Source organism: Aquarana catesbeiana, linkage group LG13 (genome assembly GCF_042186555.1).
Source record: "Aquarana catesbeiana isolate 2022-GZ linkage group LG13, ASM4218655v1, whole genome shotgun sequence".
In the NCBI taxonomy this organism is placed as follows: domain Eukaryota; kingdom Metazoa; phylum Chordata; class Amphibia; order Anura; family Ranidae; genus Aquarana; species Aquarana catesbeiana.
In genome coordinates this window covers 192,326,598-192,398,686 of record NC_133336.1, presented here as the reverse complement: position 1 = coordinate 192,398,686, position 72,089 = coordinate 192,326,598, and the positions used below count along the sequence as shown (strand labels likewise).

The window sequence follows — 72,089 nt, the reverse complement described above, 5'->3', positions numbered from 1 at the left end:
GGCTGTAGGAAATCATCAACACTGAGATGCAAGAAAAGGATTATGCAGTTAGAATTTACATCTATTTTAAGGTAAATTGAATGAAGTTTCCAATTTTAACACAGCTGCATAGTTTGCTGGATATCTTTAGTAGCTCACTGATCTCTTTGACTTGTCATATTGAATTGTGTTAATGCAAAATACCAAGTCAGAGTCACTCCTCCAGTTTTCATTGACACTGTCCTCTGAATCATTCTCAGATTTTCTCTGAAATACACACTAAAAAGATGAATAAAGTATCGGCCATTTTTTTTTTTTTATTATTATTATTATTGTAGGTATCACTTTTAAACTTATTTGGAAATGTTGTATTATTTGGAAGTCTACTCTCTGCAACCCACTATTATTCCTGGCTGATTGCTAACGGTTAGGCTGGCTGTACACTCTCAGATCTATCTGTTCCCCCTCATCCATTTAAAAAAAAACATTAATGGCCTACCGGCTATTTGTATATTGACAGCCATCAGCTGCATCTGGTTGGTTGTAGTCAATGTTCTGCTGACAATTTTCCACCCGGCTCCTTCGATTTTTCAGATCCAAGGATGTCGGGTGGAGTGGTGTTGACAGGGCAACAAATGGCTTCAATTTTGGGCGCTTCATCAGGAACCTGATGACATTTGCTTCATGTATGACCAGCTTGACTCAGATCTCAGTGCATGACGGTTTGACCACAACAAAGTCTAGTCGTAATATTCTTTAAAAAACGAGTGTAAAAATAGTTCCTGAGGAAGTATTATGCAGAAATGTACAGTATGTGTGCATCATAAGCATGCCCTGAATCACTTGCAGTGCAATTTTCAGGCTCTAGTTTATTTTTCCTTGGCAATTCGGTATCAATGTGTTGATCTTGTAGAGTATGTTGGATGCATAGCATACTGATAGTAACGCAGCACATGACTATGGTATAACAGATGATACCTACCCATTGCTTACCCGGCCAACCCAACTCCATAACCTCTTCCCCTTTTTCCCATTAAAGGAGGGCACACCATTTTGGAGTAAATTATTGGCTGTAGAAGCCTCTTTATTAACAACTCAATTAAGATTAACATATTCTAAAGCAACATCTGTTGAACCTCCAATGGTCACGTTGGTCTTTGCAGGACCTCCCCCCAGAATTACCATAATGATCATCACCATGCACTGCGGTACCTTTAACTGAAAATAGGCCTCCAGCTGACATGCTAGCTCGGAGACAACCAAACCACTGACTGCAGTGCATCCTTTTACCAAATTCCAGCTAAACCAATGTTAGCTAGAATACCACCAACTGGCCCATACCACCGATGGGTCCTGCATTCACCTTATCTGGGGGGGTTTCTTCCTTCACCCGCAAAGACCAACACAGCAGACAAGGGGAAAAACCTTGACCTTGAGCACACCTCCACACCCTCAATGCTCTCTGTATGCCATCCTGTAATCCTATGGCCCACATGTCTATCCCCACAGCATTAAGGTGTACCCCATCTTCTCGAAGGTAACTCCAAGTATCTTCCTCCAACTACAGATGTCGAATAGCTAGTCCCCCATTCTTCACCACCAACCTGTTGACATCCCTGTTAACCTTCTTCCTGGCCTCGTTAACCCGCTCCACTGATCTCAACAACCTCCATGTGGTCCGGGCAATCATGACTGATCACACTATTAGCATCCTAGGAAAGGCCGTGCGGAGATGCAGAAAATCAAACTTGATATCCCGTGTAATAACCACCTTGGACCTAAGGCCTAAACCATTGCCTCCCACATAGTTATACTAGAATGTCCGGAGGCCTGTCCAACCATGCAAAACGGCGCACCTCCGGCACAATCCTGCACCAAAGCATCCCTGGCACCCCCAACCACCGAATGCACGCCTCCTGTCTGGAAATGCTCAACTGTCTGCCCTTTGGCCTGACATCAGCCCTTCTTGCACCCCAACAGACATATGAATGTCCCATTATCCATCCCAACCACCTGCAAGAGAAGAAAACAAACACCCACATAACAATAAATCAGTATCCCAAACACACAGTACCATGCCGACATCCACCCAAATGATTACTACCCTCTATACTGCCAACAGATCTGGCCGGAAATAGGACCTAAACCCCTTTGACTCCCACCGACCAAAGCGTTTAACCGCCTTCTTATCTCACCCCCATCTTACCGCCTCTGTAGCCGCCCCTATATGAAACGAATGCAAAGAAAAGTTTTGCTCACCCAAACCCAACGCCGTCAAACATTTATGGAAACAAAATAAATTGAAATCTCGACAGTGATTCCCCATTCTTATGCACTAGAAAAGATCCCGCCCCTTTTGGACGGATCGCGGGAAAACTCTGCACTGTCGATACTGGGCATAAGAGCGAACCTGGTAGCGCAAAAACCAGTATCCGTTGTCCCCTGCCCTCCTAACATCCTGATCTCCATTCAATTTAACCAAAAGGCGAGCCCCGCCAGCTTTTTTTTTTTTCATTTTTTTAGTTTTTATTTTTACCCAATCCTGACACCGACACCCCTTCCTCCAAATTACAGGATACAAAATATATCACCAGTAACCTGAAAGCCTTCTGCCCAACCTGTTTGAACAGTGAATCCCATTTGGTCCATACTCTGCCGTAGGCAACCCACGTTGCCTCACTCACTGACCGACTGATCCAGACGTTTCCCATGACGTTCTCCACTCCCGGTATGTGCAAAGCACAGACAAAACATCCAACTGAATACACCTTAGCACCAAATGTCTCAACAACCGCACCACCGGCGGGGATGCCGCTGACACCTTGTTGATGACCTGCACCACCCCCAGATTGTCCCCATGGAAGCGCACCTTCAGATTTCTGAAGGATTCTCCCCCTAGATCCACCACCAGCACCACTGGAAATAACTCCAGCAGAACCATGTTCCTCAATAACCCCGCCATCTTCCCTGAATCCGGCCAAGGACCCGCACTCCACTTTCCCTGGAAAAAAGGCCCCCAAAACCCGTGGGTCCAGCCACATCCGTGTATAACTCTAAATCGAAGTTATTTACGGACCCTGACATCCACAGAGCCCTCCCGTTAAAATTTTCCAAGAACGAGTGCCATATCTGCAAATCCTCCCTGTGTTCCCTTATCAATCGCATTAAATGCCTGGGGGACTCCACCCCGGCCGTACTTGCCGCCAGCTGCCTGCAGAAGACCAGTCCCCTGGGGATTATATGACACGCAAATTCCACACCCCAACAATAACTGTAGGGTCCTAAGTTGGACCTTGCACAATCAAACGACCCCCCAAATCTCCGTTTGAAGCGCTCCCAGCTTGTCGACACTCCCTGGCCTCCGAGTCCACTATGATACCCAGAAAACTAATCACTGTAGTCGGCCCTTCCGTTTTGTCCGGCACCAGGGGAATTCCAAATCGCTCTGCAATGTGTTCCCGCGTTGTCAAGAGCTGGGCCTACCCATGGAAAATCATCCAAGTAGTGGATGATGGAATTCACTCCCACGACTTCACGGACCACCCATTCACGAATGAACTGAATCGCTCAAATAAAGCACATGAAACAGAGCAGCCCAGCGGCAGGCATCGATCCACATAGAATTCCTCTTGCCAATGACAACCCAGCAGATGAAAACTGTTCGTATGGACGGGAAGTAATCGGAATGCTGACTCAATATCTGTTTTGGTCCTCCTAGCCCCTCGCCCATAACGCCGCACCCAAAAATTTGCTGCATCAAAGGATGTGTACGAAAGCGCACACATCTGTGGCTCAATGGCATCGTTCCCTGACCCCCTTTTGGGAAGGAAAGGTGGTGAGTCAGCCTATATTTCTTCAGCTCTCTTTTGGGCACAACCCCCAATAGTGGGACCACTAAACTGACATTGGCAAAGCAGGGAATGGGCCAACCATGCATCCCAGCACAACTTCCTTCCACAGTTTCCCCGACACCACGTCTGGATGTTGCATAGCTCAACGCAAGTTCCGAGACATCGGGGGAGAAGTGCCCAAGGTTGGCCGGGATCCGAAAACCCCTCCGAAAACCCAAAGCCTAACCCCTGCCCTGCCTCCCTATCGGGGTACCTATCTAGGAAATTACGCATCTTTTCCACCTTCCCTGGCGTCGTCCCTCTTGTTAGTAGACTCGCCAGCATGGCCTATTCCTTGTTTGAAACACCGGGACACCGGATGGGCTCCCCCACAGCCGGAGCATTCGTGTTTGTATTCGCAGCCCCCCCAAACTTCCAGGTGCCCTCATTGTACTGTCAGCAAACTCCCTTTTTCCTTGCGGCCGATTGTCCAGAAGTTGATGAGCCACCGCCCCCCCCCCCACCCACCCCCTGGAAAAAACGGACTCGTGCCCTCGCCGATGTCATCAGGCGCATCCCCAGGCTGATGTCCTTATGATCCCACCTCAAAGCCGGGCGTATCTCCCTGCGTTGACGAAACTACTCATCCTACCTCCACCGCTCGGTTCCCCCGTAGACTCTATGCGCCTCTCCCACTGCATCCAGATAGCAGAATAGCGCTGAGCAGTGTTCGTTGTTCTATTCCCCGATCATGCTAGCCAGAATCGCAAACGCCTGAAGCCAGTTCAGGAACGTCTGCTGTTTGAATCTGTATCTCCTCTTCTCCTCATCCTCCTTGTTGTCCTCAGGTTTACCCTATGCAAATTGCACTTCTCCAGTGGCAGTAGTGCAAATCTCCACATACTCACCTTTTCAGATCTTCTCCCTAACCTCCAGCTTCAGGTGAGCTCCCAATGGTCCCTCAAAACAGACATATACCTCACACCTGGCTGCGTCTGCCAACCTAATCAAGTCTTGTTTTGTTTTTTTTTTTATTATTATTATTACCCGTGTCCCCCGCCACCCCCACGTTCTCCCCTGGTGAATCCTTGATTGTAGGGTCCGGCTCAGCCACCACAGTGTCTCCCACTGCGGGTGCAGGATTAGCCGTTGAGGGCCCTGGAATCTCTCCAACCCCCAAATCCCCTGACCCCGAAGCCCGATCCCCAGGTGCCACCCATGCCGCTGCTGGCGTAGCAGCCCTGCCCACCCCAGGCTAAAACCTACTCACCAACTCTTTCAATCCCGCATGGGACCCCTGCAATCTCCCATCCACCGGGGCGTGGTCGTGGACCAGCGTAGCCAGAGGGAGAACCCGCCCGTTGACAGGTGCCGGTGCCCTGGGACCCTGACCTGGACCCTGTGTCAACCCCCCCCCCACCCGCACCCCCTAAATACCCCAAATTAAGAGTGGACTTACCGGGTTGCCTAGGAACAGTCCCACCAGCTGAAGTTCCCGCCTCCAGCGCTGCCGGGGTTCCGCGCTGCTCCTCTTCCTCTGGCATGGAGAGCTCCCCCTCCGATCGATCAACCGCCATTTCTTCCTCTCTCACCAATAGCCATCCAAAGGATCCTTCCCTGGATGCCGAAGATCAGCGTCTTGGCCGTCCCCTCCTCCGCGCGCCAGATCCACCCACCAACTTTCTGGATGCCTTCTCTGGGCCTCTGCTACCTCTGGGTTCTTACTGCACCTGTGCACCTCTGCCACTGCCCATTCTGCTCACTCCGCTATGGCACTGGGGGCCGCTGGCTGTGGTAATGGAAGGCCCGGCGGCCGTTGCTGCTCTCATCCCCGCTGAAGCCCTGCCCCCCCGTGAATGACCTGGGGGCGGAGCCCAAAAAATCCGTGTCTTGCCGCATGGCGGGCCTGTTGTGGGCGCCCAGGCCTTCCAGAGGGCCCACCCGCCAAGCCCCATCTCCGCTGTGTATACTTCCCAGAGCCCCTCTTCCCTGGCACTGCTGGGTGTTTAGCAGGGGGCTCTGAAGGGACCTGTGAAGGACTCACTGTGTGACGCTGTGCCCTGGGTGGGGAGTCTGTAGAAAACGCTCCGGCGGCCATGCTCGTGCAGCCAAGCTCGTGCAGACTCCCTCCCTGCAGTGCTGGCATGCTCTGCTCTCTCCCTTAGGACCAGCAACCCCTGATCCCGCAGCCACCGCTCACCTTTTGACGCCGCTGCGGCCGCAGCAGCGCCATTAGCTCCTCCACCGATGTCATGCTCCCTGCAAGCTGTCTCCTCTGTCTCACACTGACCCTGGGGAGAGATCTCCTTTCCTTTACTTCCTGCAGACTCCTCCATTTCCTCCCATTCCTCCACTCAGATATCCTTTTACAACTTTGTCCCTGTACACTGTTCACCCAGTCATGTAAGCCCTATGTTTATTACTTTTGGGCATTACTCCGGGCTTCTCTTTCTGAACATGTTTTCATGTCTGCCCTGTAGAGACACAGCATGTTTATTCTGGTGCCGCAATCCACATCAAGTGAAAGCAACTGCAACTTGAGCTGGGTTGTTGTAGCTGACCCGTCTCTGTTTAAAGTTTAGGTAATGCATTGGTTCTAAAAGAATATTTGCATATATAGGATTGTTTTAGGTCTATCTACAACTATTTTTTTTTTAAACTGTATGAACCCCAGTATACCAATAAGTTCTACATCAGGTGCCAACCACTGGTTGAGTTTGAAAGTGGTTGGTCACCATGTGCTGTGCCCCTAAAATGTCCTATTCTCATCCCCTTTTTTTTTCCAAGAGGAAACCTTGAAATAAATTTTGTTATTGCGGAACTCCTGCTCTAAGCACTCCATCAGGTGTTATTAAGAAATTCCCGTTTGGTGGTCAGAATATCACCCTTAGTCAGATAAAAGGATCATTGGTGTCATGGCATTGGCTTTTTCAAGAGGCATTCGCTCCGGAACTATGGAGGCACCATCAAAAGGGGGGTCATTAAGCCACAGCTCAAGAAAATCTGGTCACACTGAAGGCAGACATAAACCTGCCAACACGATAGTTGACTTTCTTAAATATCATAAATACAGGTAGCATGTACATAGCACATAGCATAACCAAGTAGCATACATAAACAATGTTGATATAAAGACACATAGCAATACATGATTAAAATCAAAGCAAAATAGTGTATATGAACACAAGGGACTGAGCAGCACATAACAAGTAGTATCATGAGTAAAACATTGAAGTGTCATATAAAAGGTATGTCAGATAGGGATCCTATTAGCGCATATAGCTACATCTTTGATGTCCGATGCGTTTCGTGTGAAAACACTCCCTCAGGGGCGGATGCTAAAAGGTATGAATTCTACCGAGCTGTGATGTGCGCAAGAGCTGAGCCAATAGAAACTGTCCGTCCCGGGACTGAGGTGGCAGGAAATCCAGCAAATGACGGAGCACAAAGTCATCATCCCCAGACAGCAAGTAACCAATACCAATGTGGGACCAAGTGTAGGTGCGTGGGTGTATAAGGGCATCTATAATGGATAGGTAAATCCATCAGGAGTAACCCAGGGTAATGGAAATACATATAATGGAACGGAATACACATTGGTATAGAGATCACAGAATGTTACCTAGTTAGTGTGCTTGAAAACACAAGCCTGTCAAAGCTATGGCGTCTGCACGTGTGTGGTAAGAAGTTGTGAGTCTGGGGAGATGTCTCTTATGCGTCCTACACTTGCGTGAGACCGCCACCAGGGTTATGCCGGCCAGACAGTAGGGGGGCGCGGTCACAGTCAGGACGGTATGGAGACCCGCCCAGCACTGACGCTGCACCATCAGCTGTGTCGGCTCAGGAGGAAAGTATACGCCCACAATGTGAGGCCCGGGGGGACATCACACAGAGGAGCAATGCATGGCACCGATGCGCTGTGAGCATCCGCCTGGCACCTCACAACCACCTCCGCCCCAAGTCAGGTAGAAGCGAAGGGGGAGGGCACTCAGAGTGCATCGCAGTCCCGGCGTACAAACAGAGAATGGCCCAGGAAAGGTCACACAAGTGATCAAAGCTCAGTGGTGTATAGTGCCGCCCGATTGGAGTAATAGAGTATGAAATGGACCTTTGTGTGTGTGAACCAAATGGTGCACACACTAACAGGGCAAACCCCCAACAAAGCTGGCAGGGGAAAACTGCCAGCTAACAATCCACCGCTTCCATCCCTAGTAAACATAACAAAAAGGAGGGGCGCCCACAGAGGGCGCGTGGGACTTTAAATGAGGTTACATCTGAGATGTACCTCCATCCCGTATTAGAGTAAAGATAAAGGGTCCCAGATATATTGCAGCTAATAGCAGTACAGTGACAGGCTTCTTCTAACTCATCTTACGCATGGACAAAAGTCGCCTCTACAATAAATGGAGGATGCTATCTGAGCACTGTGGCACACATTGGGCAAAAAAACAACAACAATGCTCCAGCGCTAGTATATGGAAACCTGAGGAGCTAAACTGAGAGATGTAATAGCCAGGAGGGGGAATGTGAAACCAGTGCAGCTGGAACAAACCGTAACTGGTAGAAACAGAATGAAAACAAAAACAACAAAAAGATCCAGCGCTCTGGATGTCAGAGAAACAAACTACAACAGTCAGAAGTATATAACTGAATAATTTAATAAAAATGGTAGGCAGTCCATATAAACAGTCCTACAGTATGGATTAACAATGCTTGAAAAAGATAATTGAAAAACATATAGTGTGATGACTAGCTGTCCATCGAGCAACAAGAGCCAAAAAGGGAGTCTCACCCAACTGCATGTTCCCAAGCTGTAAACAGGAAAGGGGGGGGGGACCCGGGTGTGAGGAACACTGTTGACCTGCTGGATCCTCGTTGGACGAGGGATGCAAGCCCAGAAGAGGTGACTCACCGGTTCCGGAATGTTGCTCCACGTAGCCAGCATCTCGTCATCCTGTTTTCCGAGATCTTGTTTTTAATATAACAGCTATGGGAACTGTTCCCATCCAATAGTAGGCAGCAACAGCCCTGAAGAAGGAAGAGTTCTTTCCCTGAAACACATTGGCTTGATGTACATGTTGCTACTTAAACACATAAACACCTATGAACCATACTTTAGAAGTTGTATTTCTCTGGACACCGGGCGCTCCTTGCTTCTCATCTGTCTACATGCTGAAATGACCACAAGGTCACGCAGAAAAGGTAGCAGCCCAAACCCTAGCAGGGCTACTCGCCGCTATCCATCACTGAGCACAATCCATCACTGGGCACAATCCACTGGAAGGGATTTCTTCCTTATTACACAAATACATACCCCACCCATGACGAGTGATCACTCCAGTCAGTCTAGCTTGGTCTCCAACACAAGCTTGAGGAGATTCCAGGCATGTTGGGACACTAGCAGATCTTGCTTGTCTAGTGTGCTTTTTTTCGGATCTAGTTGAGAGCCCCAGGCAAGGACTGCTGGGCTGTGTGCACAGGGGAAGCTGGTGGAGTTCCCAGCTTATTTGAGGAGACACCAGGCATGTTGTGAGGGTACTTAAATCTGGGAAACGCGATGAGAAGCGGTCTAATCCTTCCGCAAGTATCTGTTGGAAAATTGAACAATAACATCCTATGCAAGACCAATAATGAGAGATAATTGATTCAGCCGAGTAGGTGGTTATGGGATAATTGGAGGTTATGATATTTAATGATACAACTGTAAACTCAAACATGTAACGGCGTGCATTTTTGTTATGAAGATTTATGTAAACAGAAATAGTCCGTACTTATTAAACAATATGAAGTTATTTTTGATAATTGGGAACCTTGCACACCCAATGACACATTCCTAAACGCTAAAATAATCCATTATAGCAAGCAGGTTGGTGTCTGTTGTGTGCCGGCTGTGGGGAGTGGTGGCCTTGGGTTGTAACATGACACCACTTGCAATGGAATGGACGCCACTCTCCCAGCCAGCCCGTGTGAGGCAGAAGTAGGGCCGAAACAACTAATCGATTAGGAAAATAGTTGGCAGCTATTTTCATAATCGATTAATCAGCCAGCTGATTAGTTGTACAATCCAAAAAGAAACATAAAAGGGCCCAAAATTTATGTGTGATGACACACAATAATGTCAAACATTGTTTACCAAGTATAGGTAGCGTCACTCTGGTCAAAAAAACTGCATATACATAAAAAAAGAAGGGGTTTTGTCCCTACCAAGACAGTGGGGAACCAGAGGACCAAATGAGTGACACAGCATACAATGTAAGGATAAGTAGAAAAAATATTAAATTTATTGATTAGTTAAAAATTCTATAAACTCCCCAATGGGAGGTAATAGTTAAGACAATTGAACATGACATATATCCGAAGGCCACTGCATCAAATAGACACCAGATATGGCAACACACAGCACAGAACAAAAAACAACAAATAAAACAACAACAAATAATACATAGACAATCGCGGCGATGTCCATGCCACGACTAATATGTAGTTTGCAAAAATATTTTATAAAATGTTTAAATATATGGCATGAACATCTACTCAGAGGTCCCTGGGGAAATTAGAGATTTCCTGACAGACTCCATGGCAGACTACATGTGGGTTAACCCCGCCTCCTCTCCAATTCTATAGGACCCCACTCCCATAAATTTGAGCTCACCACTAGAGACTGCTTTCCTTTTTTGTCCTCCTCATTGGACCTACAAGCAATACACTTACATTTACCGACGTCCAAATCGATCGAGGTTGATGCTGGGCAGTATCAAGATAGCCCAGGGCCCAGCCATGGGCGGGTGTGTGGCTCCAGGCCCCTGTGTCCTGTGGTGGGGATGGCCTTTGTATGCCAGGGTGCGGTGGATCGGCTGGCAGGTCTGAAGATCCTCCATGGCAGCAGTTTTTGTATGTAGATGCCCCTGTCTGTCTCTCCCTCATGTGCCTTTCTATCTTTTTGCCTCTATGGCGCCTGGAACGATGCGTTGTAGGATTTGGCTCTCTCTTCCGGGCCGCAGCTCCAGCTTGCTACTGCGCATGTGCAATCCTTGGGCAAAACCGAGGCTTGGTTTCGCACATGCACAGTGCGGCCGGGGACCAGTTGGCCGCGCAGGTACTCTACGGTGGGTCGTCTCTGCGTAGGTGCAGTCTGGGCACGGCGGTGATGTCATTCAGGCGGGGATATTTGAATCCCTGTGAGCCCTGTCAGGCCGAGGATTACTGTGGGCAGCTTGCATCAGCTCCTCCAAGCGCCAGGCTCCCAGGTCAAGGTAAACTTCGGCCTGGGGCCATGGTACAGGGGGAGGGGGGCTAAGATGCCTCTTAAAGGGGAATCTGCACTGCTATCTGTACTCCTTTGTTCCAGGAAGTGTGAGTGCTCCTACAAAGCTGCAGGATTGTCACCTATTCGTCCAACAGGGTGCCATGGACAGATCACCGCCTCCGTGCGGCCAGCCCTCACGCTTTAGGTATGTGGGGCATGAGAAAGGGGGGCCAGGTCCACGTCGAAATTGGCTGATTCCCTAACATCATGTTTTGTCCTTCTCCCTTTTTTTATCCCTTCCAGGTCAGACCGTCAGCTTACTGTCCAAGACGACAGGGACCTTGCCAGGCCACAACGCCCACCTTCTTCATCCAGGTCCAAACGTGACGCTCCGTCTACGACCCTACAACAGAGGAGATGTTCCCATTCCTCCTCCCAACAGAGGAGTTGTTCCCATTCCTCCTCCAAACACCACACCCACCGCCACATCATTCGTTCTGATCGCAGAACCTGCTGGGTTTGTGGGACCCGAGACCTGGAAGGCAAGTCCTTATGTGATCCTTGTAATGCCAAGCCGGTCAGGGAAAAAGAAGCTGAAAGCCGGCAAATGGAGTTGCTAGTCAAGCGGGTGGTGCAACAATCCCTCAAGGAGTGGGGTACAAATCACACGTGGAGCCAGTCCACCACACTATCTGGCTCCTTGGCTGATGAGGCCCAGGAGGATCTGTATTATGTTGGTGAAGACATGGCGGAGAACCTGGTAATCTGAAGGCAACTAATGAATGTGTCCGTCTGAGGTGATAACGTTAAGTTTACGTATATAGTACTATCATTATGTTTCCCTATGTATGGAATGGATTTATGAAAAGATTGCAAACAGTGTGGACGTGTGGGGCAGCATGGTACACATACTTTTAATGGTTTGAGCACTTGTGGATTTAATATACTGATTGTTGGTAGCAATGGGTGGGTAGCACCTGTGTTGATTTTAACGTAATTAAAGGTGGGGTGAGGCCCTATATTTAAGCAAGTGACAGCTGACTATCCCTAAGTTCTGACAAAGTTCTGGTATCAGAGGAACGAAACATGTAAACTTTACGCTGGGATAGCACCCCCGTCTTATACCGACCCCTGCCTACACCCTGGCTTTAAGAGGAAATTGATTTGAAAGCAAATGATACACTATTTGGAACAACTATTTTGAAATACCCTGATGGAGATCTATCCTATGTGCCAGAATTCTGGACTTTGATGTCATCGTCCGTTGGGCTACTATCAGCTAATGCATGGATAGCATTGAAACATTCCAATAATTTAAAATCCACAGAAAAACCAGAGATGAGGAAGTCCGTGCTGAGGAATTGTATGCCTTGTATATACACCGACAGATCGATCTCCACACAGGATTAGTGGAAATCTCTGCACAATCAGCTGGATCCGTGAGTAACCACTATTGATTTAGAATCACATCATCGTATCAATTGTCTATGGAAACTTACCTGCAAGCTGCGGGAAACCTAGCATGTGGTTACAGTGAATTTACTCTATCTGTGAATATATCTGTGGTTCTTGAAACAAGGAATAATATCATCAATTATTGCATCATTTAAAGGACTCATACTATCTATCTGGCACATGAAAATATATATCTGTCTTCAGTATTACATTTTTTACATCAGGATGAGATCTATGGGGATTTATTGCTTTTCTGGAGAACTAATATACCTGCCCGTGAAGGGAATTTATTACCAATAAGTTTTATTGGACTTATAGTGCTTTTTTCCATTGTGACCAACTATATAGATTTTTTGCCTGGCTTATAATTTTACGTGTATTGGTATATCATAGTATTGTGGATTGTGCATCATTCCATTGTGGAACAGTGTGACTTATACCTATTCAGGAACACACTTCTCCCCTTAGGAAATTTATGCTACTAATTTGTTTGGAGGATCTACAGGTGTTATAGGGAGTGCTCTCATCTGTTGGGGGGCCTGCGGACTGCTGATTTATCCTTTTCCCCCATATTTTCTGGGGGTACGTGTAATATTTATATGAGCTGTCTGCTTCTATTAATATAGGGAAATATAGAACATGGGGAAATTGTTTTAGTTCCTCTCTGCTCTATATACAGGGAATAAGCGGGAATTTTTTGCTTGTTGTGACTTTTTGTATTTTGCTCTTTTTTAGCAATAAACCATTTTGTTGTTAACTCTTTAGGGTGTGTATATATCTCTTTATTTTTTATTTTTTTGTTTACTCCCCTCTGTTCCTGGTGCAGAAGGAAAACGGTTCATGGCGCCCCGTGATAGATCTAACATACTTAAACAAGTTTATAAAGTATGAGAGATTCAAAATGGAAACTCTGTCTACCATCCAACAAGCTTTGCAGCCAGGCAATTGGCTAATCTCAATCAAGTTAAAAGATGCTTACTTCCACATGCCTGTGGCAGAGGAATTCCACAAATACCTCAGTTTTCAAGTCGGACGAAAACATCTACAGTTCACCTGCCTCCCTTTCGGGCTGACAACCTCACCTCGAGTTCGTGAAAGTTCTTCTGGCTGTGGTGGCCCTCATCAGAACAAAAGGGATACGCTTGTACCATTATCTCGACTACCTCCTTTTACTGTCTCAAGACAAGGAGCAGCTGTTAGTCCACAGGGAGCTAATTATCTCCACACTGATCGAATTTGGGTGGCTCCTAAAAAAAAAGCCATCTGGAACCAGTCCAACATTTGATATACTTAGGAGCCCAGTTCGACATGGTAAAAAGTACCATCTTTCTCCCAGTGGAAAAGTTCCCAGTCATTCGAGGAGGAATCTCACGAGCTCTGAGCTCCTCACACCTAAACGCCTCGCAATGCCTAAAGATTATCAGCACAATGGTCTCTACGACCCCCATGGTCAAGTGGTCTCTGTGGAGGTTACACCCTTTTCAGACAGGGTTTCTTCAACAATGGAATTGGGTGGACGACAATCAGTCCATTCACATAACTTCAGTGATGGTGGAACAGCCTCTTCTGGTGGCTCCAGCGCAGAAATTTGCTTACCTGTCACTCTATCGCCCCTGTCTCATGGGTCACGGTCATGACCGATGCCAGCGGTGCTGGTTGGGGAGCCCTTTGCAGGTCAGAACTTGCTCAAGGCAAGTGGGATGTCCGTCTTCACAACCCAGGCTCGAACGTCCTGGAATTATGGGCAGCCCTCCAATCTTTCACTCATCTCCTGAAGGGGGAGTCAGTTTGATGGACAACACCACAGCGGTCTCCTATGTGAACAGGCAAGGGGGCACTCAGAGCTCTACTCTGCTCCAAGAAGTCAAGCCCATCATGTCCTGGGCTCAGAAAACTCTGGCCAATATTTCAGCGGTCTTCGTCCCCGGAGTCCAGAATGTCCAAGCAGACTTCCTTTCTCGCACACAGCTGGACAATGAGTGGTCACTTCATTTGCAGACGTTTGAGTGGATCCCATCCTTGGGAGTCAATCCTGAAGTAGATCTATTTGCATCCCTTTGCAACTTCAAAATCAGGAAGTATTACACTCGGGACCGTTGCAGCCAGGCCTTCGGAATAGATGCCCTGACAGATCAGTGGAGCTTCAACGGGGCTTACGCCTTTCCCGCGATCCCGATTATCCTCAGGTTCTTACGGAGGCTTCAAGCGGAAGCGGTCAAGGTGGTGGTGATAGCGCCTTACTGGCCGAACAGGCCATTGTTTCCTCTCCTGACCCATCTTAGCTTTCAGGACCCAGTGCCTCTTCCTCTCAGACTGGACCTTCTTTCTCAGGGGGCAGTCCTGCATTAATGAGACTGATGGTCTGGTTCTTGAGAGGGAAAGGCTGGAATCTCTCGGGTGCGCTTCAGGAGTAATCTCAATCCTCATGGGCTCGAGAAGGGCCAAGTTTGTCAAATTCTCATCCTCTATGGGCAGATCATTCAGGGATCCAGGAATCCAGGATATCCTCAGCTTTCTTCAATCTGTCTCTGTCCATCAGCTCTCTCAGGGTCCAAGTCTCAGCCTTATTGGCCTTGTTGGCCTTCTCTGGAACATCAAGGGCTGTTCACCCTCTAACTCATCAGTTTTTCTGTGGGGTACCAAGACTCAGGCCCAAAAGGAAAAGACCAAGACCAAGATTCCCCAAGTGGGATCTTCCCCTTGTCCTTGACCCACTGTCTGGACTAAGCACTGCGGGATCTGCCCCACTTTCTATTAAAGACCTTTCTGCAAGAGTCGCTTTTCTATTAGCCATCACTTCGGCTAAAAGGGTTTCTGAGATTGGGTCCTTGGATCATGAAGAAGCATTCCTGACTTTCTTCCCAGACCGGGTGGTCCTCATCTCTATGCTTGGCTCAAACCCGAATGTCTCTTCAGTGTTCAATGAGAACCAAGAAATTGTCCTACCTACATTCAGGACCCTGAGGTCCACCGAAGAACCTCCTCTGGATGTAGGCGAAATGCTGAAGGAATACCTGCGAGTTACTTCCTCCTTTGGACGCTCTGACTACCTCTTTGTTCTGCACTCTGGCAGCAACAAGGGGAAGCGAGCCTTGACCAGAACGATTGCGACCTGGATCGTCCAGTCTATCCAGCAGGCTTATAGGGCTAAGGGCTTGGCTCCTCTAGAGGCAGTGACAGCACACTCTTCCAGGGGTATGGCGGCTTCATGGGCCGCAGCCCGGCATGTGGCTCCTGATGTCATTTGCAAAGCGGCCTCGTGGGCCTCCATTAATATCTTTATGTCACACTTTTGCATAGAACCTGCTTCTCTATCCTCTGTGAACTTTGGTTTAAGAATCCAGTCGGTTGATGGGGAAAATTAAAATTCTTTTGATCAGCATACCCACCCGTGTGGTTTGGCTAGTTATTTCCCACACGTAGTCTGCCATGGAGTCTGTCAGGAAAACGGAAAATTTGTTATCAAATACTTACCGTAATTTTCCTTTCCTGATGGACTCCATGGCGGACGGAGTTCCCACCCATTGGTCAAGAGTTGGCTAATTACGGAACGCAGTCTCTAGTGGTGAGCTCAAATTTATGGGAGTGGGGTCCTATAGCATTGTAGAGGAGGCGGGGTTAACCCACACATAGTCTGCCATGGAGTCCATCGGGAAAGGAAAATTACCATAAGTATTTGATAATAAATTTTCAGTTTTTGCTCCCTAACCATATAGTTGGTTATTTATATTTACCACTGCATTGAGATATTTAAGAATAAATATTGCCCTTTTTTTTTAAACTTTACATATTAACTAAATTATATACCACATTTTGTTGAGGTTATTATCCGATTAATCGAAACAATAATTGGCTAACTTATTGATTATGAAAATAATCGTTAGGTTGCAGCCCTAGGTAGAAGTAAGAAACGGTCTCAGCCTACGCTTCTCCGCAAACCTCTCCCTGCAACGTGTTTTGTCCCTCCCACCTGGGCTTTGTCATAGAGGTCAACATGGCACCACTTGCATTATAAAATGGCACTGTTTACTTTTTTTCTATCTTTATTGAAGTGACATTTCATTCATGTCCATCTACTGCAAAGGCGCAGTGATCAATGTTGACATTCAGTTGCGGAAAACCGTAGCAAGGCTGTATATTTCCACACCAGCATGGTTGTGTGAACAATAGTTTTTCTATGTAACTGGCATCGATCCAGTTCAAGAAATTGCCGTGTTGTGTGGAGGGGTTCTTAAAGCAAAACTTCAGTCCCACGCTGTACAGGCTCTGCCCCCCAGCACCGCCTTTATTGCGCATGCGCAGATGCACTGAGTGCCTCTTCCCAGCCTTTGGGTCTTTGCAGAGATCGTCGATGCATCTACTCATGCACAAGTGATTTTCCATGTATGCGCAAAGATGGGGTCGCTGTCTTCACGCATGCATGGGTAACCCGCACACACAGATGATTGGGGAAACCAGCATGTGCGCAGCTGTCCCACATGGCTGGCTCAGGACCCAAAGACATGTGGCATATTTGTGCATGCACAGAGGGTGGGAAGAAGGAAATGTAATTCCTGCCTAGAGGAGAAACAAGATTGTGATTGGGGGAGGAGGCAGGGCAACATGACATGTCCTTAAGGGTGAAGGTCGGCCTTAGGGTGGCCTCTATTCACACCTGAATGTCTAAGATTAGTGGTAATCAACCTATGAGCGAAAGGGGACCGCAAATGCAGCCCCTGACATCACCAAAGGACTACACATAATGTTCAATATACACTATATTGTCAAAATTATTGAGACGCCTGATCCATGTCTTTATGGACCTTGCTTTGTGCACTGGTGCGCATTCATGTTGAAACAGGAAGGGGCCATCCCCAAACTGTTCCCACAAAGTTGGGAGCATGAAATTGTGCAAAATGTCTTGGTATGCTGACTCCTTAAGTATTCCCTTCACTAGAACTAAGGGGCCAAGCCCAACCCCTGAAAAACAACCCCACACCATAATCCCCCCTCCACCAAATGATTTGGACCAGTGCACAAAGCAAGGTCCATAAAGACATGGATGAGCGAGTTTGGGGTGGAGGAACTTGACTGGCCTGCACAGAGTCCTGACCTCAATCCAATAGAACACCTTTGGGATGAATTATAGCAGAGACTGTGAGTCAGACCTTCTCATCCAACATCAGTGCCTGAACTCACAAATGCATTTCTGGAAGAATGGTCAAACATTCCCATAGACACACTCCTAAACCTTGTGGACAGCCTTCCCAAAGGACTTAAAGCGGTTATAGCTGCAAAGAGTGGGCCAACTCAATATTGAACCCTACGGACTAAGACTGGAATGCCATTAAAGTTCATGTGCGTGTAAAGGCAGGGGTCCCAATACTTTTGGTAATGTATATCAAAGGGCCGCAGGTTGGGCACCAGGGCCCAAGATGAAGAATCCTATTATTCTAAAGGGTCCCGTTCACACTTGAGCTTTGTGTTTGCATATGTTGCATGAAGCTCAAAAAAAAAGCACATGAGCTTCTTTGGAGCCGAATTGCGCATTTTTGGCCACATAAACTTTAATGGGAGCGTAAAAAAAAAGTGCATTTTGCTCTGCAGAGAATAAGTATTGGGCTGGCTTTGCCCTGATAGTAAATAATCGCCGACCTATCTCTGAGCCGATGAAACAATATGTATTAGATCCATCGTGCTCCTCTCCTCCTACGCTCTTTGTCGTGCTCTGGAGATAAAACGCTGGAGACATTAGTATTCCGAGAGCCTCTCAGCACCAGCAGAGACATCGCCGCGTTCCTTACTGAACTTTCCCATAAAAGCAGCCATGTCTGCCCTCCGAGGAGATCGAGCACTTCGACTGCCAATTTATTCTCCCTCCTGCTGTCCCCAGATATGGGGGAACTAAACCTTTATTGCCGGGTCTGTGAAAGGGACTTATTTTGAGATTTAATTCTTAAAAGAGAAGTCCACACAAAAAAAAAAAATAATCTGTTTTCAAAAAGGAGTTACAAATTGAAAGTTATATGTAGGCGTGTAATCACAGTACAATGAACATTTCTCTAAAGATATCACACTGCTATATGTTTATTCTGTCTATAGGTAATCTCCTACACACAGGCCTGTACTGGCCATCGGGACTACAGGGAGTTTCCCGGTGGGCCGATGGCTCAGTGGGCTGGTTTCAGTGACAGCCTGTCAATGTAATGGCTTTCTTGGTTCGCCCTCAAATTCACACAGTGATGTGAGAAAGATGAGAAAAATACAGAGGAGAATAAGTGAAATAGTAAAAGAGGTTAGTGAGGACTCCTTATGTTATGCTACTTATGTTTTTTTGCACAATTGCGTATAGTTTATATACTGTTTTTGTGCTTGTTTGCACAAATAAAGTGGGCCGGTCTGGATGAAGTCCAGGGCCAAATTTTTATCCCAGTCCAGCCCTGCCTACGCAGAGGGGTTGATTTACTAATCAAAAAAAAAAATTGTGCTGTGAAATGTTGTTTTCTTCAGAGCTTAGTGGATTTGGTGATATTTTACTTTGCAACGAATACCCACCCAAGAAAAATGAAAATAACAGCATTTTTTTCTTGCACATAAATAGATAATAGAAGTTTCATCGCATTCTTTAAGCGCTGGGGAAAATTCCCTTTTAATAGTGCAACTTTCCTTGCAAAGGAAAAAGTGTTTAGAAAAACAACCTCAGTGCTTCTAGTAGTAAGTACGTGATGAGATCCCTTCTGTGTTATGTTGTATGCATAAGTGTGGAAACCAGAGGCCACAGGCCCGTGATAAAAAAAAAAAGTGTGTGGAAAATTTGACCTGCAATTGGCTGTTCTTCATTTATGGCCAATGAGCCTGTGGTCACATGAGCTTCCTTCCTGAGAACACGAAATACTCGTCATATCTTGTGTGATTAGATCTAAATAACTGTCCTACAGATAAAGGATTGCAGAAATGGTTGGAGTGATGTATAGGCTGTGAGTACCAAGTCAGATTGCTATCATTATTTGTAAGTATGTTTCCTGAGTTATCTTTGTCTATAGTGTATGTATTATAGTGTAAAATCCAATCCAATTCCCTTTGTATTCAGTATACGTATCATAGTGTTGTAGTCCCTGCCAATGGCTCCTGAGTTCTTTGTGTTTTTAGTATAAGTATTTGTATTATTTGTATTATTATAAGTATTATTTGTAAGTATGGAGTATTTTTCCAATGTTTCCTGAGTTATCTTTGTCTTTAGTGTATGTATTATAGTGTAAAATCCAATCCAATTATCTTTGTATTTAGTATACGTATCATAGTGTACGGTCCCTGCCAATGGCTCCTGAGTTCTTTGTGTTTTTAGTATAAGTATCATAGTGTAGATTTTGTACCAATGTTTCCTGGATTATTTTTGTATTTTGTATATGTATCATAGTGTAGAGTCCCTGCTAATATTTCATAAGTTATTTGTGTCCTTAGTTTTAGTACCATAGCATGGAGTCCGTACCAATGTTCCCTGAGCTATCTTAGTCTTTAGTATATATATCATAGTGCAGAGTCCCTGCCAATGGCTGAGAGGGCCGATCGGGAGCTGGTCGACTGCTGGTTTTCCAGCATGCTGGTCTGACAGAAGATGGCCAAATGGTTCGGCTTCTATCAGACCGGTTGCCATACACACGGGCCAAATGTCGGACGATTTTTATTGAACCAATAAACCGATGTCGCCCAGCATTTGACCCATGTGTTCTAAGCATAAGGTTATCTTTGTCTTTACTATATGTATCATAGTGCAGAGTCCCTGCCAATGGCTTCTGAGTTCTTTGTGTTTTTAGTATAAGTATCATAGTGTAGAGTTTGTACCAATGTATCTGGATTGTATCTCACCACCTCCAGCTACCGTTGCCACCGTCCTAACACAGGTGGTGAGATACAAAGCAGCACCCTAAGCTATGCACCCCCAACACAAATGTACTAAAAGGCTATATGTTTTTAAAATGTGAATGATTTTCCTGCTTTAAATAAAGTCATTGATTATTGGGTTACTGTACCATTGGAGGCATTTTCTTTATTTTCCATATGGGATACTTTGAGATATCCACCCCACGGAGGAACTCCATGAGATTTGAGTCAACTGATTCAATGTTCTATTGAGTTTAATACGCCAACCATAAGAATGGAAGGCATATGTTTCTGGTGAGTTACTGTCTATTTGGAGAGGGATCACGTTGGTGCACAGAAGGTGTTTTCTTTGGAAAAAACGCACAGTGAATATTGACCAATACAGTGGACTTTTTTCAGCACATTGCACTGGGTGGAATCATCTTGACTATTTATTTCAATTTTTTATTTTTTTTCACTTTGGACTATATTATTTACATTTTTTTTCTCATTAACTTTATATACACTTGATGTTGATTACATTTATCACAGCACTACTGACAGAGTGGTCAACTTTGCACTGAGATAAGATTTTACACTTTGTCGTATATTCCATAAGGTTATGTTTGTGTTTAGTATATGTATGATAGTGTAGAGTCCCTGCCAATGTCTCCTGAGTTCTTTGTGTCTTTAGTATAAGTATCATAGTGTAGAGTTTGTACCAATGTTTGCTGGATTCTTTTTGTCTTTTGTGTATGTATCATAGTGTAGAGTCCCTGCTAACATTTTATAAGTTATTTGTGTCTTTAGTTTAAGTACCATAGCATAGAGTCTGTACCAATGTTTGCTTAGTTATCCTTGTCTTTAATATATGTATTAGCATACCTCCCAACAGTCCCGGATTCTGCGGGACAGCCCCGGATTCGGACTTATGTCCCGCAGTCCCGCTCAGCTGAGCTGTTTCCCGCATTGCCTCCACTGCCACTCACTCTTGTAAAGTGCAGGCAGTTTTCAAGGCTTGTGACCAGCTCCTACATTGACCAATCATTAAATAACATTTACGGGGCCCCATCCTTCCATCAGTGGGGCCCCAGGAGGCAGTAGCAGAGCGGGAGCTCTTTTTTTTAATGTAGGGGCGGAGGCAGCTAGAGCCGCATTTGCCGACAGTTAGTTTAAAGTTCCGGCCCCCAGCCTAGCTCTCCCTGGCGGAATGATATGGAGGGGATGCCTGTCTGCCTCACTCTCTCAGGAAGTGTTGAGAGCAGAAGGCAGGACTGCAGCAAGCGGTGACTCTGAAGGAAAGGTACGTGGAGGGTGTGTGGACTGTTCAGGGATCATCATCCAGGGCCACAGAGCAGGGACAAGGAGGAAGCAGAAATATGATGGCAACATGTGAGCTGGGGGTGCCGGGAGGAGCGTTTCTGCCACTACAAGGCTGACAGGAGTAGTGACAGCGGCATCATTACTCCTGTCAGCTTAGCTCTGGATGAGAAAAATCAAATCAGGAGAACAGGAGAGAGCCCGGAGGAGGTGCGGAAAGTGCTCTCATTCCTCTCCAGCTTCATGATGTCACTGTAGCACCCCTGCATTGCCAATGTCACTGTCACATTGGAACTTTACAGTTTGCTTACCCACCCTCATCTCCTCCCAGCAATGGAAAGGTCAGCAAACGGTGCCCCCATTCTCAATCCCTGCAGCCGATCTGGTAGGTGATCTCTCCCCACCCCCCCACCTCCCCCTGCACCTACACACTTTCTTCTCCCTGCAAGCTCTCCTCTCAGTCCGGTGTTCTGACATATAGTGTCCTCCTATCAGATAGTGTCCGCCCCGTACTGCGCAGGCGCAACGCCTGCGCAGTACGGAGCAGCAGGAGATGCCGAAAATGTCCGAAGTTGATCAGCTGACCATCAGCTCTACACGGCGCTCGGGCACCTGTTAGCGATGGCTGTGTAAGAAGGCCCCTCGCGGGCTCGCTTCGCTCGCCACGCTTCGCTCGCCACGCTTCGCTCGCCACGCTTCGGGCACGGCCTTGCTGCGCTCGGCAACTATTTATTCTAACTCTATGTCCACTTGGATAGTAGGGAATGATCCTGGACATAGGGTAAGAATAAATGCGCAGGCGCCGTGTACAGCTGACGATCAGCTGTTGAACTTCGGAGACTTTCGGCGTCTCGTTTGTCCTCCGTACTGCGCCTGCGCAGTACAGGGCGGACACTTCTGGGTAGGGAACTGTATTCGACAAGACACCGGCTCATCTGCTTTTCTCCTCTCATTCCCCACCACTGACAGCTCCAACTCCGCTACTCCTCTCCCTGCAATCAGTGATTCAAGTCCCCCCAGCTCTGATTACTGTTCTCCTCCCTCCACGGCATCTCTGATCCTAATACTCCTCTCCTCTTCCCTGTTATCAGTCACTCCTGTCCCCACACAGCAGACCTCCTTTCCCTCTTCACTAAATGTCTGCACTGCACCCTTTCCCTGCCACAAGTTCCTGATAGACTCCGAGGCTCCTCCATTCCCCGGATACTTCTCCTGTCCACAGCCCAACTCCCTCCACTTCACACTGTAATCCAGCCTGCACTATCTCCCTCATAGCGGTCTTCATTCTAGGCTTAGGATCCCTGTCTATGGATTTCATATCCCCGGATCACCCCTCCTAACACCCCCCAGTGCCTGATGTAAAGGGGGACTCTTGATGTCAAGGGAAGACTGCTGATGTCATTGTAAACTATTGATGTTAAAGGGGGACTACCAATGTTAAAGGGGGACTACCAATGTTAAAGGGGGACACTGATGAGAAAGGGGCCCCAAATTTAAGGGCCATTGCAGATGTAAAGGAGGACTCTTGCTGTAAAAGGGGACTCTGATGTGAAAGGGTGGCTCTTAATGTAGGGGTCTTCTGATGTAAAGGGGAACTACTGGTGTGAAGGAGGGGACTTTAATGTGAAGGGGGCACCTGATGTGAAGGGGAGATTCTGATATAAAGGGTGACTATGTATACCTCAGCCTGTAACTGTATCTGAGTGTATACATGGTGTAGGTTTATGTCAGCGGGCCTCTCACTCATAGCACAGAAATTAAGGAGTATTTTGTGGGTATGAGGACTGCGGACTGTGTACAGTATATACCACTGTAAAGCTGTAATAAACCCAAAATCAAAAATGTAATATATTTCAGCTTAGTAATCATTAGATGTGGTGGCTGCATTTGTTTTTTTTGTTTTTTTTTTTTTTTTTTCATTTTCACCTGGTGATCTGGTCAGTAACACACCTCCTGTATTAGTGAGACACAACTCTGGATGAAAGAGCAATGAGGGCACCTTTGAACAGCAACATTGTCAGTCTGGAAGGAAGGGAGTGTTAGATGGACTAGAAGATTTAAATACACTAACACTTTATAAGCAATTGCAGCAAACATATTTTTTCTTTCAGGATAAAGGTCTTACATAAATAAAAAAAAAGCTGATCATTGTAAGCACCCCTGTCAATGGTAAATGGTTTGTCTCAACTCTCTAATGGCTACATCTGCAGGACAGCTTGTTCTTTTGAAAAACAAAAAAACATACTGGCTGGATCACCAGGTGAAAATAGAAGAAAGCCTAAAAAAGAAAGAAAAAGAAAACTAATGCAGCCATCACATCTAAGAATTTGTAAGCTGAAATATAATAAATGTTTGCTTGTGGGTTTAATACAGCTTTAGATTCTATTTAACCATGTTCTTTTAAGCCACCTCAAAATTCAACGCATTTAAGCCACTCCCATTATTGTCGCGATGCGCTCCGCATGTCTTTTCCATCCCTAGGTGTCCCTCATTCTTAAGTTCTAAAGTTGGGAGGTATGGTATTAGTTTAGAGTCCTTACCAATGTCTCCCGAGTTCTCTGTGTCTTTAGTATATGTATTGTAGTGTAGAGTCTGTACCAATATTTCCTGAGCTTTCTGTGTCTTACTGTACATTTCAATTGTAGTGAGGAGTCTGGTCTTTTTTGGGGACCAGAATGGTTATATTAGATATAAGCCTAATATCCTGTGGAACATTAGCATTTTTTTTTATTGTGGACTAGATTTTTTTAATATGGTTGAGGGATTTACAAAATTGCAGATTTCACCATTTCCAAAAATTTTCTGAAGTGATAACTTTCAGTTTAGCTCTTTGAGCCACGTAACTGAATTTGCTTGAAAAAAAACTCTCTTTTTTTTTGGTAATTATAAGGTGTGAGTAATTTTTATTTATATATATACCGTGGGGCAAAAAAGTATTTAGTCAGCCACCAATTGTGCAAGTTCTCCCCCATTTAAAAAGATGAGAGAGGCCTGTAATTGTCATCATAGGTATACCTCAACTATGAGAGACAAAATGTGGAAACAAATCTAGACAATCACATCGTCTGATTTTTAAAAGGATTTATTTGCAAATTATGGTGGAAAATAAGTATTTGGTCACCTACAAACAAGAAAGATTTCTGGCTCTCACAGACCTGTATCTTCTTCTTTAAGAGGCTCCTCTGTCCTCCACTCATTACCTGTATTAATGGCACCTGTTTGAACTTGTTATCAGTATAAAAGACACCTGTCCACAACCTCAAACAGTCACACTCCAAACTCCACTATGGTGAAGACCAAAGAGCTGTTGAAGGACACCAGAAACAAAATTGTAGACCTGCACCAAGCTGGGAAGACTGAATCTGCAATAGGCAAGCAGCTTGGTGTGAAGAAATCAACTGTGGGAGCAATAATTTGAAAATTGAAGACATACAAGACCACTGATAATCTCCCTCGATCTGGGGCTCCACGCAAGATCTCACCCCGTGGGGTCAAAATGATCACAAGAACGGTGAGCAAAAATCCCAGAATCACACGGGGGGGGGACCTAGTGAATGACCTGCAGAGAGCTGAGCCCAACGTAACAAAGGCTACCATCAGTAACACACTACACCGCCAGGGACTCAGATCCTGCAGTGCCAGACGTGTCCCCTTGCTTAAGCCAGTACATTTCCGGGCCCGTCTGAGGTAGGCTAGAGAGCATTTGGATGATCCAGAAGAGGATTGGGAGAATGTCATATGGTCAGATGAAACCAAAGTAGAACTGTTTGGTAGAAACACAACTCGTCGTGTTTGGAGGAGAGAGAATGCTGAGTTGCAACCAAAGAACACCATACCTACTGTGAAGCATAGGGGTGGCAACATCATGCTTTGGAGCTGTTTCTCTGCAAAGGGAACAGGACGACTGATCCGTGTACATGAAAGAATGAATGGGGCCATGTATCGTGAGATTTTAAGTGCAAACCTCCTCCCATCAGCAAGGGCATTGAAGATGAAACGTGGCTGGGTCTTTCAGCATGACAATGATCCCAAACACACCACCCGGGCAACGAAGGAGTGGCTTCGTAAGAAGCATTTCAAGGTCCTGGAGTGGCCTAGGCCAGTCTCCAGATCTCAACCCCATAGAAAACCTTTGGAGGGAGTTGAAAGTCCGTGTTGCCCAGCGACAGCCCCAAAACATCACTGCTCTAGAGGAGATCTGCATGGAGGAATGGGCCAACATACCAGCAACAGTGTGTGACAACCTTGTAAAGACTTACAGAAAACGTTTGACCTCTGTCATTGCCAACACAGGATATATAACAAAGTATATGCCTATATATTAAGAATAATGTACAAGTGAATGTGAGAGATGACATCACTGAGGGAACTAGGGAGGAGGTGGAATCCTTATGGGTAGAGCTCCAAAGGGATGAAGCTAAGGGGAAAATAATACTGGGAGTATGCTATAGGCCCCCTAACCTGAGGGAGAAAGTGGAGACAGATCTCCTATCACAATTTGGATTAGCAGCAAGGATGGGAAGTGTTATCATAATTGGGGGATTTTAATTATCCAGACACAGACTGGGCGGAGGGAACCATACATTCATTTAAGGCTCGCCGGTTCCTTAATGTCTTGCAGGACAATTTTATGGATCAGATGGTAGACGCACCAACTAGAAATAAAACATTACTGGATCTACTGATTACCAACAATACAGACCTGATCACGGATGTGGAAATACGGGGCAATTTAGGTAACAGCGATCACAGGTCAATTAGTTTCAGTATAAATCACACAAATAGGAAACATGAAGGGAACACAAAGGCACTGAATTTCAAAAGAGCCAACTTCCCTAAACTACAAACCTTGCTAAAAGGCATAAATTGGGATAAAATATTAGGAACAAAGAATACGGAGGAGAGATGGGTTTGCTTTAAGAGTATATTAAATAAAGGCATTAGCCAATGTATCCCATTGGGTAATAAATTTAAAAGAGCAAACAAAAGTCCTGGATGAGTATAGTGAATAATTGGGAAAGAATTGGCGCTGCCCTATTTCACATTCCTTAATTAATTATGGATGTAGAATCCATATAACACGAGCTATACTCAGTGACGTATATAAATAAAAAACTAATTAAACAAATTTCTAAAGCCAGCTGTGCACCTGATTGTGATCTAAAAAAGAAGAAAAATTGCCATATGTGTAAAAATCCCAAAAAATAAATAAATAAAACTCCTTGGGACTAAATAGTCTTTGTGTGTTAAACCAGTGAAAATAAGTGCCGTGTATGTTCACAGTTATGTAACTACATGTGTAAAAGTTGTGAATAGATTTGTAAAATATTTTGTAAAAGAAATTAACCCCAGAGTTCTAAAGTTTTGTGACAGTGTAGCGCCCCCTGAGGGACCAGTGCCACTTTAGTGAAACAAATATATAGATAACAAAACAAATATGTGACTCCCAAACATATTAATTAAAATATTAGTATCTTGACCTCTGTGCTACTATATAGTGAATCACAGTGAAATACAAATACCATAAAATCAAACTTAAATTATCCAGCCGTGTATATGTTTCTGGTGAGTGGGGAAACACGGGGGGCGAGCACTTCAAGTCACCACCTGATATGAGCACAGAAGTCACTGCTTACTGTTCCTGATATTCAAGATCTGCATATTTATTGAACTTTGCTCCTCATTCTGTTTGGCCACAGAGACTCTCTGGTTTTTTAATTAATATGTTTTAGAGTCTTATTTATATCTGCTTATGCATATACACGGCTGGATAATTTAAGTCTGATTTTATGGTATTTGTATTTCACTGTGATTCACTATATAGTAGCACAGAGGTCAAGATACTAATATTTTAATTAATATGTTTGGGAGCCACATATTTGTTTTGTTATCTATATATTTGTTTCACTAAAGTGGCACTGGTCCCTCAGGGGGCGCTACACTGTCACAAAACTTTAGAACTCTGGGGTTAATTTCTTTTATAAAATATTTTACAAATCTATTCACAACTTTTACACATGTAGTTACATAACTGTGAACATACATGGCACTTATTTTCACTGGTTTAACACACAAAGACTATTTAGTCCCAAGGAGTTTTATTTATTTATTTTTTGGGATTTTTACACATATGGCAATTTTTCTTCTTTTTTAGATCACAATCAGGTGCACAGCTGGCTTTAGAAATTTGTTTAATTAGTTTTTTATTTATATACGTCACTGAGTATAGCTCGTGTTATATGGATTCTACATCCATAATTAATTAAGGAATGTGAAATAGGGCAGCGCCAATTCTTTCCCAATTATTCACTATACTTATCAATTAGCCCCTTCGGGGAACTAATTAGGGAAAGGCAGCAGCTCTTTTTACTGTCCTAAGCGCGGATTCTCTAACTTATAAAAAGTCCTGGATGGCTTAACTCCAATGTAAAAATGCATATTAAAGCAAAGGAGAAGGCCTTTAAAAAATACAAGGTTGAGGGATCATCCTCAGCATTCAGACTTTATAAAGAATGCAACAAGAAATGTAAGGGTGCAATTAGGATGGCTAAGATAGAACATGAAAGACACATAGCGGAGGAGAGCAAAAAAAATCCCAAGAAATTCTTTAAGTATGTAAACAGTAAAAAAGGGAAGACAGACCATATTGGCCCCATAAAGAATGCGGAAGGACATCTGGTTACAAAGGATGGGGAGATGGCAAAGGTATTGAATTTATTCTTCTCCTCAGTCTTCATGAGTGAATCAGGGGGGCTTCAGTAACAAAAACTGCAGTGTTTATCCTCATGACACAACACAGGAAGCACCTCCATGGTTAACAAAGGACATAATTAAAATTAGACTTGAGAAACTTAACATTAATAAATCACCAGGACCAGATGGCTTGCATCCGAGGGTACTTAGGGAACTCAGTCAAGTGATTGCCAGATCGTTGTTCCTAATTTTTTTTTTTCAAATTTTTTATTTAAAGAATTGGCAGAGACACACGAAATACATCATTTCGAAAAACATCATTTCAAAATCACACCGGGAGAGTACATCATATCATTACATGACCTTATCAATACCTCATGACAAAAGTAAAAGATATAACTAAAAAGAACATACATTAGTCTTTGGCATTAAGTATATTTTCTCCTATGTCTCTAGTTGATGCGGGGAACGCCTACTCCGAGGCAAAACCTGAATCAACAAAATATTCCACGGGTCCCGCTCCATTTTCTAGTTTAATGTAAAAATAAAGCTCTGAGGTTCCACGGAGCGCCCTACAGCGCCCCATCTACCCCCAGCTGCCCCGCAAGGGGCGAAAACAGAAGAAAGAAAAGGTAGAAGTAGTAAGGAAAGGAAGGACTGGAAAGAAAGAAAGCAAGCGTTGTTCCTAATTTTTACAGACAGTCTACTGACTGGAATGGTACCAGCTGATTGGAAAAAACTAATGTAGCACCAATATTTAAAGGGGTTGTAAAGTTAATTTTTTTTTTTTTAAATAACAAACATGTTATACTTACCTTCACTGTGCAGCTCGTTCTGCACAGAGTGGCCCGGAACCTGGTCTTCTGGGGTCCCTCGGCGGCTGTTTCAGCTCCTCCCCGCAAGCATTTACCACCTTAATGCGAGCTCCCTCGCACGGTGGTGAGTGCTTGCGGGCGTGCTCCCGTGATACAGCCGGCGGCTATAGCCGCTCGCTGTATCACTCGGCCCCGCCCCCCGGCGTGCCGCGTCACCAGATGTGATTGACAGCAGCGCGAGCCAATGGCTGCGCTGCTTTCAATCCATCCACTGCAGCCAATCAGCGACCAGGCTGAGCTGCAATGAAGATGACGAGGACGAGCAGCGAAGATTCGAGGCGTCAGGTAAGTAAAACGGGGGGCCTGGGGGCGGCGGTACTGTCAAAAGTTTTTTCACCTTAATGCATAGAATGCATTAAGGTGAAAAAATTTTTACCTTTACAACCCCTTTAAAAAGGGCCCAAAATACATCCCTGGGAATTACAGACCAGTTAGCCTAACATCAATAGTATGTAAACTCTCGGAGGGGATGATAAGGGACTATATACAAGATTTTAGTAATGAGAACGGTATCATTAGCAGTAATCAGCATGGATTCATGAAGAATCATTCTTGCCAAACCTTCTATGAGGAGGTGAGTTGCCATCTAGATAAAGGAAGGCCCATAGACGTGGTGTATCTGGATTTTGCAAAAGCATTTGACACAGTTCCCCATAAACGTTTACTGTACAAAAAAAGGTCAGTTGGCATGGACCATAGGGTGAGTACATGGATTGAAAACTGGCTACAAGAGCGAGTTCAGAGGGTGGTGATAAATGGGGAGTACTCAGAATGGTCAGGGGTAGGTAGTGGGGTTCCCCAGGGTTCTGTGCTGGGATCAATCCTATTTAATTTGTTCATAAACGACCTGGAGAATGGGATAAACAGTTCAATCTCTGTATTTGCAGACGATACTAAGCTAAGCAGGGCAATAACTTCTCTGCAGGATGTGGAAACCTTGCAAAAAGATCTGAACAAATTAATGGGGTGGGCAACTACATGGCAGATGAGGTTCAATGTAGAAAAATGTAAAATAATGCATTTGGGTGGCAAAAATATGAATGCAATCTATACACTGGGGGGAGAACCTCTGGGGGAATCTAGGATGGAAAAGGACCTGGGGGTCCTAGTAGATGATAGGCTCAGCAATGGCATGCAATGCCAAGCTGCTGCTAACAAAGCAAACAGAATATTGGCATGCATTAAAAGGGGGATCAACTCCAGAGATAAAACGATAATTCTCCCGCTCTACAAGACTCTGGTCCGGCTGTACCTAGAGTATGCTGTCCAGTTCTGGGCACCAGTCCTCAGGAAGGATGTACTGGAAATGGAGCGAGTACAAAGAAGGGCAGCAAAGCTAATAAAGGGTCTGGAGGATCTTAGTTATAAGGAAAGGTTGCGAGCACTGAACTTATTCTCTCTGGAGAAGAGACACTTGAGGGGGATATGATTTCAATATACAAATACCGTACTGGTGACCCTACAATAGAAATAAAACTTTTTCGCAGAAGAGAGTTTAACAAGACTCGTGGCCACTCATTAAAATTAGAAGAAAAGAGGTTTAACCTTAAACTACGTAGAGGGTTCTTTACTGTAATGCCCCGTACACACGGTCGGACATTGATCGGACATTCCGACAACAAAATCCTAGGATTTTTTCCGACGGATGTTGGCTCAAACTTGTCTTGCATACACACGGTCACACAAAGTTGTCGGAAAATCAGATCATTCTGAACGCGGTGACGTAAAACACGTACGTCGGGACTATAAACGGGGCAGTAGCCAATAGCTTTCATCTCTTTATTTATTCTGAGAATGCGTGGCACTTTGTGCGTCGGATTTGTGTACACACGATCAGAAATTCCGACAACAGATTTTGTTGTTGGAAAATTTTATAGCCTGCTCTCAAACTTTGTGTGTCAGAAAATCTGATGGAAAATGTGTGATGGAGCCTACACACGGTCGGAATTTCCGACAACAAGGTCCTATCACACATTTTCCGTCGGAAAATCTGACCGTGTGTACGGGGCATAAGAGCGGCAAGGATGTGGAATTCCCTTCCACAGGCGGTGGTCTCAGCGGGGAGCATCGATAGCTTCAAGAAACTTTAGATAAACTTTAGATAAGCACCTGAATGACCACAACATACAGGGATATACAATGTAATACTGACACATAATCACACATAGGTTGGACTTGATGGACTTGTGTCTTTTTTCAACCTCGCCTACTGTGTAACTATGTAACTATATATTGAGATGAACTTTTGATACTGACAAAATACTTATTTTCCACCATAATTTGCAAATACCGTACATTCTTTCAAAAATCAGCCAATATGATTTTCTGGATTTGTTTCCACATTTTGTCTCTCATAGTTGCGGTATACCTATGATGACAATTACAGGCCTCTCTCATCTTTTTAAGTGGGAGAACTTGCACAATTGGTGGCTCACTAAATACTTTTTTGCCCCACTGTATATATTTTTTACATTCATTTTTAGTAGTAGTAATTTAGTTAGTTTAATTTAGTGTTTGACAAATTTTTGTTTCCTTTTCCTAATAAGTGTGATTGTTAATTGTGCGCTGTCACGTTATTTTATTATTTTAGTTTTTTCTTTATGTTTTCTGTATAAAAAGACTTTAACAAGGCAAATGAAGGGCAATTTTTTGGCACAAAAACTGATCCAGGATAGTTGAAACAAGCTTCTGTACCCCACAGGAGTCATTTAAAAGCTCATTATACTTCTAAAAGCATTAAAAAGCATCTTCATTTTTCTCTCCCCATTAATTCAAAAACATTTATATGAAATCTGCAAATTTTTTCCAAATTTTAAACTGTCATTTTCCCTCATTCCTTCTGCTGAAAGATATTTTAAACATATACCTACAATGGCAAATGTATAGATAACTTCCAAACAGTGATCCTTCTGTCCATTATAAATTCTGAACTTTTTGGGTTTTTAATGCCTTCAGTTAGTTTTCAGAAGCCTTAGATGAGGTAAATAACATAAGCAGTTTTATTCTCCTGTGTGGCCAGAGTATTAATAGAGGCAAGCTTAATATCGTGTGGGAGGTTAGGATTTTTTTTTTTTTTTTTTTACTGTGTTTTATTTTAGATTTTGCACACTAATGTGTCAAGGACTTTGCAAAATTGCAAAACTTACAATTTCGCTCCTTGAGTTGCTTAAGGTAAATCGCTTAAAAAAAAAAAATACTCTTTTTTTCTTTAATTATAAAGTATATGTATTTATGTATTTGTTTATTTTTTTATGTATTTATATTGGATGGTGTATTTTTGGTAGTTTAGTTTGTTTCATTTATTTAATTTAGTGTTTCTAGAATTTGTAACTGTATTTCCTTTTTTATTGTGTGTGATTGTTATTTGTGTGAGGCCACTTTACTTTTTTCATGTACTTTTTTGTTCTCTTTTTCTTTCTATGGAAAAGGTAATATAATGAAGCTAATGAGGGGATATTTTCTCACACAAAAACAGGTCCAGGATAGTTGACAGAAGCTTCCATACAATGCTTCTTCCGCCCATTACAAATTAATGTTTTTGTTGTTTTTTATTCTTTCAATTAATTTCAAAAGGTTGTTATTGGGATAAATAACATATGCAGTTTTAATCCCATGCCATCCTATTCCATAGCTTTTCAAAGATTTGTTATCTATTAATTCCTTTGTAGCACTCTGATTTTAATGCATTACTAAATAGATGATTGCTAAAGGGAAGTAAATTGCTTGGTAGCATAATATTAAAGCCAGCAGAGACATCGCCGCGCTTCTTACGGAACTTTCCCATGAAAGCAGCCATGTCTGCCCTCCGAGGAGATCGAGCACTTCGACTGCCAATTTATTCTCCCTCCTGCCGTCCCCAGACACGGGGGAACTAAACCTTCATTGCCGGGTCTGTGAAAGGGACTCTATAATTAAAGAGGGATTTGTTTTACCATTAGGCACAAAGGGGTTAAGTAATCATTAAGATTCCAATAAATCATTAGGCCCAAAGATGAAATGTAAAAATCAACAAAAAAAATCAAAATCAACACATATTTACAAGTGACCTTTTTTTGAGATTTAATTCCTAAAAGAGAAGTCCACACAAAAAAAGAAGGAGTTACAAATTGAAAGTTATATGTAGGTGTGTAATCACAGTACAATGAACATTGCTGTAAAGATATCACACTGCTATATGTTTATTCTGTCTATATCTGTACACAGAGGGGTTGATTTACTAATCGAAAAAAAAATGTGCTGTGAAATGTTGTTTTCTTCAGAGCTTAGTGGATTTGGTGATATTTTACTTTGCAACAAATACCCACCCAAGAAAAATGAAAATAACAGCATTTTTTCTTGCACATAATTAGATATTAGGGATGGGCGAACGGTTCGGCCCGGGCATACGTTCGGGCAGAACTTTGGTTGTTCGGATTATCTGCGAACACTGAACAATAAGCGGTGTTCGGGGCAAATTCGAAAGCCACCGGAACACCGTTAAAGTCTATGGGACACAAACATGAAAAATCAAAAGTGCTCATTTTAAAGGCTTATATGCAAGTTATTGTCATAAAAAGGGGACCCGGGTCCTGCCCCAGGGGACATGTATCAATGCAAAAAATTTTTTAAAAACTGACGTTTTTTCGGGAGCAGTGATTTTTTGTAATGCTTAAAGTGAAACAATAAAAATGAAATATTCCTTTAAATATCGTGCCTGGGGGGTGTCTATAGTATGCCTGTAAAGTGGCGCATTTTTCCTGTGTTTAGAACAATACCACAGCAAAATGACATTTCTAAAGGAAAAATTGTCATTTAAAACTGATCGCGGCTGTAATGAATTGTCGGGCATTTTTATTCTTTTATTTTTTAATAAAGGACTTGTCCCCAAGCTGTGTCTTGTTGTTTTTAACATTTTGACACTTTTTTTGTGGAATGGTAGGGGTACATTTGTACCCCATTACCATTTCACACAGGGGAGGGCGGGATCTGGGGGTCCACTTGTTAAAAGGGGATTCCAAATTCCGATAAGCCCCCCGCCCACAGACCCCCACAACCACCGGGCAAGGGTTGTGGGGATGAGGCCCTTGTCCCCATCAACATGGGGACAAGGTGCTTTGGGGGGCTACCCCAAAGCACCCTCCCCATGTTGAGCGCATGTGGCCTGGTACGGTTCAGGAGGGGGGGTGCTTTCTCGCCCCCCTCTTTTCCTGCAGCCTGCCAGGTTGCGTGCTCGGATAAGGGTCTGGTATGGATTTTGGGGGGACTCTTACACCATTTTTTTTATTTTGGTGCAGGGTTCCCCTTAAAAACCTGAACGGTCTGGTATGGATTTTGGGGGACCCCTATGCCATTTTTTAAAAAATTTTGGTTCAGGGTTCACCTTAATATTCATACCAGACCCAAAGGGCCTGGTAATGGACTAAGGAGGGATCCCATGCTTTTTTTTTCAATGAGTTTTATCTATATTGCCGAGACCCGACAATTCATTGCAGCCACGATCAGTTTTAAATGACAATTTTTCCTTTAGAAATGTCATTTTGCTGTGGTACTGTTCTAAACACGGGAAAAATGCACCACTTTACAGGCATACTATAGATAGCCCCAATGATATTTAAAGGAATATTTAATTTTTAGTGTTTCACTTTAAGCATTTAAAAAATCACTGCTCCCGAAAAAACATCTGTTTTTAAAAATTTTTTTTGCATTGATGCATGTCCCCTGGGGCAGGACCCAGGTCCTCAAACACTTTTTATGACAATAACTTGCATATAAGCCTTTAAAATGAGCACTTTTGATTATTCCTGTTCGTGTCCCATAGACTTTAACAGTGTTCGTGTGTTCTGCCAAATGTTTTGCCTGTTCGGTATGTTCTGGTGCGAACCGAACCGAGGGGTGTTTGGCTCATCCCTATTAGATAATAGAAGTTTCATCGCATTCATTAAGCGCTGGGGAAAATTACCTTTAAATAGTGCAACTTTCCTTGCAAAGGAAACAGCATTTAGAAAAACAACCTCAGTGCTTCTAGTAGTAAGTACGTGATGTGAATCCCTTCTGTGCTATGTTGTATGCATAAGTGTGAAAACCACAGGCCACAGGCCCTTGATAAAAAAAAGTGTGTGGAAAATTTGGCCTGCACTTGGCTGTGTTTAGGGTGCTATATTTAAGGCCAATGAGCCTGTGGTCACGTGAGCTTCCTTTCTGAGAACACTGAATACTTGTCATATCTTGTGTGATTAGCTCTAAATAACTGTCCTACAGCTAAAGGATTGCATAAATGGTTGGAGTGATGTATAGGGTGTGGGTACCAAGTCAGATTGCTATCATTATTTGTAAGTATGGAGTATTTTTCCAATGTTTCCTGAGTTTGTCTTTAGTGTTTGTATTATAGTGTAAAATCCAATCCAATTATCTTTGTCTTTAGTATATGTATCATAGTGCAGAGTCCCTGCCAATGGCTGAGACGCCGATCGGGAGCTGGTCGGCTGCTGGTTTTCCAGCATGCTGGTCTGACAGAAGCCAGCCAAATGGTTCGGCTTCTATCAGACCGGTTGCCATACACACGGGCCAAATGTCGGACGATTTTTATTGAACTGGCCGATGTCGCTCAGCATTTGACCCATGTGTTCTAAGCATAAGGTTATCTTTGTCTTTAGTGTGTGTATCATAGTGTACAGTCCCAACCAATGTCTCCCGAGTTCCTTGTGTCTTTAGTATATGTAATGAAGTGTAGAGTCCCAACCAATGTCTCCCGAGTTCCTTGTGTCTTTAGTATATGTATCGAAGTGTAGAGTCCCTACCAATGTCCCCTGGGTTATCTTTGTCTTTAGTATAAGTGTCACAGTGCAAAGTCCCTGCCAATGGCTTCTGAGTTCTTTGTGTTTTTAGTATAAGTAACATAGCGTACAGTTTGTACCAATGTATTTGGATTGTATCTCACCATCTCAAGCTACCGTTGCCACTGTCCTGACACAGGTGGTGAGACACAAAACAGCACCCTAAATTATGCACCCCCAACACAAATGTACTAAAAGGCTCAATATATGCTTTTAAAACATGAGTGGTTTTCCTATTTTAAATAAAGTCATTGATTATTGGGTTACTGTACCATTGGAGGCATTTTCTTTATTTTCCATATGGGATACTTTGAGATATCCACCCCACGGAGGAACTCCATGAGATTTGCTTAAGGAGTCAACTGATTCAATGTTCTATTGAGTTTAATACACCAACCATGAGAACGGAAGGCATATGTTTCTGGTGAGTTACTGTCTATTTGGAGAGGGATCACGTTGGTGCACAGAAGGTGTTTTCTTTGGAAAAAACGCACAGTGAATATTGACCAATACGGTGGACCTTTTTTCAGCACATTGCACTGGGTGGAATCATCTTGACTATTTATTTCAATGTTTTATATTTTTCACTTTGGACTATATGGTTTACATTTTTTTTTAATGAACTTTATATACACTTGATGTTGATTACATTTATCACAGCACTACTGACAGAGTGGTGAACTTTGCACTGAGATAAGATTTTACACTTTGTCGTACGTATATTCTATAAGGTTATTTTTGTCTTTAGTATATGTATCATAGTGTAGAGTCCCAGCCAATGTCTCCTGAGTTCATTGTGTCTTTAGTATAAGTAATGTAGTGTAGAGTTTGTACCAATGTTTGCTGGATTCTTTTTGTCTTTTGTGTATGTATCATATTGTAGAGTCCCTGCTAACATTTTATAAGTTCTTTGTGTCTTTAGTTTAAGCACCACAGCATAGAGCTTGTACCAATGTTTGCTTAGTTATCCTTGTCTTTAGTATATGTATGGTAGTGTAGAGTCTGTATCAATATTTCCTGAGCTCTCTGTGTCTTACATTTCAAATGTAGTGAGGAGTCTGGTCTTTTTTGGGGACCAGAATGGTTATATTAGATATAAGCTTAATATCCTGTGGAACATTAGCATTTTTTTTTTATTGTGGACTAGATTTTTTTCATATGGGATTTACAAAATTGCAGGTTTCAACATTTACAAACATTTTCTGAAGTGAAAACTTTCAGTTTAGCTCTTTGAGCCTCTTAACTTAAATTGCTTGAAAAAAAAAACATCTCTTTTTTTTTTTGTTAATTATAAGGTGTGAGTAATTTATATATATATATATTTTTTCATTCATTTTTACTAGTAGTAATTTAGTTAGTTTCATTTAGTGGTCAACAAATTTTTGTTTCCTTTTCTTAATGGGTGTGATTGTTAATTGTGCGCTGTCACGTTATTTTATTATTTTAGTTTTTTCTTTATGTTTTCTGTATAAAAAGAATTTAACAAGGCAAATGAAGAACAATCTTTTGGCACAAAAACAGATCCAGGATAGTTGAAAATAGCTTCTGTACCCCACAGGAGTCATTTAAAGGCTCATTGTGCTTCTAAAGGCGTGAAAAAGCATCTTACTTTTGCTTTCCCCATTAACTCAAAAACATTTATATGAAATCTGCAATTTTTTTCCAAATTTTAAACTGTCATTTTCCCTCATTCCTTCTGCTGAAAGATATTTTAAACATACAATGGCAAATGTATAGATAACTTCCAAACAGTGATCCTTCTGTCCATTATAAATTCTGAACTTTTTGGGTTTTTAATGCCTTCAGTTAGTTTTCAGAAGCCTTAGATGAGGTAAATAACATAAGCAGTTTTATTCTCCTGTGTGGCCAGAGTATTAATAGAGGCAAGCTTAATATTGTGTGGGAGGTTAGGATTTTTTTTTTACTGTGTTTTATTTTAGATTTTGCACACTAATGTGTCAAGGACTTTGCAAAATTGCAAAACTTTCAATTTTGCTCCTTAAGTTGCTTAAGGTAAATTGCTTAAAATAAATCTACTCTACTCTATTTTTTATTTATTTATATTTGGTGGTGTATTTTTGGTAGTTTAGTTTGTTTCATTTATTTAATTTAGTGTTCCTAGAATTTGTAACTGTATTCCTTTTTTTATTGTGTGTGATTGTTATTTATGTGAGGCCACTTTCATTTTTTAATTTACTTTTTTTGCTCTTTTTCTTTCTATGGGAAAAGTAATATAATAAGGCTAATGAGGGGATATTTTCTCGCACAAAAACAGGTCCAGGATAGTTGACAGAAGCTTCCATACAATGCTTCTTATGCCCATTACAAATTAAATTTTTTTGTTGTTTTTCATTCTTTCAATTAATTTCAGAGGTTGTAATTGGGATAAATAACATATGCAGTTTTAATCCTATGCCATCCTATTCCATAGCTTTTTAAAGATTTGTTATCTATTAATTCCTTTGTAGCACTCTGATTTTAATGCATTACTAAATAGATGGTTGCTAAAGGGAAGTAAATTGCTTGGTAGCATAAAATTAAAGCCAGTAGTAGTTGTGTCTATATCTATGCGGTTCTGGTATTTCTGGTAAATTTATTTTGGTGTTCAAACTAAACTAGTGCCAAACTAGTGGATAGGCTATAAAAAATAAATCAACAAAAGCTCCTGTACATACAATGGAAGTGACTCCTTCTAAATGAAGGCTTCGAACAGTTGTAGAATAGTTAATTGTTAAATGCATTGTAAAATATTGTTACAGTGTATTTAATTGTAGTAAATTTGTGCATGTAAAAGTGTTTTCCTATTTAAAGTGCCTCTAAACCAAAAAACAAAAATGTAAACTATGACAACAGTCCTTAGATGTGGTGGCTTTTTCAGCAAGTACAGAAAAAATACATTAAACATGTTAAAAATATAAATATTTTTATTCTATAGTTCATAGTAACTCTTTTATTTTATTTTTTTTTGGTCCTTCATTTTTTTAGTGAAATAAACAACAACATTTTTTTTTAAAGTCTTTTTTTTTTTTTTTAATATTTATTTTCATTTTCAAAATTATAATTACATACTTTTAACATAGAGAATACACAAAAATCAAAGATCCTAATATCCGAAATATCCCTAAGATTTATAAAAAACACCTGTAATCACATATGGTGAAGCAGACACACTCCTCAGTAAGGAACAAGGATAAATCCTTTAACCTTATTTTTATAGACTTTATTTGAACTCAAAAACAAAAAGTCTTCAATTTATTGGTAAATAGCTTTGCTATGCAAACAAAACTTGTGTCACAAACATGTAAAACTATATATACTGTATATATATATAGTACAGGGGTAGGCAACCCTCGGCACTGGTGCCGCAAGCAGCACTCGAAGTCTCCTTTGTCGGCACTCAACTCCCACCCCATCAGCAGAGCAGCGCAGGGAAGTGTCAGTGAGACACTAATACATTCCAAATTCAGAGTTCCCCATGCTGCACCTGTACCGAGGGGGAGGCACTGCACCCCCACACATTGTAAAAGATGGGAAACGTTGTTTGGTTCTCTAACTTTACTGTAGCTGCGATCGTCAGCTCTTGTGATGGGGAAATGATTGGGTGCCGTTCTGCTAGAGGGGGCTATCCCTGTTTCCAGGAGGAGGAGGAGTGTCATTGGCCACTGCTAAAGCCAATCACAGTCCTGCTAGCCCCGCCCACCATCTGGAGCAAGATGACTCGCTTGGTGACACTACCAATCTCAAAACAGATTTCAATGTGATTGAGAAAACCACAATCAGGTGACAGTTTGTGGAAATACTGTTGAGCTTCTGGGAACTTTGTTGAAATTAATCCTGAACCTTTGCGTCACTTACTACTGCACTCTGTGGCCCTTTAAGCCACAGCCAGTATTCAGAGCAATGAAAATCACACCCAACCACTTTTTCTTAGCTGCGGCGGCCCAACTTATGATTCTGCACACAGGCCCACTGCTTTCAGAAAATGTCCCTGACCTGAGCTCATAAATGCGCACGTATTTCAGATGCTTGTATGTGACATCACATACATCCCATACATCCCATACATCACATACATTCTATACACCACATACATTCCATACATCACATACATCCCATACATCATATACATCACATACATCCCATACATCATATACATCACATACATCACATACATCACATACATTATTACTATTATTATTCACGATTTATATAGCGCCAACAGTTTACACAGCGCTTTACAATGTAGAGGGGGGACAACACAATTACAGTACAGTTCAATAGAGAAGGGACAGGCGGGCCCTGCTCACAGAGCCTACATTCTAAAGGGAGGGGGTGGTGGTACAAAAGGTAATAGCTGCGGGGAATGATTTGATTGGTGTGGCTTGGGGACAGTTGTTATGTGGGATAGGCTTCCCTGAATAAATGAGTTTTCAGGGATCTCCTAAAGGTGGACAGGGTAGGGGCTGATTGGACATACTAGGGCAGGGAGTTCCAGAGGATGGGAGAGGTTCTCGAGAAGTCCTGAAGGCGAGCATGGGAGGAGGTAACAAGGAAGCTAGAGAACAGGAGGTCCTGGGAGGAGCGGAGGGGACGATTTGAGCAATATCTGCAGATGAGGTTGGTGATGTAGATGGGGCGATGTTGTGAATGACCTTGTATGTTATGGTTAGCATTTTGAATTTTACACGGTGGGGTAGGGGAAGCCAGTGAAGAGATTGGCAGAGAGGAGCAGCAGTCATGGATCGGTTAGTGAGGTGTATTAGTCTAGCATCAGAATTCATAATAGACTGAAGGAGGGATAGCCTGCTTAAGGGTAGGCCATTAAGGAAAGAGTTGCAGTAGTCAAGGCAGGAAATAATCAAGGAGTGAGTAAGTTGCTTTGTGGTGTCTTTAGTCAGGAAGGGTTGAATTCTGGAGATGTTGCGGAGGTTAAAGTGGCAGGATTTAGCCAGTGATTGGATATGGGGGCTGAAGGAGAGGTCAGAGTCAAGGATTACACCCAGGACCCTGGCATAAGTGGAGGGACCAATGGTTGTGTTGTTGATATTAATGGTGAAGTCATGGGGGGGGGCCCGGGAAGGAGGAAATTTAACAAGTTCAGTTTTAGAAAGATTGAGTTTAAGGAAGTGGTGTGACATCCATATCGATATGTCATTAAGTAAGTTTGAGATCCATGAGATCGAGGGGGTGAGTTGAGGAGTGGAGAGATAGATCTGGGTGTCGTTGGCATAGAGTTGGTATTGGAAGCCATGGGATGTTATCAACTGGCCCAGGGAAGAGGTATAAAGTGAGAATAGGAGAGGCCCAAGAATGGAGCATTGGGGTACCCCAACAGAAAGAGGAAGGGGAGTGGAGGAGATGGAGTTGTAAGTGACACTGAAAGTGCACTGAGATAGGTAGGAGGAGAACCAGCATAAAGCAGAATCACGGAGGCCAAGGGAGTGTATACATACATACATCACATACATAACATACATCACATATATCACATACATGCACATGGATTGGATGCGAGAGGTGGATCAGAAGGACAGGACAGGTAGATGTGTCTCATCTCTGCTTCCTTTCACCACTCTGCATATCACATATATCATAGATGAGAAGAGGGTACAGCAGTGGAGCAGGTGAGCAGGAGGGGTTCAGAGGTGGGGCAGAGGTGCAGGGAGGTACAGTGGTGGAAGAGATGAGAAGGGGGTTCAGTAGTTTGACAAAAGAGCAGGGAGGTTCAGTGTTGGGCCAGATGAGAAGGGGGTCAGTGTTGGGACAGAAAATCAGGGGGGTAGAGTAGTGGGGCAGATGTGAAAGGAGGTGTATTGGTGGGGCAGATGAGCAGGGGGTTACAGTGGTGGGGCAGGAGAGTAGGGGGGTACAGAGGTGAGACAGATGTGCAGGAGGTACTTTGGTGGGGCAGATGAGAAAGCGGGTTACAGTGGTGGGGCAGATGAGAAGGTGATTCAGTAGTGAGACACAAGAGCATGGGGATACAGTGGTGGAGCAGATGTGCAGGGAGGTACAGTGGTGGAGCAGATGAGAAAAGGGGTACATTGATGGGGCAGATGAGCAGGGGGGTTACAGTGGTGCGACAGAAGAGCAAGGGGGTACAGTGGTGGGGCAGATGTGCAAGAGGTACAGTGGTGGGAGGGATGAGAAGAGGGTTCAGCAGTGGGACAGAAAAGCAGGGGGTTACAGTGGTGGGACAGATGAGCAGGGGGTTTCAGTGTTGGGGCAGAGGAGGAGGGAGGTACATTGGTGGGACAGATGAACAGGGGTAACAGCGGTGGGGCAGAGGAGCAGGGGCGTACAGAGATGGGGGAGATGTGCAGAGGGGTGCAGAGGAGAAAGGAGGTACATCGGTGGAACACATGAGCGGGGGGAACACAGGTGGGACAGATGTGCAGGAGGTACAGTCATGGGGCAGATGAGAAAGGGGGTTACAGTGGCGGGGCAGATGAGCAGATAAGTTCAGTGTTAGGACAGATGAGAAAGGGGGAGCATTGGTGGGGCAGATGAGCATGGAGGTACAGTGGTGGGGCAGATGAGAAAGGGGGAACATTGGTGGGGCAGATGAGCAGAGGGTTACAGTGGCAGGGCAGATGTACAGGGGGTTACAGTGGTGGGACAGATGAGCAGGGTTACAGAGGTGGGGCAGATGTGCATGGGGTTACAGTGGTAGGGCAGATGTGCAGGGGGTTACAGTGGTGGGGCAGATGAAAAAGGGGGTACATTGGTGGGGCAGATGAGAAAGGGGGTACATTGGTGTGGCAGATGAGCAGGGTGGTACAGTGGTGGGGGAGATGTGCATGGTAGTACAGTGGTGGGGCAGATGAGAAAGGGGTAACATTGGTGGGGCAGATGAGCAGAGGGTTACAGTGGCGGGGCAGATGTACAGGGGTTACAGAGGTGGGGCAGATGTGCAGGGGGTTACAGTGGAGGGGCAGATGTGCAGGGGGTTACAGTGATGGGGCAGATAAAAAAGGGGGTACAATGGTGGGGCAGATGAGAAAGGGTATACATTGGTGTGGCAGATGAGCAGGGTGGTATAGTGGTGGGGGAGATGTGCATGGTAGTACAGTGGTGGGGCAGATGTACAGTGGTGGGGCAGATGTGCAGGGGGTTGCAGTGGTGGGGCAGATGTGCAGGGGGTTACAGTGGTGGGGCAGATGAGCAGGGTGGTACAGTGGTGGGGCAGATGTGCAGGGTAGTACAGTGGTGGGGCAGATGTACAGTGGTGGGGCAGATGGGCAGGGGGTTTGAGTGGTGGAGCAGATGTGCAGGGGGTTAGAGTGGTGGGGTAGATGAGCAGGGGGTTACAGCGGTGGGGCAGATGAGCAGGGGGGTACAGTGGTGGGGAAGATGTGCAGGGTAGTACAGTGGTGGGGCAGATGTACAGAGGTGAGGCAGATGTGCAGGGGGTTACAGTGGTGGGGCAGATGTGCAGGGGGTTACAGTGATGGGGCAGATAAAAAAGGGGGTACATTGGTGGGGCAGATGAGAAAGAGTATACATTGGTGTGGCAGATGAGCAGGGTGGTATAGTGGTGGGGGAGATGTGCATGGTAGTACAGTGGTGGGGCAGATGTACAGTGGTGGGGCAGATGTGCAGGGGGTTAAAGTGGTGGGGCAGAGGAGCAGGGTTGTACAGTGGTGGGGCGGATGTGCAGGGTAGTACAGTGATGGGGCAGATGTGCAGGGGGTTAAAGTGGTGGGGCAGATGAGCAGGGTTGTACAGTGGTGGGGCGGATGTGCAGGGTAGTACAGTGGTGGGGCAGATGTACTGTGGTGGGGCAGATGGGCAGGGGGTTAGAGTGGTGGGGCAGATGTGCAGGGGGGTTACAGCGGTGAAACAGATTTGTAGGGGGGACAGTGATCTGAGGTGTAAGGGTGCATGAATTGGGGCTCATCTGAGATGTGAAGGTACAGGAATTGAGGCTGATCTGAGGTGTAGAGTTCTCAAATTTTGTGTGACGGAAATTCCGATGGAAAATGTCCGATGGAGCCTACACGCGGTCGGAATTTCTGACAAGCTCCCATCGAACATTTTCCATCGGAAAATCCGACCGTGTGTACCAGGCATTAGGCTGGCCATAGATAGTTCAAATATTGGCCAGTTCAGCAAGAATCAGCCTGGATTCCAATCATGTATGGGCAGGGTGAATGTACCAATAGATATAAAAAGTCTACACACCCCTGTTAAAATATCAGGTTTCTGTGATGTGAAAAAATGGGACAAAGATAAATAATTTCAGAACTTTTTCCACCTTTAATGTGACCTATAAATTGTACAACTCAATTTAAAAACAAACTGAAATCTTTTAGGTGGAGGGAAGTAAAAATAAAAAACTAAAGGGGGGGGGGGTGTAAAAATAAAAATAATGTGGGTGCACACCCTCTTATAATTGGGGATGGAGCTGTGTTCAGAATTAAGCAATCACATTCAAACTCATGTTAAATAGGAGTCAGTACACACCTGCCATCTTTTAAAGTGCCTCTGATTAACCCCAAATAAAGTTCAGTTGTTCTAGTAGGTCTTTACTGACATTTTCTTAGTCGCATCCTACAGCAAAAGCCATGGTCCGCAGAGAGCTTCCAAAGCATCAGAGGGATCTCATTGTTCTGAATTTCCAAGGCATTAGATATACCATGGAACACAGTGAAGACAGTCATCATCAAGTAGAGAAAATATGGTACAACAATGACATTACCAAGAACTGGACGTCCCTCCAAAATTGATGAAAAGAAGAGAAGAAAATTAGTCAGGGAGGCTGCCAAGAGGCCTACAGCAACATTAAGGGAGCTGCAGGAATATTTGGCAAGTACTGGCTGTGTTGTACATGTGATAACAATCTCCCGTATTCTTCATATGTCTGTGCTATGGAGTAGAGTGGCAAAACTGAAACCTTTTCTTATGAAGAAAAACATCCAAGCCAGGCTAAATTTTGCAAAAACACATCTGAAGTCTCCCAAAAGCATGTGGGAAAATGTGTTGTGGTCTGATGAAACCAAGATTGAACTTTTGGTCGTAATTCCAAAAGATATGTTTGGCGCAAAAACAACACTGCACATCACCAAAAGAACACAATACCCACCGTGAAGCATGATGGTGGCAGCCTCATGCTTTGGGGATGTTTTTATTCAGCTGGAAAAGGGGCCTTAGTCAAGGTATAGGGAGTTATGAACAGTTCCAAATACCAGTCAATATTGGCACAAAAACTTCAGGCTTCTGCTAGAAAGCTGAACATGGAGAGGAACTTCATCTTTCAGCATGATAACGACCCAAAGCATACATCCAAATCAACAAAGGAATGGCTTCACCAGAAGAAGATTAAAGTTTTGGAATGGCCCAGCCAGAGCTCAGACCTGAATCCGATTGAAAATCTGTGGGGTGATCTGAAGAGGTCTGTGCACAGGAGATGTCCTCACAATCTGACAGATTTGGAGTGTTTTTGCAAAGAAGAGTGGACAAATATTTGTCAAGTCAAGATGTGCCATGCTGGTAGACTCATACCCAAAATGACTGAGTGCTGTAATAAAATCAAAAGGTGCTTCAACAAAGTATTAGTTTAAGGATGTGCACACTTATGTAACCATATTATTTTATTTTTTTATTTTTACTTCCCTCCACCTAAAAGATTTCAGTTTGTTGTTCAACTGAGTTGTACAGTTCATAGGTCACATTAAAGTTGGAAAAAGTACTGAAATTATTTCTCTTTGTCTCATTTTTTTACATGACAGAAACCTGACATTTTAACAGGGGTGTGTAGACTTTTTATATCCACTGTAGTTGCTTTAAAACTCTAAATAGTTCCAAGCCCCTGCAGAATCCATATCTCTAACAATTTCTGTGTTCTCTTGCAGATCTAACAATAGGAAAACCAGGTAAGCTTTTGTCTTTCATGTCTTCTTCAGTGAAAGGAAGGGGGCACCAGGCCCCCTTCCTCCCCCACGTGCTGATGTCCCTTTTGGGTAATTGCTAATTTAAATAAACTTGTCGTGTGTTAATGCTGCCCCCATTGTTGTTGTTGTTTTCATTATTGCTGCAGAGATCCCTTCACATCTCTTAGGAGCTGCCTTTGAGTGCTGCTTATGTTGCTTTGCCTTTGTGGACTTCAGTCGTAACCCTGCCTCATGTGCCATCTATGTACTAATATATTTACCTTATTCATTGGCAAACTCTTCACATCATTACCAGTACCCTCATTCTGGAAATGTCTGTAAGATTCAAAAAATAAATAAATCTGCAGACTCTTCCACCATTGGAAATTGTCGATATCTGTTCACATTATTTAATTTTCTCCAATAAAGCTTTTGGGGGAAAAAAAATTATTTCACATAACTTTTCTATCCACTATATTGGCAATAAGTGGTGTCTTTCCTGACAGACTCCATGGCAGACAACGTGTGGGTTAACCCCGCCTCCTCTCCAATGCTATAGGACCCCACTCCCATAAATTTGAGCTCAGCACTAGAGACTGTGTTCCTTTTTTGTCCTCCTCTGTGGACCTACAAACAATGCACTTATGTTTTTCGGACGTCCAAATCGATCGAGGTTGTTGCTGGGCATACGTCCCAGCCATGGGCGGGTGTGCGGCTCCAGGCCCCTATGTCCAGAGTGGGGACGGCCTTACCTATGCCCAGGCGAGGAAACAGTGGATTGGCTGGCAGGTCTGAAGATTTATCTTTCCTCCATGGTTTTTGTATGTGATCGTCTGACTCCCCCTCACGTTACCTCTTTCCTGCAATTTTTGTTTCTTCTGCTTTTTTGCTTCTGTGGCGCTGGTTTTCCAGGACACGGCTCCCTCTTCCAGGTTGCGGCCCTGTGCGCTTTCGCGTATGCGCGATTCTTGGGCAAAATTGAGGCTTGGTTTTGCGCATGCGCGTTACGGCCGGGGACCCGGCAGTCGCGCAGGCACTCTATGGCAGGTCGCAATTGCACAGGCACGGACGGGGCTTGGCGGTGACGTCATTTCGACAGGGAACTTAAATCCCTGTCAGCCCCTGTCATATTGGGGATTCCTGTGGGCAACTTGCTACAGCTCCTCCATGCACCAGGCTTTCAGGTAAAGGTAAGCTTCAGCCTGGGGCTATGGTGCAGGGTGAGGGGGGTCTAAGATGGCTCTCAAAGGGGAAGCTACACTGCGTTTTTTTATTTTTTTCTCCTAGGACGAGTGAGTGTTCCTACAAAGCTGCAGGATTGTCACTTATTCGCCTGCCAGGTTGCCATGGACAGGTCACCGCCTCCGTGCAGCCAGCCCTCATGCTCTGGGTAGGTGGGGTGTGAGAAGGGGGGCCAGGTCAACACTGGTATGGACATATCCCCTAACGTCATGTTTTGTTTGCCCTTCTTCCTTTAGCCCTTCCAGGTCAGACCATCAGTTTACTGTCCAAAATGACAGGGACCTTACCAGGCCACAACGTCAACCTTCCTCATCTAGGTCCAGACGTGACTCTCCATCTAGGACCCACCAGCAGAGGAGCTGTTCCCATTCCTCCTCCAGACAGAGGAGATGTTCCCATTCCTCCTGCAGACAGAGGAGATGTTCCCATTCCTCCTCCAGTCACCACAACCACCGCCGTGACAGCCGCTATGATCCCAGAGCCTGCTGGGGATGTGAGTTACCAGTCCCGGAAGGCAAGTCAAGTGTGATTCATGTTATGCCCAGGTAATCGAAGAAAAAGTCACGAGCAGGGCGTCGGGAGGGACCGTCACCCCCTCAATCTGTTTAAGGAAGTCTAGAGTATCCCGAACATACGAAGGTAATCGTAGGACATGGGGGGTCAGAAAAAAATCAACGAATTTGCTTGCATTCTCAGTCAATGAGCCTATTGCCGAGACAATAGGTCAACCAGGGGAGGCTTCAAGGCTCTTGTGGACCTTTGGTAACGCATAGAATGTTGCCATGCGCGGAAATTTATTATCCAAAAAGTTGTGAGTGTCCTGGTCTATCAACCCCATATAATAGGCCTCTCCTATAAGTGATTTGTATTCATTAACAAACCGGTAGCCAACACTCGCCGTAATTCTACGATACCACATTCTGCTGTTTAGAATATTCAGGCACATTTTGATGTATTGTTGTTCAGTCATCAATACAATATTGCCCCCTTTGTCTGACTGTTTAATGATCAGATCGGGGCAATTACGTAGTTTCCTTTGTACAGGAAGCTCAAATGTCACACTGAAATCTTGAGCAAATAATGCTAGAGTACATAATTCGCTCAAAAATGAGCAGTAAAAAGGGGAAGGGTTAAGCCATCATAGGGCAACAAGCGGGTGCTACCACCCAATCAATACTGAAAAAATGGGGGATTTTTAGATCTCATCACAGGATGGACTGTGGATATCTCATATGTAGGGCAGTGCCAACGTCCTAAACTATAAATGTTAGAAAGGGTACACCCAAAGGAGTAAAAGACATGGACTTTGTAGGCACCAATCATAAAATTAAATACAACTTTTATTTATATAAAGAGATACATAAAAAGCAACACACATAAACATTTTTAAAATTGCAAAACATTGAAAAAAAGGGGGTAATAGGTGCTACCACATCAATACATGGAAATAGATCGGGGGGTAACCCCTACGCATAAGGAGGGGATCACACCCCTCTATTTTAACTAAAAAGACCTCAAACTGATATAGCTCTACTTGTTTCGCAATTTGAATGCTTCTTCAGGAGCTTGTTTGAGTTACCTATAATAGGGAAGAGAATACATACACCAAAACAGGAAATAACATGTTAATATCATTTTATTAGCCAACAAAAGAAAAGGATAATAATGCTTCTCGATCAAAGCGCTGAGTACCATGAGGAAGCAAACCCAGGGACCCAAGCATCAACATGCATATGGTGACATATAATCACATGCGGGGACGTGTCTGGTAGAGAATTAATAGCACCAATAGAGTCCAGAGGCATAGTAAACTGGTGAGTCCCAGCTGTCCGAAAAAGGATAGTCATCAACTATACATATGTCATAAAAGCAGAGCTGTACCTCAATGTGTGAGTGGAGGTAGAAAGAGGGAGGGGGGGGGGCGCCGGGAAGTATTGCGGGGGGGGGGAAGGGGGGGGAGAGGGGGGGGGGGGAGAGAAAATGATCAATAAAGAGAAAAGAAAAAGAAAAAGAAAGGTGGGTGAAATAGAAACGATATATAATGAAATACCGGCTAGGATAGTTGAATCTATCTTCAAGCCAGGTAGGGGCTGTAAATACAAACCAAAGAAAAGACTGCGCTATCCCTAAATGTGATCAATGAAGATATATGTGTATCTGTGAAAATGAAAAAATTGTTGATGCTGCTGCAACCATAAATGTGAGACAACCTCCACTTTGTAATGCTGTATATAGAAAAGGCTGCGCTGCTACTATTAAGTGAGTGTAATCGTGAATCACTTAAATGACCCCAACTAATGCACCCATATGTGATGAAAAACAGTGAAGAGAAAACTATATTGCTGACAAGTACTTAAACTTGGTTCACACAAATTTAGACATAATAGATTAATCTTTAGGTATGAAAAATCAAAAACAGAACAAAAAAAAAAACAAAGTCCATACAGAAAGTTTCTTGCTGAGAAAGTCTTTCACAAGAAAAAAAGGAGAAAAAAACACCAATCTTCCAAACGATGTGAGGCATGTAATGCTGACACCCTGAAGAGCGTGATGATAGGAAAATTGCTCCGCCTCAAAACAAGCTGCCCCTTACCAGATCAATTGATCTCTTGTTAGGGAGATCGTATGGGCATGTGGCTGTGTCCCCCAGCCACTGGGTCTCTGCTAGAAAAGGGTCTCCAAGGGTCACCACTCAAGGGGTCCACTGGACGGTAGGTTAACGCTCAGTTCCAATGGATAAATACAAAAGAGAAAGCTCCATAGCGTAACACAATTAACATTTATTTAAAAAATAATAGACATGCACTTACAGTGTAGTAGTTGTAAATCGCGTATAAAAACATATGCCGACCGGCTCAGAGCTGCTGCCCGTAGCTTCCGGGATCAGCGATGGATGGTGGTGACGTCAGCACGTCGCTCCTGCCTATGCCGTTTCAACAAACCTGTCGTCTTCCCCAGGAGGCCTTGTACTCCAGCATCCCTCACGAGCAGGGTGTCGGGATGGTCCGTTCATTCCACATGGAGGAAGACCACCACTTATGGCCCTTCAATGAATTTGTGTTAAAATTACTCCTTTTCATACTGACACATAATTGTTTTATGTTTAATGGTTCCCACTACCTCCAGGTACAGGGCATGGCCATGGGCACTTGCTGTGCCCTGGCCTACGCCAACCTGTACCTGGGGGGGTGGGAACGTTATGTTTTTTCAAATGAACAATTCAGTAGCCACACCAATGAGGTGTTGGTGTGGCTAAGATACATTGACGATATTTTTATTATTTGGACTGGGTCCCAACACACATTGGCTTCCTTTGTAGATAGCCTCAACAATAATACTTTTAGCCTAAAGTTTACTTATAACAGTGATCTACACAAGATCTCTTTTATAGACTTGACGATTTACAAAGATGCCAATTACTGCCTGGCCACCACACTCTACCGCAAAGAGACGGCAGGAAACACGATATTGCACGCTTCTAGTGCCCATCCCTCCACTTTGGTACGAAGTATCCTCTATGCACAGTATATTCGGCTTAGGAGGAACTGTACCGCTGATAGCGACTTCAAACATCACGCGGACCTACTTAGGGAACGTCTCCTCAAACGGGGATACTCCAAGTCCCTACTTTGTAAAGCCTTTAATAAAGCCTGTGACCAATCCAGAAATACACTGCTCTTTTCTAATAAAATTAGGGTGGAGGAACATTCAACGGTCAAATTTATCACACAATACTCGCATCAACAGTACCAATTACGCAATATACTGCAGCAACATTGGCACATTTTATCTGAGGACCCCATCTTAAGGAAGCATGTCAGTGATCACCCAGAGATCGATGTTCAAAAGAGCACCCTCCCTGCGTGACAAGCTGACCAGTAGCCATTTTGTCCCCTTACAGGCTCATACGATCAACCGAATGGGTATGTACACTTGTGGGCACTGTTCCTTCTGCCCCTGGATATCTACAGGTCTTAGATTGCAACTACCGAATGGCGAGACATTTTGTCCACGCTTTCGGGCTGACTGTAATACCCAGGGTGTGATATATCTGATGACCTGCAAGTGTGGGATATTTTACGTCGGCAAGACCATCCGCCATTTCTGGCAAAGGATACGTGACCACGTTTATTATTCAGTGAATGGGAAGATGCTCAGTCCCATCAGTAGACATCTCGATTTGTGCCACAGATTTGACACTTCTGTTGCGACCTTTATTGTGTTAGCAGTTATCCCACAAGACTCAAGGGGTGGTGACTGGGACAGGAGGATACTCCAACAGGAGGCAAGGTGGATTGAACGCCTGAATGCCACACGGTGGCCAGGCATTAATGAAGTACAATCTTACAAATCCTTTCTGGGATAAGGACTTTAGGTTGACCTATACGACGACGTAATAATGTGAGTGAGTGCGCACACAGCTTCGTCCGGCGGAATCAGGTGATGCACGGGCTGCACACCTGATTGGGGCGTGTACTTAAGGCTATCAGTATAGCCTTATACCACGCCACCACCTCTTATGGTGCTCAAGCTCTTGGACGCTATCTTCACTAGCACAAGCTGTCCGGTAAGAACAAAAATTCTTTGTGACTGCACCCTGCCTGTGTGGGTGAATTGACTATTTGATACCCCTTTTTGTTTACTTTTTATTTAGATGGCGCTTCTGGCACCTCATTAAATAGCTGTTTTCCTGGGTCTTATCAGAGCTCCATTGCAGCCCTGCTAGTGAAGCTTTGTCTGGGGCTAGGCTTACAAGGAACCAGCTTTTGTATGCTGGCTACAACCTGTATCACCCTACAAGGTAGGAGCAGCTCCATATATAGTTATTTGGCCTTATTGGTTAATGTTTATAGCTCTTGATTAATGGATATAATGTTGCCATCAGACTTACCAGTGTGCTGGCACATTTTCAGGGAGCTGGTATGAATACTGGCTGATTTAACATTATTTACATTCTCCAGAACAGAACCTCTGTAAGCACCTTGGCTATTGGAGGTACAACCTTGGAGCTTATGTGTTTCAACTATTTACAGCCCCTACCTGGCTTGAAGATAGATTCAACTATCCTAGCCGGTATTTCATTATATATCGTTTCTATTTCACCCACCTTTCTTTTTCTTTTTCTTTTTCTCTTTATTGATCATTTTCTCTTTTCCCCCTTCCCCCCCCTCTTTCCCCCCCCTTTCCCCCCCCAATACTTCCCGGCGCCCCCCCCCCCCTCCCTCTTTCTACCTCCACTCACACATTGAGGTACAGCTCTGCTTTTATGACATATGTATAGTTGATGACTATCCTTTTTCGGACAGCTGGGACTCACCAGTTTACTATCCCTCTGGACTCTATTGGTGTTATTAATTCTCTACCAGACACGTCCCCGCATGTGATTATATGTCACCATATGCATGTTGATGCTTGGGCCCTTGGGTTTGCTTCCTCATGGTACTCAGCGCTTTGATCGAGATGCATTATTGTCCTTTTCTTTTGTTGGCTAATAAAATGATATTAACATGTTATTTCCTGTTTTGGTGTATGTCTTCTCTTCCATTTTTTCCCTATTATAGGTAACTCAAACAAGCTCCTGAAGAAGCATTCAAATTGCGAAACATGTAGAGCTATATCAGTTTGAGGTCTTTTTAGTTGAAATAGAGGGGTGTGATCCCCTCCTTATGCGTAGGGGTTACCCCCCGATCTATTTCCATGTATTGATGTGGTAGCACCTATTACCCCCTTTTTTGCAATGTTTTGCAATTTTAAAAATGTTTATGTGTGCTGCTTTTTATGTATCTCTTTATATAAATAAAAGTTGTATTTAATTTTATGATTGGTGCCTACAAACTCCATGTCTTTCACTCCTTTGGGTGTACCCTTTCCTCATGCCTAAAGGCCTCACAGTGCCTAAAAATTATCTGCACAATGGTCTCTACGACCCCCATGGTCAAATGGTCCCTGTGGAGGTTACACCCTTTCCAGACAGGGTTTCTCCATCAGTGGAGCTCAGGGGACGGCAATAAGTCCATTCACATAACCTGAATGATGAGGAACATCCTCTTCTGGTGGCTTCAGCGCAGAAATCTGCTCACCTGCCACTCCATTGCCCCCTTCTCATGGGTCACAGTCAAGACCAATGCCAGAGGTGCTGGTTGGGGAGCCCTTTGTGGGTCAGAACTTGCTCAAGGCAAGTGGGATGCACGTCTTCACAACCTGGGCTCAAAGGTCCTGGAACTATGGGCAGCCTGGTGTGCCCTTCAATTTTTCACTCATCTCCTGAAAGGGGAGTCGGTTTTACTGAAAATGGACAACACCACAGTGGTCACTTATGTGAGGAGGCAAGGGGGCAGTCGGAGCTCCACACTGCTCCAAGAAGTCGAGCCCATCATGTCCTGGACTCAGAAAAACCTAACCAATATTTCAGTGGTCTTTGTCCCCGGATTCATGAACGTCCAAGCAGACTTCCTGTCTCGCACACAGTTAGACAATAACGAGTGGCCTCTTCATGTGTAGTCGTTCGAATGGATCCTGTCCTTGGGAGTAAATCCCGAAGTAGACCTATTTGCATCCCCTGAAACTTCAAAATCAAGAAGTATTACACGCGGGGCTGTTGCAGCCAGGCCTTCGGAGTAAACGCACTGACAGATCAGTCAAGTTTCAACAGGGCATACGCCTTTCCCCTGCCTCCAATCATCCTCAGGTTCTTACGTAGACTCCAAGCGGAAGCAGTCGAGGTGGAAGTGATTGCACCTTACTGGCCGAACAGGCCATGGTTTCCCCTCCTGACCCAGCTCAGCTCCTGGGACCCGGTGCCACTTCCTACTAGGCCGGATCTTCTTTCTCAGGGGGCAGCCCTGCACCCATGTCCAGCGTCACTAATGCCCCGTACACACGGTCAGATTTTCCGACGGAAAATGTGTGATAGGACCTTGTTGTCGGATTCCGTCCGTGTGTGGGCTCCATCACACATTTTCCATCGGATTTTCCGACACACAAAGTTTGAGAGCATGCTATAAAATTTTCCAAAATCAAAATCCATTGTCGGAATTTCCGATCGTGTGTACACAAATCCGACGCACAAAGTGCCACTCATGCTCAGAATAAATAAAGAGAGGAAAGCTATTGGCTACTGCCCCGTTTATAGTCCCAACGTTTTACATGTTCAGAATGATCGGATTTTCCGACAACTTTGTGTGACCGTGTGTATGCAAGACAAGTTTGAGCCAACATCTGTCGGAAAAAATCCTAGGATTTTTTTGTCGGAATGTCCGATCAATGTCCGACCGTGTGCACGGGGCATAAGACAGATGGTCTGGTTCTAGAGAGGGAAAGGCTGGAATCTTTCGGGTGCGCTTCAAGAGTGATTTCCACCCTCATGAGCTTGAGAAAAGCGAGCACGAATAAAGTCTATGAGAGGATATGGGCCAAGTTCATTGAATCCTCGTCCTCTACGGGCAGATCGTTCAGGGATCCAGGAGTCCAGGATATCCTCGGCTTCCTCCAATCCAGCCTAGATCTGTCTCTATCCATCAGCTCTCTCAGTTCTCAGTTCTGTCAGCCTTCTCCGAAACTTCATGGGCGGTTCATGCTTTAACCACTTGCCTACCAGGCACTTACACCCCCTTCCTGCCCAAGCCATTTTTAAGCTTTCAGCGCTGTCATACTTTTAATGACAATGGCTCGGTCATGCTACACTGTACCCAAACAATTTTTTTTTATCATTTTCTTCACACAAATAGAGCTTTCTTTTGGTGGTATTTAATCACTGCTGGGTTTTTTATTTTTTACAGAAAAAAAAAATTATGAAAAAATAATGTTTTTTACTTTTTTCTGTCAGTAAATTTTGTAACTAAGTAATTTTTCGCCTTCACTGATGTGCGCTGATGAGGCGGCACTGATGGGCACTGATAGGCTGAACTGGTGGGCATTGATGAGGTGGCACTTATGGGCACTGATGAGGCGGTACTTATGGGCACTGATGAGGTGGCACTTATGAGGAGGCACTAATATGCCGCACTTATGGGCACTGATCTGTAGCACTGATGAGCACTGATAGGCAGCACTGATGGGCAATGTTAGATGGCACTGATGGGCACTGATAGGCGGCACTGGTGGGCACTGATAGGCGGCATGGATAGGTGTCAAGGATAGGCGGTACAGATGGGCACTGATGGGCATTGATGGGTGGCACTGATGGGCGACACTGATGGGCATTGTTCGACAGCAGCGGTGGGCATTGATGGGCAGCACTGAAAGGCGGCACTGATTGCCAGCACTGACTGACATCGCTAATGGGCACTGATTGGTGGCACTTGTGGGCAGTGGTGGGCACTGATTGCTTCCACTGGTGGGCGCTGTATGCTGGCATTGGTGGACAATGGTGGGCACTGATTTGACACACTTTTTTCTTTATTGTAATCAGGGCACTGATGATCAGTACCCTGATTAGATTCCTCGATGTCCCCTTGTGAGGAGATGGCGCTGATCGGCTCTCCTCTCCTCACACTCTGTCAGTGTGAGGCGAGGAGAGCCAATTACCGGCATCTCCATGTTTACATGTGACCGGCTGTGATTGACCACAGCTGATCACATGGTTAAAAAGCCGCAGACAAGATCGGGGTCGCGCCGTGTCCTAGCAACATGACGCGGCCACGATTGCTGCGCTGAGAGCGGGCGTTCTGGGACACTTTCATATGACGGCATCCCAGAACCAGAGCCGCACCGCCCCGCCGTCATTTGATGGTGGGCGGGCGGCAAGGAGTTAATCCGGCAGTTCTTCCGTGGGGCGACAAGACTCAGGCCCCAAAGAAGACCAAGATTCCCCAAATGGGATCTTCCTTTTGTTCTTGACTCACTGACTGGTCTCAGTACCGCAGGATTCGCTCCGCTTTCTATCAGAGATTTTTCTGCAAAAGTTGCCTTCCTAGTTGCCATAATTTCAGTCAAAAGGGTTTTGGAGATCGAGTCCTTGGGTCATGAAGAACCTTTCCTGACTTTCTTTCTGGATTGGTCCTCATCCCTATGCTCGGCTCAAACCCAAAAGTCACTTCAGTGTTCCATGAGAACCAAGAAAATGTCCTACCTACATTCAGGACCCCGGGGTCCTCTGAAGTTCATCCTCTGGATGTAGGCGAAATACTGAAGGAGTACCTGCACATTACTTCCTCCTTTAGATGCTCCATTTAGCTGTTTATCTTGCACTCAGGCAGTAACAGAGGGAAGTCACCTTCATCCAGAACTATTACGGCCTGGATTATCCAGTCCATCCAGCAAGCCTATAGGGCCAAGGGCTTTGCTCCCTCAGAGGCGCTGACGGCACATTCCACCAGGGATATGGCAGAGTCGTGGGCAGAAGCCCGGCAAGTGGCTCCAGATGTCATCTGTAAAGCGGCCTCATGGGCCTCCATTAATACCTTTATGTCACATTATTGCATAGAGCATGTGTCTCTATCTTCTGTGAACTTTGGTTTAAGAGTACTGTCAGTTGATGGGCTAAATTACATTTCTTTTGATCAGCATATCCACCCGTGTGGATGGCTAGTTATTTTCCACACGTTGTCTGCCATGGAGTCTGTCAGGAAAAATTAAAATTTATTATCAATACTTACTGTAATTTTCCTTTCCTGGTGGACTCCAATGCAGACGGAGTTCCCACCCATCGGTCAAAGAGTTGGCTAGTAACGGAACGCAGTCTCTAGTGGTGAGCTCAAATTTATGGGAGCGGGGTCCTATAGTATTGGAGAGGAGGCGGGGTTAACCCACACGTAGTCTGCCATGGAGTCCACCAGAAAAGGAAAATTACGGTAAGTATTGATAATAAATTTTCATTTTTTTGGTATCATTGGTGATATGGACTTGGGCATTGCCAAGAAAATGTTTACTACTTTTTTATGCCAGAAAAACGATATTTCTTAATTGGACATCCATTGAAGTCATGAAGATTAATGCACAGAAACGTGGTTAATAAAGTGCTACCTCTCTGTAAAATAATATATGAGGCTAGGGGTTGCCCCACTAAATTCGAAAAACTTGGGGGCGACTTTTTTTCCTAATACTCATGAATCAAAATTCTTGGTAAAGTCCTTTCCTATGTTGATATGACCTCAACCCTCATGTCTACAGTCACTTCACATACGATACCACAATCCATTATGAAAAAAAAAAATGTCACACTGTATTGATTTAAATCCACTAAGTTTGTTCGTTAATAAACATTACAATATGTACAAGCTTTTTAATTGTGCAAAATTACTAATTATTGTTTCTTGTTTAATTAATGTACTTTATTACTAAAATAAGGAAAGCAAAAAACACCCGCATGCTTCTGTAATGAAATACTACTGCATATTTCAGCCTAATTAATTCAGTTTGTTTTAATATGTTGATGTTGGATAACATGTACCTGTGTATCCTGATTTACTCAACAAAGTACAATATAAAAAAGTCCCCTAGAAAGTAAACTTAAAATCTGCAAGGAACTCAAGTCTGGATTCTCTAGGTGATATACTGTATAACTGAAGACCCACTCAATAGAGAAATTTCCATTTTGGTTGAAATTATTTAGTCATTAACCATTTAACCATGTGCCTTTGCTAAAAGGTTATTCTTTTGCTTGTTCTGTAATGGAGACACATTTGAAATTAAACAGCGTAATGCATCTTGGTGACCCCATTGGTTTTAGTGAGAAAAGATTTATAACTTTGTATTGTTTTATGATGTGGTACATTGTAGGTTCTTCAGGGAGGCCTGTGTTGACCTTCACCCCAAACTGGAACAAGATCCTCACAGAAGACAGTATAAAAATGAGCTGTGATGGTGACAGAGAGAAAGGAAACCTGACCTACCTATGGTACAAGAACAATGAAAGAATACATGGAGATAGAGAATATAACATTCACAATGCCCAGATATCAGACAGCGGGGATTACCAGTGTCAGGTCCCTGATGGTTATAGAAGTGAACGCATCACACTGAATGTTACTGATGGTGAGTCATTGGGAATGTGACACATTTAAAGAAAACCTCCAATAAAAAGAAAAAACTTTTTTTGAGTTGCTAATGACAGATCTAAGTATAAAAAAGAGGCTGTGTGACTTTAAATGAGGTTCATGACCAAAAGGTCAAGGTTACCTCCATCCCTGGTTCTGATAAGAAACTAAATGAAGGGTTGGGACTTTAAATGAAGCATGCACAATAAAAATCAATAATTGTTTGTATCAAATTTATTCCATATACCATAATAATAAATAAAAACCAAATCAAGACACACAGCACTATGAGTCTTATAATGCATTTCATATATATACATATAGAGTCAATACATATATGTACACACACACACATGCAAAGGCACAATATCACATGATAGTTTAATATAAGTAACTTAAAGAACGAATGATAACATAATAAAAAGTGAGTATCTAGTCTGGCCATAGATAGGCACAATGTTGCACATATCTTGATGTTGCTGTGAATAAAAGATGCATGGGTATAGCATCAGTAGCTCAACGCGTTTCGTGGTTGGTAACCACTCATCAGGAGCAATTGTGGCCAAAAGCCTATAAAAATAAGTAATGGGTCAGACTGATTGCACAAATAAGCATATGGGTTAAGTTAAGGGAAAGTGGTATAACATCCACCCATACTTACAAAACCACCCATGGAACTCGGGTGTGGCGGGATCACCTATGGTGGGCCGAAGTCAACAGACGGCATGGGAGCTGAGGTGGTATATAAAGGCATGGCATCAGGGAACAGAAAAAATATTGTGCTGATGCAATGAGATTGGACCATCACCAAACCATCCATGGTGATATGGGATAGATCGTCCCAAACATCTATGGAAAAATGAAAAAGTGACTGTAAATGTAAACCTTTTTTGAATTGCTAAGGACAGATCTGAGTACCTATCTAAACATAGCATGGCCACTGGTACCTTTGGTCATTTATATGTAGCACTAACTCTGGGTGGAGCTGCTGGTTTAAAGCGGGCCGTTACCTTCACTCTCGATACCTCAGTTTCACCGGCACCGGGTCTAGGGTCCCATTGAGTTTACCTCTGGACAATGTAGACACCAAACTCTTGAGTATATTTTCCAATGCTTTAATGAACAAGTAATAAAGGAAGTAGCAGGAAAGAGGCAGAAGCAAAGTTGCAGGGAAGCTCAAATACCTTTCCTTAGTATTCTTTAGAACATTCTTTGGAATTGAGCACTTGTAGTTGAATGCACTCCCCTTGTGGAATTCAATCTTTGCCCGCCAGGATAGGCCTCTCTCACTTGCCTAGCAGCCAGTACGTAGCACAAACAAAAGTCTCTGCCACAGACTTGTTAGAAATAAAACCCGTACGATCCTCTGCCACAGGATGTATTGGTTTGCGATGAATGTCAGACACAGTACTTGAACCTTTAAGCCAACCCGGCAGTACTATGCAGTAAGATTACTTCAGGATATGTCCTCCAACCGAGTCACCAGGCCCCTCTCCAGACCAGCACTCTGCATGATCCTTCCATGACGGGTCCTCCCCTGGGATCTCCTCGGTTGTCCAGCTTCTTCACTCAGGATAGACAGCTCAGGACCATTCCTCTGCTGATGTGGTAGGCCCCAGACAGGCTTCTGGGCCCACCCACACGCCGCAGAGACGTGGGCCTCGGGAACGGAGGACCACAAGGTGGTACTCTTAACGCATACCTGTCGGCCAGGAGGGCCAGCAGGTGGCTGAAAACGAACCCCTAAACATGACGTCTGTCCCATAAATACCCTCTCCCAGAATGCAACTCGGAGGACCACCTCCACCGAGTTGTCTCTGGGACAGAGGAGCACTCATACGCTTCAACACGTTGCCTTTCCAACACCAGCCCACGGTGACAACGACACCCACCGGCACAGTGTGGAACTACACGCAACTCAGCCAAGCTGGAACAGAGGCAAATCTAACTTCCTCTAATAAGTAACCCACAAGATTTACCTATCAGCGGTAGATTGAAAATCTACCAGCGCTACATATAAATATATAAAAATCTTGCCAGCTACCCTAAGATAACCCAAGGCTACAATTAGCTTCAGGTGTGATTGAAACAATTAGTATGAAAGTGAATAAAATGCCAATTCACAGCTGCTAAGCATTAATCACAATCTCATAACATGTGAGAACATAAAGAAAATGCAGCGCTATGCGATAATAACCTTAAGGGTATAAGGGTACTATTGTAAACAATAACATCAAAGATGTGTAAAGGAAGAAAAGATGAAAAAAATACAATAAAACAAAATTTGTGTATTAAGTAAGTTCACAGTGAAAAAATCTTTCCATTAGTGCCAAGTGTCCAAAAAACTTTAATAATAATAATAATCTTCAGATCCACAAACGTTAAAGTGTATGTATACAATGATGTTCCATAAAGTGACTCTTGTGATGAAAAATCCTGGTTAAAAGGAGAGTGACTTTGCACACGTGCCCCCCCCCCCCCCCCAAGTGTGACTGTGCTCACCTCAAATCTCAAATAGTGTGACGGCACAATTAAAGTGGAGGGCCACCCTGAAAAGAAAAAATTCACCAAAAATCCTAAAAAAAATTTTAAAAAACATTTGAAAAAAAAAATTTAAACTTACCTAAACCCTTGTTGCTAGGCAGTCTTCCTAATCTGCCTCTTTCTATTCCGCGGCGTGTTCTGCTCCTCGGTGAGCGGCCCCGTTATCTTCTGGGAACTGTGTGTGTTCCCAGAACACCACGGGGCCATTCACAGAGCGCCACGCCGCTCGTGCGTGCGCAGTAGGAAACTCCACTGCCTGTTTCCCTTACCTAGAATGGCGGTGCTGGGACCTGAGAGCCGAGGGCTGGGTCGGCCTCAGGCGGCCGACATCGCGGGCACCAAAGGCAAGGTAAGTCCACTAATTTAAAGTCAGCAGCTACAGTGTTTGTAGCTGCTGACTTTAATTTTTTTTTTTTTACAGCCGGAATCCCGCTTTAAGTTTGGTCCACATAAGCTGTTGAACCACTCCTGGACTTTGAGTATAGATAGGCTCAGCAGGATCCCACGGGTAAATCCAAAGAAGGTATCCTCAATGTTAAAATAAGAAATAGGCTGGATAATGCATTATCGTTTGTAAATTTATTTAGAAAAAAGAACATCAGGGTACTCACATTTTATTGGTGCTTCCAGCGCACCAAACTATAAAAAACATTTAGTATCAAAATCCTCTCCAAAGTAGCTTCAAAACTTGTGTATGCCAGTAGTTTGCTCAAACAAGCGTGACTGTCTCCTCCACCTTCCTGGCCCCTCCCCTACGCGTGACAACAGTGTCTTTTTTTTTATATACCTTTGGTTATTTAATCTGGCATTGTCTCTGTATTTGGGGAATTTGGGTACAAGTTGTTCATTTCCATTCCTAAACAATGCTTATTGGGTTTATTCCCTGATTCTGACATAGATAAATATACGCTTAAATTCATGCATGAAGCACTGTTTGGCGCCAGGAAAGTGGTGGCTCGGGGATGGATACATGCCATACCTCTTACCCTTGCAGCCTGTATCACTAAAATAAACAACACCTTACCATATAAAAAGGTTATTTTTATATAACCTCGGGCAAATATAATAAAATTTGGTTACAATCTACTTCGACCTGTACTTCATAGCAGTGAGTGTGGTTCTAATGCCCTTGTTGGTTATACCTTTCATCTTGGGATGCTTTTGCTGTGACCCTGGCAGTAGTTCTTGACTATTGTTGGACCAACCGGATTATCATTTCCTAGGCAGCATATATCGTTTTCTCTAGCTTTCTCTCTATAGCGGTGTCGCCTTATGTTGAAAATTGATGTCACCGTTTTTTCTTTTTCTTTTTTTCCTTTTTATAGTTTATTAATATTTGTAATGTAATTTATGTTTGTATTTTGTGCAAATCTCAATAAAACTTTTTTTTCTGATTTAAAAAAAATATATCTATAGCATGGCCACTAGGGATCGATACTCACTTTTTTAGAAGTATCGGCACCGGTCAAAAAATGGACTGATATTACCGATATTGCTTCAAGGGGTTTTACCGGGTGATGCATGCAGCTGCATGTGTCACCCAGTACCATTCCTTAGAGCGGACGGTTGGCTTTACTGCAATAACAACCGATGTGGCTCAGCAGTTTGGCTGTTATTACAAGCATTGGGAGGGGACATTTTCGCAGCTTGCCTGGGCTCTCCCGTCCCACGGAGAGGCCCGAGCAACCAGCTGGCACGTCCGCCGGCTGGCTGAAGACTCGAACAAAGCTGATGCTTCGTTCGGGTCTCGGATCTAGTAGTCCGGAAGGATGTCACAACATCACTTCCCGGATTACTGGCATCTTAAAGGCGCCAGTTTTATAATATATTGTATTCAAAAACGCTGATCTTGACATTTTGAATACTTTGAAGTGCAGAGGAGGGGTTTGGGGTCTTATAGACCCCCGATCCCTCCATAAAGAGTACCTCTCACATGCCTATTACTGTCGCAAGGGATGTTTACATTCCTTGTGACAGCAATAACAGTGATAAAAAAAACTACATTTTTAAAAAAATGACAGTGTAAAAAAAAAAAAAAATTAAATGTACAAAATATCAGCAAAAAATATCGGCTATCGGCAGGAGAGGTGGCCGAAATATCGGTATTGTATCGGCACCAAAAAAACAATATCAGTCAATCCCTAATGGCCACAATAGTTTCTTACTCACTGAAGCTTAGAAGGTTGTTAAAATGGGCCTCAGTAGCATTAAAATTCTGCATGAATACATTCCTTAAGTTCTTGTTCAGTGACTCTGCCTAGGCTGAGGTGATGTCACCAGTTTGCTGCAGGTAGGAGGAAGCATTTCCTCAGTCTCTTGTTCTCTGGTGACCTCTAGAACTGTACACTTTAACTTTTTTAGCAAGTCACAAGGTTAAAAGGGTTCAGCAGGGGTTGATTTATGTCAGACATTTGTTGTTGCAACCAAAAACTGCATAGGCAACAGGATTTAGATGATTGTGTCAGCATCCCAATCTAGGAGGTAGACGCTGATCCTGATGAGACCTGAACAAGATGGCAGCATCCATCAGCAGAGAGAATTCAAATGATGGTCAGGGGAAGAACTGTGATGTCTGTAATGCAGCGTACGCACGGTCAGACTTTTCGACCGGACTGGTCTGACGGACGCCGGCGGACCAAATGCGGGGACAATCCGATCGTGTGTGGGCTTCACCGGACCTTCAGCTGACTTTTCCAGTCGCAAATCTGACGGACTTTAGATTTGGAACATGCTTCAAATCTTTACGTCGTAACTCCGCCGGACCCAGAAATCCGCTCGTCTGTATGCTAGTCCGACGGACAAAAACCGGCACTAGGGCAGCTATTGGCTACTGGCTATCAACATCCTTATTTTAGTCCGGTGTACGTCATCACATACAAATCCGTCGGACTTTGGTGTGATCGTGTGTAGGCAAGTCCGTTCTTTAGAAAGTCCGTCGGAAGTCCGCCAAAAGTCAGTTGAAAGTCTGTTGGACAAGCCGTCGGACTTTTGTTGTTGAAAAGTCCGACCGTGTGTACACGGCATAAGAGGTAAATAATACCTGGGAGTGTTACACTTGCATCCTACGTAGACACTTAAAATTCATAAATGCGTCTCATGGTAGGCCCATTTTAAAATTAATATTAGTTGAATCCTAAAACACCCCTTAATGTTTATATCCAGTCCGTCCTTCTTTATCTACATTGACCATCATGCAGTTTCTTTTCCTATCCATGGAATTTATTGATCATGACAAACAGAGGAGTCAATGGAGATCAGAAATAAACAGAAGTCAATGATCTGGATCAACCCACACACATCCAGTGTCAATATACCACTTATGAATCTGTTTCTTTTAAATTCTTCTTCCTGTGTATAAATGTAAAGTCTATGGGGAACCAATAAACAGTCAGACTAGGGCCAGTGGACAAGGTGCGGGTCATACCAATCAGGTCACTCCCCAATACAGCCAGATGGAAGGCCATTCTTTGGTGGTACAGTCGGGGTCAGAGCTGCATTTAGACACCATGCGGTTGATTTACTAAAGGCAAATAGAATTTTCACTTTGTTGAAATGACCTCAATCCTAATGTCTACAGACATATTATATACAGTATTGGTACCATAATCCAGTATCAGAAACTGCTCTCATACTGTACTGATTTAAATGAAAGAAGTTTATGCATTGATAAACATTTCTCTGGAGTTTGATTTACTAAAGGCAAATAGATTGCTCACTTTGCAAGGGAAGTTGCACTTTGTAAGCAAATTTTCTTTTCTTTACACGTAATTAGACATTCTTTACAAAGTAAAACTTCACCACATTCACTAAGCTCTAGGACAAATTCCCTTGCAAAGTGCAACTTCCCTTGCAAAGTGAACAACCTATTTGTCTATAGTTACTGTTATCAACTACCATTTTCTCCTAGGCACACTTAAATGGTAATGACATTTCATGAAGCTCTGTTCTTCGTGTCACAACTGTTTTAGTAAAAAATTGGGGTGGAAACACATAGCTATTGCTGTGCAGAGCTCTCAGCCAGAGTCTAACATGCAGTACATGCTATAATTTTCATATTCAGGTGCATCTCAAAAAATTAGAATATCTTCAAAAAGTTAATCTATTCTAGTAATTCTTTTTGAAAAAAGAAATCCATATATTATATAGCTTCATCACACACACAGAGTGATATATTTAAAGCATTTCTTTCTTTTAATTTTGATGATTATGGCAGACAGATAGTGAAAACCCAAAATTCAGTATCACAGAAAATTAGAAAATTAGAATATTATATAGGACCAGGACTTTTACTACAGAAATGTTGGCTTAGTAAAAAGTATGTACAGTATAGTATGCACTCAATACTTGGTCGGGGCTCCTTTTGCAAGAATTACTGCATCAATGCGGCGTGGCATGGAGGTGATCAGCCTGTGGCACTGCTGAGGTGTTATGGAAGCCCAGGTTGCTTTGATTGCGGCCTTCAGCTCGTCTGCATTGTTGGGTCTGGTGTCTCTCATTTTCCTCTTGACAATACCCCACAGATTCTCTATGGGGTTTAGGTCAGGCGAGTTTGCTGGCCAATCAAGCACAGTGATACCATGATCATTAAACCAGGTATTGGTACATTTGGCAATGTGGGCTGGGGCCAAGTCCTGCTGGAAAATGAAATCAGCTTCTCCAATAAAGTTGATCAGCAGAGGGAAGCATGAAGTGCTCTAGAATTTCCTGGTAGAGGGCTGCTCTGACTTTGGACTTGATAAAACACAGTGGACCAACACCAGCAGATGACATGGCTCCCCAAATCATCAATGACTGTGGAAATTTCACACTGGACCTCATGCAACTTGAATTTTGTGCCTCTTCACTCTTCCTCCAGACTCTGGGTCCTTGATTTCCAAATGAATTTCAAAATTTACTTTCATCCGAAAATAGACTTTGGACCACTGAGCAACAGTCCACTCCTTTTTCTCCTTAGCCCCGGTAAGACACTTCTGATGTTGTCTCTGGTTCAGGAGTGGCTTGACACAAGGAATGCGACAGTTGTAGCCCATGTCTTGAATATGTCTGTGTGTGGTGACTCTTGAAGCACTGACACCAGCCGTAGTCCACTCCTTGTGAATCTCCTCCAAATTCTTGAATGGCCTTTGCTTCACAATCCTCTCAAGGCTGCGGTTATTCCTGTTGCTTGTGAACCTTTTTTCTACCACACGTTTTCCTTTCACTCAACTTTCCATTAATATGCTTGGATACAGCACTCTGTTAACAGCCAGCTTCTTTAGCAATGACCTTTTGTGACTTACCCTCCATGTGAAAGGTGTCAATGACTGTCTTTTGGACAACTGTCAAGTCACCAGACTTTCCCATGATTGTGTAACCTACTGACCCAAACTGAGAGACCATTTAAAGGCTCATGAAACTTTTCCAGGTGTTTTGAGTTAATTAGCTGATTAGAGTATGAGACCATGAGTCTACAATATGTAACTTTATCACAATATTCAAATTTTCTGAGATAATGAATTTTAGGTTTTTACTAGCTGTAAGCCATAATCATCAAAATTAAAAGAAAGAAATTCTTGAAATATATCACTCACTGTGTAATGAATCTTTATAATATACGAGTTTCACTTTTTAAATTGAATTACTGAAATAAATTAACTTTTTGACAATACTAATTTTTTGAGATGCACCTGTATATCCATACAGTAACCTCACATTAATTATAATTTGTTAAGCACATTAGTGTTGCTCTGCATTTCAGGTCCAGTCGTTCTGCAGACTCCAGTCTATGCGTATGAAGGTGACACTGTGTCTCTCCGATGTTACAGTCGCTCTAGACATCGTACACGACAGACAACATTTTACAAGAACCAGCAAATCCTACAGACATCAATGAATGACTCTATCTCCCTGGATAATAATCTCACAGATGGGACCGCCATTTACAGATGTACAAAAGAAATCTTCAAACATAATGATCTTATTTTCAGCGATGAGATCCATGTTTCTTACACAGGTACATTTCAGCAAATGAACATGACTTGTTGCAGTTGGAAAAGAGCAAATCAGAACTTAAATTCAAACCATATTCAGATATCTACCAAAATTGCCTAACATACCACACAAAGGGGGTTATTTACGAAAGTCAAATTCACTTTCTAATACAAGTGCACTGCAAGCTTTAAAGAATTTTATTGATTATAAGCATGTATACAGAATAATGAATATAGTAACATAACTGTTTACAGTATATCAGTGCATATATCAATACAGAAATACGAATAGTTAAGGATAGATGACAGTACCTAGTCATAGATGGTAGTGAGTTCCTGAGAAACACAGTAGTTAACCACGTAATAATGAGCCCTAAAGTTGTGCGTTTGGGTCTGAGAAAATTTTGCGACCAAAAGAGTGAGGCTCCAAGCCACCACCCCATAGGGATCTATCTGTGGATACGTTTAGAGACCCCATGGAGCCCACGCCCAACACACCCACCGGGGTCGCCTCAGGCTGAATGGGAAGCTATACAATCCTAGCCTCCTGATGCAGGATAAAAACCAGGTCAATAAAAAATCAATTGAATAATAATGGAGACTGAAACCCAGCACATACCGACCCTGCTCGACTAAAGTAACCTCAGTGCAGGCGATACCAGGTTTTACTGCCCAGATAGTAAGGTGGGGACCAGAGCGTCCCGAGAGAAGAGTGATAGAAACGTGTGAAAGGAAAGGAGGAGAGTAAGGAAAGGATCGGGGGGGGGGGGGGGGGTTGATCCCAGATCTGACCTCTGTTCCTGGTAATAAAGGTATGTTACAAAACGATGCCCAGGGTTCCTGTAACGAGCCCCTAGCTCTCTGTTACAGTTCCCACGTAACGTAAAAATCTCTCATTCTTATCATTTAATTTGACTACCAGTTGCTCCTGGGACATTATCCAAGAGACTTTTCTCTTACGGCATTGAAATGAGACTGTAGGCTTCTTCCAGGCTTTTGCTAGCGTGAGTTTAGCTCCCAGAAAGATAAAAAAAGCAAGGTCCTGTTGGTGCTTAGTAATTTTGGGGATGTAGTGATTGAGTAAAGCTATGCTAGGGTCAGGAGTAACCCTTTTGTTTATTAAGGAGCTGATGGTGGGACAGGTTTTCTGCCAGAAGGATCTGATACGGGGACAAGTCCACCATATGTGAAACATGGAGCCCTCCAGAGCGCATCCCCTGAAGCATAAGGGTGAGGTTCCAGGATACATTAAAGCCAGTCTAATGGGAACATAATACCACCTTACTAAAACCTTTAGACTAGCTTCTATCAGCGATATATTACAGATACCTTTGGAGGATCATGAAGTGGTCCATGATTTATCCGTGTCCTCCTCCCAGGCCCGAGCATAAGTTGGCTTTTCCAGATTCGTCAGAAGAGCAGTATAAATCAAAGAGATACCTCCTTTCTGATCGGTAGAATTGGAGCACCAGTGTTCGTAAGGGGTAATTGAGGGAGGACCCATCTTATTGGTCCAGATGGACTTTAGGTAATGGGATATCAGGGAGAATCTGAAAATTTCTGTGTCAGCCATGTCCAGTTTTTCCCTGCAGTGGGTCAAGGATAGAGGACCTGCCTGAGAGAGAAAGTGGCCTATGTGATAGAGGCCTTTATCAGTCCACTATCTAAAAGCCTGAATATTAAGACCTGGGGGAAAGCTCATATTATGAAACAAGTGAGCTAGTGGTTTCAGAGGGGAAATCAGAGCGTGTTGAGTGTAAGGTTTAGAGCAAAGTGCAATCGAGTGAGAGAGGGTGGGGGACATTATGGCTGGTCTGACCTTAGGGTCACACCAGAGAAGAAAATCTATAGTATTAAGGGGGACTGCTTTCCTTTCCATGGAGAGCCATTCTAGTTTCGGGCACCTGGAGAAGATCTGTGAAATTTGTGCTAATTGTGCAGCCCGGTAATAACTCCAGAGGTCAGGTAGACCTAGCCCCCCCTGGGACTTTAAACGAAAAAGGGTTCTTGATGGGCTACTATGTAATATGCAATATGTTTCTATTTCATATTGTATTATTTAGTGCATTTTTTATAATTCACTCACTAGAATAAAAACAATTTTTTTTTCACTAGTATAAAAATTCACTAGAATAAAAACAAATGGATCCGAATCAAGTCAGGTCATTTGTTTTTTGTTTTTTTTTACATTAGTTTGGATGCTTCAAAAGGCCAAATCTATCGCATCCTGTCATCCAAATGAAATAAAAGAATATAAAATTAATTGGCTGTTTTTCTTATAACTGATTTTGGATTTGTTGAAATGTGTTACTATTGTAATTGGAAGATTTGGATACATGCCAATCTCCAAATATGAAAATTTTGTCCAAATTTTGATTAATAACGAAATGAATTGCGCATGTCTACTTTTAATCACACCGGTAGAAATACCATCAAAGGTCCAGATCACTTCTAGTCTATTTATATTGTTTTCAATCTCAAATCTTGATGGAGGGGTTGGATTTTGGACCCCCAAAACACACTAGTACTCTTTTGATTGTCCTCCTGACCTTGGAATAAAGTTGTATCTGGACCTTTTAGCATTGGTGGGGCATTTTAATTTATATTTTTGTTACATTACACTACAAACCAATGAGACTATGGAGATCCTTCGAACTGTAGTTCCTGGGAACTAGATCACTTACATCAGTACATTAAGATAACAATACCAACAAGATAACCCTAGTGGTCTAACACTATTTATCCACTTTCCTTAACTCCTGTTACTTTGGGGTATATTAGTAAAATATATTAAAAAAAATATTTTGACAAATCACACACATGTATTCAGCTAGGACATATATATATGTGTGTGTGTGTAAATAAATGCTGCTACACTATACATAGTATATATTTCCACAGTTTTTTATTTGATGCAAATTTTTGAGATTATATGGAAAGATACTTCACCTTCTACCCCACCACTGCCACTCACAATGGGGTTGTCTTCTTCTTCAAATTGTGTCTTGTCTTGTAGAGGATACGGGGAAAGTTCTGGTGACCTTCACACCAAACTGGAACAAGTTTCTTACAGTAGACAATATAACAATAACCTGCCATGGAGGAAGTGATGTGACCTATCAGTGGTTGCAGAATGGTACTGTGGTTGCAGAAGAAAAGAACTATACAATCACATCTGCCCAGGTTGGACACAGTGGGATCTACCAGTGCCGAACCAATCTCAGTAATAGTGCTTCATTCAGACTTGATGTCGTTGATGGTGAGTTGGTCTTTAATTTAAAGAACTGTATTTTAACTCCTCCTTTTTTGTACTCCAATGATCTACAGACTAGGTCAATACCTGTAAGGTGAAAAAAGGGGAGAAGGGAAGGGAGGGTGGAACTGTCTTGGCGTAGTATACTTAAAGGTACGGATGAAAAAAATGTCAGAAAGGTAGGTATTGCACTCACATACACAAAGATGAACCCAGAATGTCAATGATGTCAGCTGGCAGTGGCTTCTGGAATCCTTCAATGGATATGGAACAATAAAGAAGGGTAAGATAAGATACAACTGTCTTAGTACACATGAGTAGTTTATTTTTTTTGTTCAACCCAGCAGGGCTTAATGAAATAAAAAAACCTGACAGCTCCAGAGGAGCCACTGTACTAACCATACAATGGTAGTACAGCGATCTCCCCTGCTGTGCTATTGTGTTCTGACAGGGGGAGTGCCCCTCCGCCAGAACACTCCGGTCAGCGCACTCAGCCATTGGTTGAGAGCGCTGATCGTGAGCCAATTGGCAGACATTTTTCAGTCATGCCCCATCGACAAAAGCTGGCTGGCACAATAGAAACCGACTGATACCACCCGACATTTGGCCCATGTGTACTAGGCTTAAAGTGATTGTAAACCATCAATTTTTTTTTCTTTAAATAACAAACATATCATACTTACCTTCACTGTGCAGTTTGTTTTGCACAGTGTGGCCCCAAACATCGTCTTCTGGGGTCCCCCGATGGTGCTCGCAGCTCCTCCTCGCATCGAGTCCAGCATTTGCGTCCATAGACACAGGATGCCGGACTCGGCCCTGCCCCCCCCCGTCACCCGTGTCATTGGATTTCATTGACAGCAGCGGGAGCCAATGGCTTCGCTGCTGTCACTCTATCCAATCAAGAGCTTAGAACCCCGGGCAGAGAGGAAGAGCGCATCTCCGCCTAGGGAATGAGGGGCTCAGGTGAGTAAAACGGGGGGGCTGGGGGGCCTGTCAGTGTGAGAAGTTTTTTTACCTTGATGCATAGGATGCATTAAGGTGAAAACACATGAGGGTTTACAACCCCTTTAAGCATAAAACATGGTGAAAGAACTCATAGAAAGTGGTGAAAAAGTAGGTATTGCACTCACATAAATGGTAGAAGTATATGGCATCTCAATAGATATAATGCGAAGACCTCAACAGCTAACAGCAAACTCATACTTCAGTATGGGACTATATCAGTGGACACAATTTCTTAGGTTCTCAGATGGATGTAAAATGATAGAAAGGAGAACAACCAACTCTTAATGTAGTCTTAGTGAGAATGATGGTGTGAAGAGCAGAAAATTAATGTACTCACATTTAGAAATGGCATTGCTCATAAAATTCAGCAGACAATGACCTCTTATCCATCCATGATATTGCTGGTAAGTAGAGGGAGGTTCCTGGTGGAGATCCTTGTCAGCCAGTAGGGGTACACCCACAATTAAAAAAATTGTAGGCAAAGAGAGAGTTTTTGCCACTGAGTGTAGTATTTATTATAATCGATACAAAGGTAAAAACAGTATTGCACTCACATTAGTAATACACAGATAAGCATTATTCACAAATACCAGCAAATGGCGCCAATGGAAGGCATGTGGATAATACATCTCCAATGACCATAGGTGTATGGGTCTGTCAGGACGTGGAGCAAGATGACCAAGGGCTGAAAACCAGGAAGAGCCAGCACTAATACTGTGGTAGGATGCTTGCAATGTTTTTTACTTCCCTTAACAAAATTTTTAGTGACTTGTAATGTGTCTTTGAGCTTGATAGAGAATAAATATACCGTATATACACCCGGGCTCTCCTCTGAAAATTTGCCCATATAAGTACATACAGTGGATACCTCAACTTACAACTCGCCAAAGTTCCCACTGCCCACGCTTTTGCTGGACTAGAACAGTGGTCATGTCAACACTGGCATCTTCTGCAGGGGACAATGGTTATCCAGCATTGGTGTGCGCAGCCTTTTGCATTGGGTGTGCACATCAGAGCACAAATACACATGCGTGTATATCATCAGAGCAGAGGATGGTGTCATTAGAGCAAATATTGGCGTTAGTAGGGCAGTGGGCGGTGTCAGTCGTTTTTTTGTTTCAATTATTTTTTAATTGTTTTTTTACAATATTATTTTTCTTTATTCTTTTTTACAATATT

The 72,089-nt window shown here is 43.6% G+C and overlaps 1 protein-coding gene across 2 annotated transcripts; it reads left to right on the top strand.

Annotated features, from left to right (window-relative positions):
• Positions 1-19,394: 19,394 nt before the first annotated feature.
• LOC141117815 (low affinity immunoglobulin gamma Fc region receptor III-A-like) lies at positions 19,395-67,366 on the top strand. Of its 2 annotated transcripts, none has more exons than XR_012237218.1 (4): positions 19,395-19,498; positions 45,904-45,924; positions 57,883-58,137; positions 66,421-67,366. XR_012237218.1 is itself a non-coding variant. In XM_073610847.1 (4 exons), the coding sequence occupies exons 1-4, from the start codon at positions 35,491-35,493 to the stop codon at positions 66,771-66,773; spliced, it is 684 nt and encodes a 227-aa protein (XP_073466948.1). In that variant the 5' UTR covers positions 35,425-35,490; the 3' UTR covers positions 66,774-67,366. The 2 variants fall into 2 exon arrangements, 1 of the variants encoding a protein (XP_073466948.1); XM_073610847.1 differs by lacking the exon at positions 19,395-19,498 and adding an exon at positions 35,425-35,545.
• Positions 67,367-72,089: the final 4,723 nt, after the last annotated feature.

Excerpts from the sequence above, each read along its gene's own strand:
- LOC141117815 (XM_073610847.1), top strand. The coding sequence starts at position 35,491 with ATGGTTGGAGTGATGTATAGGGTGTGGGTACCAAGTCAGATTGCTATC. Across the intron at positions 35,546-45,903 it reads TCAGATTGCTATCATTATTT|ATCTAACAATAGGAAAACCA; the intron begins GTAAGTATGGAG and ends GTTCTCTTGCAG. Across the intron at positions 58,138-66,420 it reads CACACTGAATGTTACTGATG|GTCCAGTCGTTCTGCAGACT; the intron begins GTGAGTCATTGG and ends TCTGCATTTCAG.